This window comes from Mytilus galloprovincialis, chromosome 9, assembly GCF_965363235.1.
Source record: "Mytilus galloprovincialis chromosome 9, xbMytGall1.hap1.1, whole genome shotgun sequence".
Lineage (NCBI taxonomy): Eukaryota > Metazoa > Mollusca > Bivalvia > Mytilida > Mytilidae > Mytilus > Mytilus galloprovincialis.
Genome location: NC_134846.1, coordinates 23,594,793 through 23,666,881, shown reverse-complemented (window position 1 = coordinate 23,666,881; position 72,089 = coordinate 23,594,793). Strand labels below are relative to the sequence as shown.

Genomic DNA, 72,089 nt, shown 5'->3' with positions numbered 1-72,089 from the left:
ATTTTCAGACGAATCGGACAACCCGTTGTTGGGTTACTGCTCCTGAATTGGTAATTTTAAGGAAATTTTGCAGTTTTTGCTAATTATCTTGAATATTATTATAGATAGAGATAAACTGTAAACAGCAATAATGTTCAGCAAAGTAAGATCTACAAATAAGTCAACATGACCAAAATGGTCAGTTAACCCATTAAGGAGTTATTGCCCTTTAAAGTCAATTTTAACAATTTTCGTAAATGTTTGTAAATTTTTAGAATATAGTTTCCACTGTAATTACTGGGCCAAGTTCATTAAAGATAGAGATAATTGTAGCAAGAAGAATGTCCAGTAAAAAAGTAAGATCTACAAACACATCATGATCACCAAAACACAATTTTGTCATGAATTTATCTGTGTCCATAGTTTAATATGCACATAGATCAAGGTGACCGACACAGGCTCTTGAGCAGGCATGGGGTAATCGTAATTAGTAATCGTAATCAGCTGTAATCGATTACATTTTGCAGTGTAATCCTATGTAATCAGTAATCATGCCATTTCTGATTACAAGTAATCATAATGTAATCGATTACATGGCAAAAAACAGGTGTAATCATGATTACTTTTAGATTACTTTAAGATTACATTCATATGATTACTTGCTGATTACAAATCTTGTATATATATATGAAAATAGTTTTTGATAGACAAGATGAAAATAAAAAAATGTAAAGCTTGAATGAAAAATCATGAAACTAGTATTCACAATGATGGGACCTTGTTTAATGTGATCATCTATATAACAAATCTGTATATCCAAGTGTTTTATTTTGTTAACAGTTTACAAAAGGAAATTTACTCTCCAATATTTCTTTGTGAGATTGAGCACTTATGATACAAGAATATGCCTTGAAAGCATTTTTTTCCCTTGATTGAAAACTGCTGATATTAACTCCAATTTCATATCAGTTTACCCAATATTTTTACATAACTACATTGATATTCAAATGCAGAAAACATTTAGTTCCTGGTCTGCATAAATATATAAGCCCACTTAATTCAAAATGGAAGTTAAAACCAGGTTTCATTTATTGACAAAATTGAATAAATTTTATTTTCCATAAATTCGTGTATAATATGTGCTTTTCTTATTTTCATTCTTTATTAACTTTGAGCCTTAAGGCTCACTAGTATAAACAAGTACATGTACAGCGTATACATATGGCATAATATTACAAACAATATGCATAGTAAACAATAGGTCACGTCAGAAGTTTCATCAATACAAAAAATCTTTTAATACAATAAACTGTTTCTTAATATATGAATAATCTTTCCTAAGTTACAAAACTGTTTTGTGTTTTCACCTGACAATAATTCTATTTATTACTAATTAGATCAAGTATTAAACATTTTCAAACAAATAATGACAATCAACCACTTTTAACTTTATTGATATTGTTATTAAGACAATAAAATTTTAATACCCAAGCTCACCTATTGTTTGTTTAAAAAAATGGAAGTAGTGATTAACACCTGTAAAAACATTAATGGATGTGTCAATTATGTCCCAACAGACAATAAAACTATACTTAATTAATTTTCCTTATTTTCATTTTTTTTGTTCATTAGGCAGTTGGTTACAATTTGTAGTAAAAATAAAGTTATATCTTTTACATAGAGAAGGGACACTTGTATATAACTATTTTTTTGTCGTCAAAAAGCTCTACAGAGCTTACGTTTGTATTTAATGAAACCCGACTTGAAATAAAATTTCTTATCTTATCTTATCTTATCTTTTTCAAATTACACATGTTACATTGTACTTGTCTATAAGTTCTTTTAAAAAGATGAATAAATTAAGGCTTTTGATATATCAATATACAATGTAATCATAAGGAATCTAAAGTAATCATGATTACAATACAGAAAAGTAATCTAATGTAATCGATTACATATGAAGTAGGGTGTAATTGTAATGTAATTGATTACATTTTATTAGCAAAGTAATTGTAATTTAATCGATTACATTTTAAAGTAATCAACCCCATCCCTGCTCTTGAGAGCCTCTAGTTTTTAAAGTGTGCACCACGTTATTTCGAATAGAATAATATTACAGTCATTTCTTATAATTTAATTCAAAATTCCATTTTATACCGGAGTAAACCATGAAAAATAGTTGATGACGTCATGCATGGTCACATGACAAAATTATGTCTATGAGCTAATAAACAAAACGACGTCAGCCAATCAGAAGACGCGTTACATCCAAAATTATATTATTGCAACTTGAATAATTTGAGTCGTATATATCTTCCGGTCTAGTCAGGTCTTTTCAGGTCCACTTTCAAGTCTTTAGTGTAATCCATTCAGCAATAATAGTTCAATTACGGGAACGTTTAGTTGGATTTATAATTTATAAACCATTCTTAAAATTGATTCTACAAAATCAAACAATGCAAGTATTAATCAAAATAGATATGACCTGATGACAATCAAACATTGTCAGCAAAATTTACTTTGATGGGTCTTAGTAATGTATGTATACCACTTAAAAAGTGTTATCTTTAATAATGATTTTAGTACGGATGTATTAAAAAAGCTTGGTGAATATCTGGTTTACTTTTACTGTTATTTTTACGCGAGGGCCTCAGGGAATATCAGCTCGTTGTAACCTACTGTTTTCCCTGCTTCAAATAAATAATTTGTTGTTGTTGTTTTGTTGTTGTGCTAGCGTGCGTATTTTCAGATTGCGCAACTGTAATTCTATGTGTATCTTGCTGAATGAGAATTTAATTTTTCCCACTGACATTCAGCAAACAACTTATGTGTCTCAAACAAACGTGTTTTCCTTCAATATCAATATTCAAATTCATGTCTGATGCATTCTTTTGTTTGCTCATTCCTTCCTTTTAGAATAAAAAGAACATTTAATTCTCTAATTTTTACTTGTCTATCATTTTATTCTAGGCCTCCGTACTTTATTTTGGCTTTTTTTACTTTTTTCTATTCGAGCGTCATAGTGGAGTGACAAATCAGAAAAAATCGCTTATTTAAAGAGTTAATGAACCGAAATACCTCACGGCTGAAAATTCACATGAATATAAAGTAAACGTTATACTTTCATTTTAGCCCTGTCGTAGAAATTTCCGACGGTGCATTTGTTTGTAAAATTGCGATAAAGTGTGACTTTCCGATATTTTTCAAACACTGGAACGCTTATTATAAATGCCCGAATAAATATATCAGCAAACTGTTGTTATTAAATGAAACAGTAATGTATCAGCTTTAGTTTAACATCAAACTTTAATACCATATCAACATTTAAATCGAGTGAATTAGGCGATTTTCAAATGTATGTGACATTTTTTCCAATCTTACCGTCTGTCAAAGTATATGACTTTTCTTATATATTTCAACAGTAGTAAATTTTCAGAAAAATTAGTGGAACAATTAATATGTAAGAAGTTTAAACATATAAAAGTTTGACAGAGCATACAAATAAACTTTTACGGACCTTTTTATAATACTCATCATAATCTATGACAGTTTTCCTATTAAATTTCCACCTCAATAAGTCGTGTCGCGTTCCCTTTTCCTATTTTGCCCTGACTTATTATTTTGTGTGTTTTTATAAAGAATTAAACTGTATTTTGTGTAATTTTGTATGTAAGAATATAGATTTATATCAATTTTTGTGTCTAGATTTTTGACTAAGTACACATTTTATGTTTTAGTAACTTTTGTTTTCTTGTTGAGTTTTTAGAAAAGACTAATTTTAAATCAATTGGTACACCGCCGCAAAAATATAGAAAATAAATAAATGTGAAACATGGAACTGTTTATCGCCGCCTTTATGATGAATTTGATGCAAGCAAACTGATTCCATTGAAACAATTAAAGTATCATAGGTCGTGTTTTAAAGCCTATCCAAGTACAGAAAACATGGAAACATGTCGGCTCAAGTAGTATATATATATACGATACTATAGTATCGGCTTTTGCGATAAATTCATACGCGTAGGTATTCATGCTGCCTATTTTTGAAAAGAAAGGTGATCCTGCAAATTCTGACAGCTATAGAGGTATTACAATATTGAGTTGTTATGGACAATTGTTTACATGTATTTTGATGAAAAGATTGTTCAATTATTTGGAAAGTTTAGGATTATTATCAGTGGCCGACCCAGAATTTTTCATAAGTGGAGGCCCACTGACTGCCCAAGAGGGCCCCCACTTATGAAAAAGACGACCCGCTCCCGTCACGCTTTAGTGATTTCCTATATAAGCAACCAATTTTTTTCACAAAAAGGGGGGGCGGGCCCCATGCCCCCCCCCCCCCCCCCCCGCTAAATCCACCTCTGATTATGTGAAGAAAGGCAAGCTTCAGAAAGGGGTATGGCACTGTTGATCATATCTTTTATTTGAAATGTCTCATTGATTTGTATTTATTTAGAAGAAAAAAAAATGTATTGTGCCTTTGTTGATTTTTGTAAGGCTTTTGACTCTGTTAACAGAATATTATTATAGCAAACATTGTTACGCAATGGTATAGATGGTAAATTACTGATTGTATTACAAAACTTGTATAAAAATGCAAAATCTTGTGTAAGAGATGGATCTAATTGTTCAGATTTTTTTGCATCTAATATTTGTGTGAGGCAGGGTGAAAACCTGTCGTCCCTATTATTTTCTATCTTTCTTAATGATTTGACGGATTTTATGTCACATGCTTATAGTGGTCTGAATGATGTTTGTAATATGTCTCATTTACTGTTTGACAATGATGATATTGAAGTGTATTATAAATTGTATCTGTTGTTATATGCGGATGACACAGTCATTTTTGCAGAATCTGCAGTTGAGTTACAATCAGCATTGAATGCAATGTATTTATATTGTGAAGCATGGAATCTCAAAGCTGATACTGCAAAAATCAATGTTGTTATATTTTCTAAAAGTCGACAGACTGATAATGTTCATTTTATATATAATAATGACCGTTTATCTGTTATTGATGCATTTCAATAGTAAGGTATTGTATTTTCTAGAAAAGGTACTTTTCATGTTTATAAATCTAAACTGGTTCAACAAGCCAGAAAAGTAATGTTTTGTTTATTACGTAAGGCAAGAAAATTGTATTTACCTATAGATGTATTGTTACAACTTTTTGATGATATGGCTGGCCTTTATCAATGTACGGTGCAGAAGTTCGGGGGTATGAGAAAAATGATGTTATTGAATCATTGCACTTAGAATTTTGAAAATATATAATGAAAGTTAAAAAAAAATGTACCTAATTGCATTGTATATGGTGAACTAGGTAGAGTACCAATGTCTGTTAATATTAAGGCAAGAATGGTTGGTTTTTGGAAACGAATGGTTTCCGGCAAAAAAGAGAAAATTTCTCGTACATTGTATGCAATGCTATATAAACTTGATTCTGGTAATGTTTACCACTCTAAGTGGTTGAATTGTGTAAAAGATATTATATCTGAATGTGGTTTTATTAATGCCTGGAATAATCAATATATAGATACAAATTGTCAGTTGTCTATAATAATTTGTTGACAATATTTTGGTCTCAAAGCAAAATGTATAGACTCAGTGTAAGACTTAAGATTCTAGGGACAATATCAAAAGACCAATATGCATGATAAAGCAAAAATGTAATTCACATAGTTAAGTCTGTGGCTGCTGTTTTTTTTTTTAAACTCATGATTAAGTTAATATCAAAATTGCTAGATTACAAAATGAATGCAACGCTAACAGAATACAGAAGGGCAATCAATGAAAAAAAGACAAATAAATAAGACACATGATTGATCCCGAAAAATCAAGGGCTACGTCTGAGGGAGAACAGAACTTGCTTCTTGCAAGGCACTCATGGTGAACACAATTTGATATGGAGACAAGTGTTTGGTTTTTAAATTTCCTACATGAGGCATTTGCCTCAATGTAGTTACGGCCCTGTAATAAAAGTGAGATAAGTGTTAAACAATATTTATACTTTGATTATTAAAAGATTTGGGAAGTGATTGCCGATATTTTTTGGAAAAAAATGAATTTATGAAGAATCTGGTGCCATGTCATACTTTCGATTAGACCTGCTGAGTTATTTATTTTCAAAACATTGCAAGTCAGGTAATTTATTTCCAAACTAACACAAAACAAACCATTTATTTTGTTGATTATAAGGCTGAATTATTTATTTTCAAAATCTTTCTGCGGAGTTTTTCTCTATAAGTCTTACCAAAATATTTGGTTGCTCTGATAGGGATGTTTTTGGAAGTAAAAGTACCCCCCCCCTTTTTTTACATACTTTTTGCCTGCTGCTCACTGAAGATACATTAGTTAAAAAGTAAGGGTATCCCTTACATACTTTTTGCCTACTGCTAACTGAAGATACACGAGTTAAAAGTAGGTAGCAGGAGAATGTTCCCGCCAATTCGGTAGACACCAGGACCTTGTCTACTTTTTGGTAAGGATGCGTTACAAATAGCCCGGATGTCGTAACACTAATAAACCAAATGGTAGACGGTAGACGCCTGGAGGGGTAATACTATACCATCCAGCTGTCTACCTTTTCCCCCGCGTTTCTTCATATGGATAGAAGAGATATCGGTGACATCCCATTAGTCCGACCATTATTCCGACAGCCCATTACTCCGAGACAGCCCACTATTCGGACAGCCCATTACTCCGACAGCCCACTATTCCGACAGCCCATTACTCCGACAGCCCATTATTCCGACAGCTCATAATTTCCAAATGCATCTGTCTTATGTGTATGGGTAAATTTTCTCTAAAAAGACCAACTCCGCTCTCTATACTATTTGTGGTTGTCCATTTTGATTCCAAATATTCTTTTCATGTGGGATATTTATCTCAGTATATTATATAACTATACAAATCCTTTGAATATCTAATTGTAATCAAAACTTAGTAAATTATGTGTTTTGGTTAAATATACATGTTGGTATCATTTATTAAAAAATTCAAACAATGAACACCGACAAAGGCAAACTTGACACTTATTTCATTTAAAGATTGTTTTCAAAAAGAAAAATATTTAGATATCATTGATTTTTAAAAAGGCAGTTCATATGTTACTTAAGAATCGGTGCTCACCCATTACATTAGGAATTAAAAATGCCAGATTCTCAAAAAATCGTATTGTACAGCTAATCAAATTGAGGATGAGCGTCATTTTTCAATCGCATGCTCACTATATAATATTTGAGGGATGAACTCTTTTAGCATATTTCTAGCATTTGTCAGAACTTTAAAAAGTTAAATAAACATAATGAATCTTCGACATTTGTTTTGATGTTAACACAAGAAAACTTTACTATTATGGGGAAAAATCTTATTTTTTCTATCTTGTTTTGGCTCCAATTCTGACTGAGGCTTCTGCTGCTATAAAGATAATTATATCATACTTGTATTGTAATGTCTTAATGTTGACCCAATCATAATACCGCCGCTTCTAAAAAAGTGTGTGTGTGTGGGGGGGGGGGGGGGGGGTTACTGTCCGCCAATCCGTCAGTAAGTCCGTCAGTAAGTCCGTCCGTCCCATGAATATTTTGGTTGCATCTTTCTCATGAACTAGTTATTTCTTAAAATATGTTATTAATAACATAAACGTAATAATACCCCGGGGGTTACTTACTATAGTTTTAGTGGTATAGGTGTGCCGCAAAACAGGGTCACTTTTTCATGCCCTGATGGTTAGAACAGAGTTTCTTTTTCAAGTCCTAAAAAGTATTTGTCTAGAACAGGATCTCTTATTCAACTGTTGAAGATACAGTCTAGAACTCTGGGTCTAGAACTGCATCTTATTCTATATGGTCTAGAACAGGGTACAAACATGTATATATATTCTGAGTATGTATAGAACCTGTTTTCTGGTTAGAACAGGGTATTATTTGGCAAGTGCTATCGGCACAGTTATACCCGAAAGGATAGTCAGTAACCCCCCCCCCCCCCCGGGAATAATACAGACAGACACATTTTATTTTACCCTGACACCCTGATAAGTGTCGGACTTATGGGTTGTCGGATTATTGGGCTGTCGGAGCAATGGGTTGTCGGACTATTAGGTTGTCGGACTAATGGGTTGTCGGACCAATGGGCTGTCGGATTAATGGGCTGTCGGAATAATGGCGTGTGAGTTATCGGTCCTTGCGGGGCCTGTAATGGCGGCTGTAAATATAACTCTAATAACTTCTCAACAAAACACTACACCTCAAGCAATTGTCGTAGCCCAGGCATTTAATGCTGCAGTTGTAGATACATCATATACCAAAACAGTTTGCGGGACTAAATTGTTACATCAGTTTTTGGACACTTTCGACTCTGCTAATGAAGAAATAAAATGCAAGGAAAGTCATACACCTTTCAAATTTGGTGCATTCTTATTAGTATGTGAAGTTACCTGCCACCATTTGGGTCTTTAAAGTGTTACATAGAAACAGAAGAAGTTGACTGCGAAATACCTCCATTATTGAGCAAAGATTCTATGAAAATAGCCAAACAGTTCTTGATCTCCATAATGTTGAAGTGACAATGATCGGAAAACCAGTTGATCTTAATTTCACCTCAAATGGTCATTACTGCATAAACATCAAAGACAGAAGAACTGGACAGACCGATTATGTAGTGAGTGAGGAGGACATCCTAAAGGTTGATTCTAGATTCTCTAAAACTGCATAAACAATTTGGTCATGTTGCATATGAAAAGTTGTTATCTCTATTGAACAGTGCATGCTCAGTTTACTCAGATACAAAGGCAAGATGCTTCTTTGAAATGGTATGAAAAGGTTAAGAAAACCCTTAATGAATGGGGATGTACTGAATCTAAAGTTGAGCCATCAGTATTTTACTGGTATAATTCAAATGGACTGGTTGGTGTACTTGCGGTTTATGTTGATGATTTTTGTGGGCAGGAACCAATTTGTTTATATCAAAAATATGAGAGAAATTCAGTGTCGGAAAAGAAGCTTCAGAATCGTTCAAATATTTAGGACTGGGTCTAAGTCATGCAGAGGATAAAATTATACCGAGTGTCAGACAGATTATGTTGAAGTATTAAAGACAGTCTCAATTGATAGAACCAGATGCTCCGCAGGGCGCAGCTTTATCCGACCGCAGAGGTCGAACCCTGAACAGTTGGGGCAAGTATGGACACAACATTCAAGTTTGATACAGCTCTGAATTTGGATTTTGATTACAGCAGATTCCATTGAGTGTGTAGCAAAAGGTTATATCTTTGGTTAGCTTGCTTGTTAGCTGAACCGTGAAGTCATTGCTAAGTTAGGTAAACTACCCTACTTTAAGAATAGACTAGTCCGACAGAAAACCTATTAATCTGTATGTTGGACTATGCTACTTCGAAAGGCGGGTAGTATACCTGACCTAATAATGACTTCACGGTTCAGCTAACAAGCAAGCTAAAAAAAGATATTACCTTTCGCTACACACTCAATGGAGATCAATGGAATCCGCTGTAAATAGTTGACACAGCAAAGGTTTCTGACACAGAACGAATGTGGTCTAATGAACTTAATTTTTTTTTTTTTTTTTTTTTGCTTTTGATCAATACACTAAGCTGTTAAATATAAATCCCCTCAAAATAGAATATTTGAAGAAAAATTCTTTTTTATTTCTGAAATCTGAAATGAGAAAAATTTTACCCCAACCCCACCCCATTTGTTCACCTCCCCAATTCCTTATTCCAAAAATAATCTCAATTCAAATTTCTAATTAAGTTGGCAACAATAACTACTCATTTGAATACATCATAAAGTATTCAAATATAAAATAACTTAGTCATGGTTAAAATTAATATTAATTAATAGTAACTTCTAAAAATAAATTTCCAGCTACACATCTCAAGACAATTATCACTTCCTTTAACACAATTTTCAAGCAGTGTAAGGGAGGTTATCAAGTAATCAAACATATATATAACAGTATTCTTTAAATTTTAATTGGAATTGTATTACCTCCCTTACCCTGTTTTTAAATTGTCTAAATTGTCCTTGAAACCAGAAAAACCCTTGTTCCCCCCCTTTTTGCCCCTAATTGCTTAATGATTTGATCCATTACCACCTATAATCATACCTTTGTAGTATAGAAACTTGTGGTGTATTACTAATTTTAAAGAGATTTATACACAAGTTATTGAGTGAAAACTACAAAAATGCTTATTTGGGCCCCTTTTTTGACCCCTCACTTATTGAAACACCCGTTGGATCATGAACCCCAAACCTCCTTTCCAGCCTTTCCTTTGAAGTAAGAAACCTTGTAGTATAATTTCAAATAGATCACAATTTATTGTCTGTAAACTAGAAAAAATCTTCTTTTAGGCCCCTTATTCCTAAATGTTCTGAATGTTCTAATATTCCAGAAACTTCAAAAATGCTTGTTTTGGTCCCTTTTTGGCCCTTAATTCCTAGACTGTTTGCCCCTTAACCCTTTAAATAATTCCCAACCTTCTACATAATGGTATGAACATTGTGGTACAATTTCAGAGTAATTGAAAGACTTATACACAACTTATTGTTCTGGAACTAGATATATATATATATACTAGTATTGAGCCCCTTTGGACCCCTAATTTCTAAACCGATAGGACCATAAACCCCAAGACAATCCCAACCTACCTTTTGTCGTTATAAACATTGTGTTAAAATTTTATTGATTTCTATTCACTTATACTCAAGTTTTTATCCGGAAACCATCCGTCTTCGGACGACGCTGACAACGACGACAACAACAACGCCGACTACGACGTGATACCAATATACGACCAAAAATATTTTTTTTGCGGTGGTATAAAAAGGCCAGATGATTCTCAGCTTTCATCAGTCAAACAAACTGTTCTTAGATCAAAAGTTGGACAAATGTTGTGGCTTGCAAAACAAACTGATATTGCTTTTGACATCACTTTGAAAGCATCAAAGTAAAAACCAAACTTGTACTATTGAAGACTTAAACAGAGTGAACAAGCTTTTTAAGGAAAGTTAGAAACAATCCAGTTTCTCTTCATTTCAAGGAACTTGGAGAACATGTAGAACTTTTAATATACTGATGCTTCTTTGTGTAATCTTCCTGATGGGTGTAAGTCAAGGAGAGTTTGTGATTATGGTACTGGGAGAAAATGGGAAAATCAATCCAGTTACATTGCATTCCAAGACAATTAGAAGGGTTGTTAGAATTACACTAGCTAGCGAAGCTTTAGCTTTAGCCGATGGTATTGATTGTGCTACACCACTAGCTACTTAGTATAATGAACTAGTTTTCAATAAATTTACTTCAGAAGGAGGTATTACAGTTAGATATGTAATTGACAACAAGGACCTTTTTGAGGCTGTTCATTCAAAGAATAATGTATCTGAAAAGAGACTGAGACTAGAAATAAGTTGCATTAAAGAGATGATCCAAAACGGAGAGCTAACCGTTCATTTGATTGAAACAAATGAGCAGATAGCTAATGTATTGACCAACCTTTTATATTGTTTTGAAACTTGACTTGTTAAGACCGTTTTCATGAAGAAGCTTTACATTGATTATGTGACACTTACAATTTAGTGATTTATATATTCGAGAACCGTAGTTATAAAAAAAACAGGAAGAGAGATTAGTTATAATGTGATAAGCAGTATCTATAAAACTTTTTTCATTTTATAAACCTAAAAATCTACCTAAGAAAGAGAAAGGATCAGATTGTTAACTATTTAGTTTAGTAGTTTAGTTATTATAGTTTAGTATTTATAGGCTTTAGTTCTATTTTTAAGTATCTTTGTATTTACAGAAACTTGGTGGGTTTAGATTAAAGTTGTAAAAAGAACACTTCAGTCATTTATAGCGTTCCATCCAGAAAAAGCACTTCAGACGCAAGAAATTATTAAACGTGTTGTTTTCAATTTTTTATAGCCTATTAACAGTTTGGGCAAACATGTTTACACAGTCACATACTGTCTGTGTCTGTCCCAACTTGGGAGCAAGCAACTCAGTGGATGTTGTTTGCAATATCATTTTGGTTACTTGTTATTTCCATAAATCAAACAGTAAGTTTTCTGGATTTAATTGTTTAACACTTTTCATGTTGAGGCATTTTATAGCTTGCTCTAAAGATAGGGCTTTTGTCATCTCTTAAGGCTGTATGGTAACATATACTAGCTAATTACTTTTACATCAATTTGACTCTGGTTGAAAGTTGACTAATTGATAATCATACCACATCTTCTGATTTTAATATTAAAAGCAATAAAAAAATAAAGTATTCTCTGAGGGCATCTCTATTAATTTAATTGTTTGTTTTCAATAAACAAAGCAATTATTATAATCCAGTTATAGCCTTGCTAGCACAGACAATAAACAAGAAAAACAAACAATAATACTTCTCATAATAAATTTTGATTCTTAAAATATACAATTATTGTGTTTGTACATACATCTGACCACAGGTATGGTTTAAATTATATATCTTTTTAATGTACAATTTGTAACAAGTACAACCCTGTAGCAACATCTGAATTCTGAATCTTCTGCAACATTTACAATGGAACTTAAGTTTAAATAACTTTCATGCTTAATATAATATAACCTGATAAACGAATTATCACACTCATGAAACCAACATGTACTTATAAAAGAGCATAATTTTTTCAATAAAATACTGTAAATTCAGATATTATTGCGTGCCTCTATTATAATTGCGATTTTGTCATTCTAGATTAGAGTGAGATTTAAATTTTTGGTAAATTGAGAAAAATCTTGTTTAAATTCATATTGCAAGTTTACATTAATGTGATTATAACCCTGTTGCATTTTTAGCGATAAAAAAAACATTGCAACAATTTCTAAATTTACACAGTATAGAACATTGCTGCGATATAGCCTTGTTGTGCTAATGTGTAATCTTAATTTTGCGAAAAATGCAACAGGGTCATAATCACTATAATGTTAAACTCACATTTTTTAATTATTCTTTTTTAAAGAATTAAACTGGATTTTTCTCAATATCGCAAAAATTAAAATTGCATTTAGTCTGAAATGGCAAATATGCCATTATAAATGCACAGAATAATTTCAGTATTTACAGTAGTTGGATAATTATAATGACTGCAGATAAACTTCAGTTTACTGTCACTTTCTGTTAGTACAGAACACAGAATACATAAAAGTTGTTCTACCATCAGTGCTGCAAATTAAATTACAAATAGATGGAAGATTGTCTAGTAGTTAAAAAAAACTTTCAACTGTGTTAATTGATAAATATATGTCTTGACCATGTTTCAATATATATTATTGTAGTGCCACCCTCCCAATATAATTAATAAACTCTAATAATTTAATTTTGGATGTTACGCGTCTTCTGATTGCCTGACGTTATTTTTTTTTCAGCCCATAGACATAATTTATTCATGTGACCGTGACGTCATCAACGGTTTTCATGGTTTTCTAGTTTAAAATGGAATTTAGAATCAAATTATAAGAAATGACTGTAATATTTTTTCTGTCTATTCGAAATAACATAAAAAATGTGGTGCACACTTTTAAATAAACCGCTACATGCGTTATTCAGTGTGCACCAAATTTTTTATGTTATTTCTTCATAGACAGAAAAAAATATTACAGTCATTCCTTAAGGGCATACGATACAGTTTTGATCCTGTATTTACAGTTTGATGAAAATTTTCATGTAGGCTATTTTTTGCCTGATTAAATCAAATATATAATAAAAAATATCCCTCCATGTGCTACTTTTTGAGTTAAATGAGGTCGAAATTTTGTATATTAGCTCAAAATTCGGATTTGTGGCCGTATTTTTCCTTTCGAAAGAAAGACATAACTTTTTTGTTTTAAAAGATAAACACAAATTGTTTTTTGTTAAATAATTTGTAATGTCTGTATTTTATAAGTATCATAAAAATTTATGCATTTTTTATTCAAAAATAACTCATATTTATCCAATGGTCATGAATTGAGAAAAAAACGTCTTTTTTTGCTGTATATTTATCAAAATTAAAAAAATTGCACTATTTACAGTTTTATAAAATTTGGTCCACATAATCTCCCTGGGAAATGAAACAAAATGTCGTTTTAAAAAATAGGGGTCCATGCACTCGTTTTCAAATTGAATCAGTTTGAATGATAAAAATCAGTCGAAAAATGCATCTTTTCCCGATATGTCATAGTTTGACGTCGCAAAAAAAATAACATTTTACGTTAGCAACGTCATTACCTCCCCTGTAACTGTATTGTATGCCCTTAAGTAATTTGAAAGTGAACACCCTTTCATAACTCACTATATATAAAATATGCTCCCAACAAAAACACTTCTTTACATTATCAGACTGCGTAAGAATCAAGAATTGCAGTCTCTTGTCCCTGAATTAACTTTTTTTGTGCTTGTGGTAAATTGGTATAAAACAAAAAAAAAATCAAATAAATGGTCCAACCATTTTTAATGTACAAAAATTATGCTTCTTTTCAATTCTAAATCATACAATTGAAAATACAAGTTGTATAGAATGTATTGTAAAAAAAAATAACCCTGTGTTACTTATCCAACCTTAAATTATCAAGCCTTGTAAATGACAAACCATTCATTTCTGATTATTAGGCAAATGTAAGATTAAATTAGCATGTTAAGTCTAGTTATTTGCATTCTGAACATTCTTAGAATACATTTAATATTTGATTTTTCAAAGAATCTAGCACTTATCCATGTTAATATCCTGATTGTGGCAGTGACAAAGTAACATCATAAGTCTTGCTGAGGGAGCAGTTCTTTACAAGGTGACTAGATATTATTGCAATGACAGATGTCTCCTGGAATATAATCACATGGGCAACCCTCCTCCGCTGCTTGTCATTGGTGAACCAATCGGTGAGGTCCTTGTTGGTGAATTTGGCCTTGAATTATCTCTACCATGTAAATTGTCTACAATTGGTTTTATTTCACTCCATACTTTTCCAATCTACAATTTATTGATATACTGACACAATGTATACAAAGAATATTGGTAAATTAATTTAAATAAATTCCAAAATAAGAAAATCTTGATAAAAAAAAATTATGAATTGTAAAAATAAAACATGTTTTTAAAGGTCAGTCTACTTACAAGAATCTGACAACCATCCATTCTACTTTCTGTAATTATTAAATTAGCATATATTTCCTGGCTTAATTTTTTTTTAAAGATTTGTATCATTACAATATTGAAACAGAAGAATTGTAAAAGGTCACTTTAAACAGAAAGTTGAATGGAGCGTTGTCAAATCATTGTGCACATGTGAATGCAGGATCTGTTATTCAACCACATGGTTTAAAGCTAAGCTTTGAACAATTTTAAACAAAAATGTGTCCCTATTACATGGATGTCCGCACTATCATTTTCCATGTTCAGTGGACCGTGAAAATGGGATAAAGCCTCTAATTTGGCATTAAAATTAGAAAGATCATATCATAGGGAACATGTGTACTAAGTTTCAAGTTGATTGGACTTCAACATCATCAAAAACTACCTTGACCAAAAACTTTAACCTGAAGCGGGACAGACGAACAAACAAACGGACAGACATACGGGCAGACAAAAGAATGGGCGGTCAGATGAACAAATGGACGCACAGACCAGTAAACATAATGCCCCTCTCCTATCATAGGTGGGGCATAAAAAAATTTTAAAAATTTGTGACACATGATGAAGATTTTAACATAAAAAGGGATTGTCTTCATTCATTTTGACACGATAATATCATTGAATTTAAAAAATGTTTGTTTCCAATCAAAAATATCTGAACTAACAAAAATTTGAAGTCTACATCTTTCAAATTTTGGTATTTCATAAATATCTCTCAGCTGAATGAATTTTTAATTAACACATAATGTTGGTTTTTTTTTCAGATGTTTTGTGTATGTTGATGGTTTTCCCCACGTTTTCCCTTAGTTTGAGATCTTTAAAGGTTTCCTTTTTTGTCAACCTAGAGTAATGATCGAAACAAACAAATTCCATACTTTTCTAAATTTGAAACTGCTTGAGAAGTTAGGATTCCCTGCTATCTTATCCAATTAAGGTCAATACATACATTTTTTGAGGGGTTAAATAGTGCAGCTACATGTACATTATAATATTACAAGAGTTATCTATCTTACCTCAGAGTGTGATTTAGCTTGTATAACAGCCATTTCACCAAGTACATCATATAATATTTCTAAATTTGCATGAATTAGTTGTGTTTCCATTTGCAAACAATGTAAACTAAAATAATTTCTATTTTCCATATTGGCTATCTGACTTTCTTGCTGAAATAAATATTTTTATATAAATTAATTTCAAACTAAATTTAAATAGTTTTTCTTCAAGAAATATATTTATTCCATTGCAGTAATAAGTATACTTTTAGCTGATCAATATTGACAAATAAAACTTTGACCTTTTTCACATTATAGATACTTCCTCATTAAGTATTTGGTTAACAGGAATTTGGAAATACAAATATATTGTGGGGTTCTGAACCCCATATCTCGCTTACTGTTTTGTCAGATTCCTGTATCCTGCTTACACTATGTACGTAAGTAATTCTCATTTTTTTGTAATTCCCTGTGTCCTGCTAAACTGCATTTCCCCTTTTCACGGCACAATAACTTGACTTTTATGTGTCACGCTACAAAAAATCAGCACTCCCCCGTCATGCTTAGACCCCAATGAGACCCACTGCAATGGATACTACAACATGTGACTTAAATTTCATACAGGGCCATTATGTGGTTAGATATATTTAGATATTCTGTAAACAAGAATCGTATAACTTATGAACTTGAAGAAAGTAAAGATTGTCCACATGCAACCAGATTTTAAATTTCAGGAAGCTCTCATTTGTAGTTGGGAAGAAAAATGCAGCAAAATTTTCATTAATGACGGTTATGTGTTAGAATATATCTAAGTATTTAACTACCTAAAAGTTGATAAGAAAAGATTGTAAAATGAGGTTTTGCTCTTACTTATCTTGTGCATTTGAGGAGATATCAAGTTTTGAGTCATTTTTGGATTAAATCCTATGGCTCCTACACCATCAGAAAGCATTCTACTGCAAGACTAGCAGAGCTATTAATTACTAAATAGAATGATTTTCTTGACAACAAGAATGTGTCCTCAGTACACGAATGCCCCACTCGCACTATCATTTTCCATGTTCAGTGGACCGTGAAATTGGGGTAAAAACTCTAATTTGGCATTAAAATTAGAAAGATCATATCATAGGGGACATGTGTACTAAGTTTGAAGTCGATTGGACTTAAACTTCATCAAAAACTACCTTGACCAAAAACTTTAACCTGAAGCGGGACAGACGGACGGACAGACGGACGGACGAACGAACAGACGGACGGACGGACGGACGCACAGACCAGAAAACATAATGCCCCTCTACTATCGTAGGTGGGGCATAAAAATACATTTCCAAGTTAAAATAAAATTTTCCTTTTTGTACACTTACTTCTAAAATTTTCTGTTCTAATTGCTCTACTGTCCCTGCCTGAAATGTGATCAAAATACAATATTAAATTACTTTTAAAAACATACCATAAATGTCTTATACATTTGTATTAATCAAAAAGTATTTAATGAAATTCTTTTTAACTGATTTTTCTTTTAAAATCTATTTATATGTAAGTTTTTTCATTGTTATAAAATTGGAAATATTGATGGAATGCTTTACATCAACAGGCAAATGTTGGGTTTTTTTGGGCATTTTCAGAACAATTATTTTGGAATAAGGTAGATGTATTATCAACTTTTATTGACAACTAACATAACTGACATAACTGCTTTTTAACTTCATATTTTATTTGAGTTTTTTAAATTTTTGATTTGAGCATCATTGATGTGTCTATGAAACCTCCATCTGAGGTACAAAATTTAAATCCTGGGTTCTATGATAAGGTTTATTAACCTACCTCTGGTGCTGTGTTAACAGTTGCTGACATTCTTTTCTTTTTATAACTTCCCATTTTTGCTATTGCTCTTTGGTGGTCATTCAAAACTCCTTTTTCATGTCTGTCATTAAGATCCTGAAATAAAGATAAGGCTAAAGTATATTTCTGACTTACATAAAAAAAAATTACCAACAAGTATATTCTCTATTATAATACTTCATGTCAAAATGCCAGATTTAAATTACTATATCCACGTGGCAAATACTACTGTGAATTCATTATTATTTGTTCGATACCTATTTTTATGGATTCAGCAGATACAGAGGAACCATGAATTCAAATGTCCAACCAATTATCAGTTTCCTGAAATGTATGCAGTCTATGTCAAAACAATGAAACAAAATATCCACAAATCTGAAATTATTCCGCAAATCATAAAAATTGGTACCCTTGAAAATAATTGAATCCACAGTACTGTGGATTCATTTATTTTCGTTGGTATCAATTTCGTGGATTGCTGAAAACTTGCATATTCGTGGATAATTGATTTCGTGGTTTAGCCAATATCTGTATACAAAGCATATTGAAAATACATTGTTTGTTGAATATTTGAATTTGTGGTTCACCTGTTACCATGAAACCCACGAAAATTGGTATCAAATGAATAATAATGAATCCACAGTATATTTATTACCCTTCACTGAGAAGATTTATCAAATGTGCACGATATTGAATAAGGTGATTGTTATGTACAAGGTGTGATAGTTTATTACTTTGAAATTGAAATTTAATGGACAGTAATAACAGAACATTCAGTATAAGAAAATGTATCACATATATCTGAGACGGTGAGAGATCAGATTGTTTCAATTTTTAAAGACATTGTCAACCTTGGCTGTGCCTCAGTTTACAAACTTTTCACAGGGTAACAACCTGCACTATCACCCTCTCAGCTATGTGTTATTTATATAATAACAAAAGTCTATAAAGAATCTATCAAAATTACTTTTTTTTAAATATAGATCACCTATTCAGGAAATTATTCAGGAATCAACAAACTTATTTTTGCGAGCAGCTTATGTTTGTGACTTTCATGAGTAGAAAAATAACAATAATATAAATCGTCACAAAATTTATAAAATATTATCTTATCTTATAAGAATCAGCAATAAAATTATAATCAGGAAATCAAGAAAATAAATCATTAAGAAGCTAGCAAATAAGTCTAAATATGAATACAAGTATCTATGAATATAAGTTGGTGTGAGCACTCATACCACATATTCCTATATTTATTTACTGTATAGGATAATAACTCACTTTATAAGCTAGTAGTAAATCTTGAAATAAACATAATTTCTCTACAACTTCGCTATCTGTGTCTCCTGCCTGTTGTTGAATGGGGAAAAAAACATATAAATTAAATATAGGTGCAAAGTTATTGTTATCAATTAACTTTTTTAAATCATAGTTATATGCTGTTCAATTTCGGTAATGGTTAGGAGACCTAACATTCAGAAAAACATTTTTCAAATTTCAATTTGATCTTTTTCACTTACAATTCATATGGTTATAATGCTAATGTTTTAACTTCACTATAAGAGCAATTTAATATTTATATGAAACAAATCGATTGATCTGTACAATTCTGCACTTTTAAATATTAACAACTGAAAAAATTTGCAATGACAATCTTATTATTCAAACTACTAATTAAAGTAAACTATTTCTAGAATTGAAAAAAATTTATAACTGGTAATTTTCTAGTTGACTTGATTTTATGATTATGATGCCAATCTCTGTTAAAACTAACCTCTTGTGCAGCTTTGTCCCCTAGGGCTGCATACTCTACAGATAGATGTTTAAAGCCTTTTTTAAGGTGATGCCATGTTTCACTTCTACCAGTGGCCCAGGCAGAGACACTTGTTGCATCATTGCTAAAGGAACTGAAATAGAGGTATACAGGAGTTGAAAAGTATGGTATTCTGTTTTTCAAGCAATTTCAATAACACTAGGAACTGTACATATAAAGTATTCCCTGATTCATTATAAAGCAATGATGAAAAATACAATACTTAGGGAGTATAGATAAATCCAATTAGTTACAAAATCAAGAAAAAGACTGCTTTGGGAGAAAAAAAAATGCCTTTCAGGCCATAAAAAAGAATAGGTTTGTTTGCCCAAACCCTACCTACCCAGAAAAAATCTGCCTACTCAAATTTTTTTATTGTCCTGATTTGAAGAAGTTTTTTTTAATCAGATAGGCATGTAGACTAATAAACACCCGATACTTTAATTTCTATTTTTGAAAAAAAAAAGGAAATGCCTACCTACCTACCCACTGTCTCAACCTTTGGGTAGGGTTTGGACAAACCAAAATATTTTTAATTGTGGCCTCACTCAACATAAAATTTAATGCAAAATATCATATCGTTCTTAGCTAAGAAGCTGAGAATGAAGTGACAAATATCAATGCTCATTACGTATACAATTCATCATAATTAATTTCCTTATCAAATATGACAGCAGCTGAGTGAAAGGATGCAAATTGATCATTGATCATCATTATTTCATGCATAATCCTATTTACCAAATGCAAACAATGCACCATCAAGCAACCATACATTAAAGTCAAATGAATTCATAAACAAGTGCAATTAAAGAAACATGTTCTCATATTTATCCCTTGTTTAAATACATGTATGATTGATAATAGTTACTGCTTTACAAGAAATATCCTTTCTATACAGTCTTTTTTCAGATTTATAGAAAATAAAGTTGCAATTTCATAAATCTCCTCATTTTTATATAAAGAAAATATAAAGAATTTAGAAATCTATGTTATTCACAGGATATAAAACAATAAAAGAAAGCAATTTAAAATTATATTTACTAATTTCTAATTCAAGTTAAATGAGGTATTACCTTAATTCCTGACCAAACTGTAACATATCACAGGCATAACCAGTGGCCCTCATCACCAACTTTTCAGAAATATCCTTCATCTTAGTGACACCATTGTATAACATTCTCATATGCTCTTTACTATTCTGTATCTGTTGTTGGGTGTCCATAGGAACTAACTCCTGAAAATCAAATCATCACAATCTAAAAATTTGAAAATGTGTCACAGATGATGCATATATAATGTAAAAAAGGGATGTAACTCCAGAATGGTAAAGTGACATCACCCAAATTAATCTGACTGATATACATACATGTCTGTATCTTGTCATTTCAATATCAGTACAATACAAAACCATTTACTTCAAATATTGCTCAAACATCTTTTGTTATATATGCAAAATAAGGATACAAAAGACTGTGGCGGAAAAACTTGAGCAGAATTATTCATAATTAATTATCTCTCTGGTAAAATAGAAGTTTAACTTTAAATTTAACAGAAATAATCAGCATACTTTTTTCATACAAAACAGTTATAAGACAAACATATACCTTTGCTTTACTGGCTAAATTACTTGTCATAAATTCATCTGGGATTCCACGGAATACCTCCTTTATTTTGTTGGTCATATCCTACAAAACAAATCTGAACTAAATATTGAACTCAAGCTAATAAACTATAGTCATAGATATGTATCTCAGCTTTTTATATTTAATATTGTTCCAGAATTTTTTTTCTTCAAGTAAACAAAGTGCAATTGTTCAAACAATTGCACTTTGTTAACTTTTAAAGAAAACAATCTTTCTTTAGTATTTTTATATTTTTTATATTTTTTTTTATATCATAATTTTACATTACAGAAAGTAGTTAAACTAAATACTGTTAATAAACTTAATGGTGTGAAAAAGTAATAACACTACTTTACGGAAAGTTCTCTCATAGTAAGCATACCACATCTCTTTATTTTTATTTAATACATTTATTTAGTTAAATATATATCATATATTGTTGACACTTATGAAAAAAAATATTTATGTCAGAGCATGTACTCAGGAAATTGGCATACATAATGATAATTTTTGTATGCTTAAAAAACAGAAAATAATATTTTAATTATACAATATTTTTCATCAATAAGATTTTTTTTTATTAACTTACTGATCCACTGAAAGTCAAGAAGAATTTGACTAGTTTGTCATCATACATTTTTGGATGTCTAGCTACTAGGTTACAGAATCTTCGTAGAGACTTCCGTCTCTGTTCTATAAATTCTCTATTTGCTACAATTGTAAGAAATGGTAAAATATTTGAGTACATTTGGTACATAAAACATTAGATTTTTTTTTATATAAATTACTCTATACATTTATGAAATAAAAAGCAGTAGATGAAGCTTATGATTGAGCTTAAATCATTGACTATTTTTATAAAGTTATAGCTTTTTCTTATTTTTACAATGGCCATACCATATCCTATAAATAGACTACAATTGATTAAATTTATCTTTGTCAATTGAACTCTGGTAGATATATGTTATGTTGGCAATCACACCACATCTCATAATTTTTATGTATAAAGATTTTTGAGCAAAGCTAATAAACATGATAAATTTACACCCATAATTATTTCAACTGCTAGCTTCACAAAGCACGATGACACAAAGTATTTAAATAAGTTTTAAAAGTATGACCCATTTTAAAAAGACATTTAAATTAAAAGATATTTTGAGGAACAAAAGAGGACCATGATTAAATACAGATAATACTTTACTTTAAAATTATCATTGTGTAGTGTATATACCCCAAAATGGAAACAATTATCATCATTTAACTGATAACCTACATTTAGAAAAAGATCATGTAAAGATCATGTCTTGTAATCAGGTCAAAAAGGAGATCAAGAACCAAATTATATGTTTAAGTTTAATTTAGCTTAAATTACGAATTTTATGATGATTTAAGTGTTGATTCTTGATCATTATCATTTTTGTAGGATAACAGTTTTCATGGTTTTTTTCAATTTAATTTAAATGTTCAATGAAGAACAAATTTTTCTAAAATGTATAATAACCTTATAATTCATGATTATGAAAATAAACCAAATGAACCTGAAAACATATTGTTCTCCGTAATATATCCATGCTATTAGTAAGAGCTTCGTCATTTTTCGTATTGAAATTTCCAAAAAAAAAGATTTTAATTTGACAAATCATTGCTTAAATTTTATTTAGAATACTGCAGTTATGCAACATGTGCATAGAGACCAAAACAATGGAAAAAAAAAATTATTTCTCAGTTTAATAAATGATATTGCATGCTCCTTCAATTTTGCAAAAAATTTTGAATGATGTATGCCTTTTATATCATGACTTAATAAATCTTTTAAATTTCAAGACTTAAGCTACATTTATAGCTTAGGAATTTCACGTATCTTGTTAATTATTAAATAAGTAGATTATTTATAAGACGTATACTGTAGCATTCGAACTCCATCAAATCATGACTCCCTTATTGATTTACCCATACACATGATGTATAATATATATAGACTTCTAAGAATAAATACAATATATCAGGCTCATATGTTAACTGATAAGAATAACTGTAAAACAAAGAAAACGTGTGGAAAGGGTCTTACTCTTAGTCTGGAAAACTAAATTATCAAGTATCATTTTGCTTGAAAAAAATTAATAGGCATGTGCAAATTTAAAGGGGCACTAGCTACAAGATATATAAAAAATCTAATATATTATTTTTTTTGCTCAGACATTGATGAAATGCAATAGCGAAATAATATGGTTCAATTTTGTCAAAATAAGCTAAAAAACATTGATTAAGAATTATTCACCTGCAAGCGAATAATTCGAACTCATACAATCCGTATTCACGTGAAATTCAATTTAACCCCTTAGCTTGAGATGGATAACACATGAATTGTATGTGCAAAGTTTTTCAACGGAAAAGAATGTCAACAGTGAAACTGAAACAAAGGTAAATCATTTGATTGACTGATTCAATCCACAAAAAAATCATTCTTATACAGGTAAAAAAGATGATAAACATTTATTTTTCATCTATAATATGAAATTAAATTGACATAATATGAAATTAAATTGACGTAGAAAAATCCAACCAACTGCATGTTTATAATTTAAGATATAAACTTAAAAGCAAGTTCAAATCATTGAACCGAGACTGTCCTATAAAAAACGAAAAATTACAAAGATCTCCCAGTCCCTTCATATGCACCTTTTGGTCCGTATTTGTTTTAGCAATAGATTGACATTCATCCACTGAAAACAATAAAATCTCGTGAAAAAGTATGAAAACCATGAACAATATATCTATATATTATAATACATGTAAAGATTATATCTCTGGTCAACTCATTGAGATTAATTTTCGTGCTTGAGCTGGTGGTACGATGAAAATGAAAAAACAATTGAATTGAGATAACTAACCAATGATAATCTGTTTACAGCAATTTCACCTGTGACAACTTTGTTAATTTCATTTACAATGGCATGTGCTTTCTTAATTTCTAGCGATTTTTCATATCACTCTACTGAGCTGAGAAAGAAAATTATCAGTCAGTAATTAAGACCAGAGGAAAATTTTGTAAAATAGTGATAAATATATGTATTAAAATTGAGAATGGAAATGGAGAATGTGCCAAAGAGAAAACAACACGACCAAAGAGCAGACAACAGCCAAAAGCCACCAATGGGTCTTCAATGCAGCAAGAAACTCCTGCACCCAGAGGTGTGCATAAGCTGATTATACAATAATTCAGATAGATTTTGACCTACCTCCCATCATTTTCTTTGGAGGTAGTCTCGGTACTAATCTATATGGAAATCTCAACATTAACATTTCTTGGAATGCAAAGAAGTCATTGTAACGACGTAGAACAGTTGTTTTGTAGTTCTGAAATATATCAAACCGTTTATATTGTGGTTATCTATGTATGAAATTCATAAAAATCAATAAACAGAAACAGATTTTTTCAGGTAATTATTTACATAAGGCACTTACTTCTGTCAGGCTTTTTTTTTTACTGAAATTTCTATACATTTACAAATGATATTGTCCGAGTTTCAGTCAGAAAATGTTATATTTCAGTTCAATCAAACTGCTGAGTAAGGATCACATGATCAGCATGATCAGCATGATCAACATGATCAGACGTCTTTGATTTCTTTTTTCCCAAATAGCAATGCTCAGATCTTGAATTCATTTCTACATTTGCTGAAGTCAGAAAATAATACAAAAAGTTTGATTTTTTCTTTTCAACACTTTCTAATAACCACTTGTGTGAAACTTTGACTGTTTTTTTCTTAATTGTTTTGTTGGTCCCTCTGTTATCATGGTTATATTTTTGCTAGATGCAAAAATGATGCATTCCCTTTAATTCTTTTTAATCAAATATTAATATTTTTTTATATTTACAATTGTCTTTTTACTCTAATATACTAGTATAATTATCTAATATGAATGATTTACCCGGCTAGTAACTTCGTATTCTACATGTTTAATTATCTAATATGTATGATTTACCCGGCTAGTAACTTCGTATTCTACATGTTTTAATATGATTCCCTTCTTTTCAGGCATTAATTCGACTTTGATTGCATCTAAATCACACAATTCTCGATAGTTGTAACCTAAAATGTTTGGATTTTTCTCTCTTCGTAGTTTTACACTAGTTGTTCTCAAATCTCCTAAATCACCCAAGGATGGCTTTGGTAACTCTGAAAAGAAAATTAATACATGATAATTTTTGAATTACAAAAATATTTTTGTTACAAATTTTTCAAACAGATTTTTTCCTTTTTTGAGTCATCTTAATTGCTAATAGCACATAGCAGCTTGTCACCAGATGGGTCAATGAATGCTCTGAAAATTAGAGTTTATTGATATTCTACCTACATGTACATGTAACATACTGCATAATGTAGGAGTAACTGGGAGAAAGAATAACAATCAATATAATATGTCAATCACTTAAACAATTTAGTGTTACTGTAAAGAACAAACACCATATCTCAGCCAAGAGATCTTAATCGTGTTAATCGTGTTAATGATGTTCGCTTGTCATGTTTTGGACTTTTGTCAGATTTTCGGAATCCTCTGGTTTTATCTATTTGAATGCCTAAACAATTTTTGCCCGTTGACCCCCATTTTTCTTTTTATAAATCTTTTACATGATTGTATAACTATAAGCCATATGTAAAAGTCTTACAAAATCTTTGTTATTTTTTAATAGTTTTTGAGAACATAAACTTGTCAGTGACAAAGCTATGAAAAATCAAGAGAAAACATTTTCCGGCCAAAATTTCAATGGCTTATATCTGAAAAACAAGCACATTGACCTATATTTTTTTTTGGCTTGTTTGGTTCCTTTATTGATCCCCTATCAATATATACTAGTGTAATGAAAAGCTTATTATTTTGAAACTGAGTAAGGAACCTACTTAATAAAAGCTGTTGGGTCAGATTTAAAAATTTTATCAACTAGAATTGTTTCATTCAAACATACCACTTTTTGAACATCCAACTTCATGGACACGTTCATGGAATTCAAAATATAATTCTAATATGACAACTATAAGGACAATTCAGTGAAGGAGAAGTAGGCTCACTCAGAAAAGAGAGGGGCAAACTTATTTTTAAAATGATAAGCATAAAAATAGTCTATAGTAAATTAGTTTAGACTTAAGTCAAAGTCCTCTTCTATTTTCATTTTGCTAGAGTATGGAGGGAGAGGCATATTTTGTTTTAAATTTTGTATATAGGTCAACAGCTGTTTTTAAAAGTTATATACATATACATGTATGTCATATCATGACATGTTACGGTCACACCACCAGAGACAATTACAGACGACTTCCATCCTAATAACGAAGTACCACTTGTGTCAACTTAAAACATTTACAGACTACACAGATACAAGTAGCTCAAGTCATTTCAAGTAGGTGTTCGTACATACCACTTGTAACAAAAATGAGAAATTTATATACAGTGAAACTTGAATAAACCAAATCCTGCATAAACCGAAAACCTGTATAAACCAAACATGTTCTGTAATCATTGTTAATTAGCACTGTCATATCAAATTGTATGCGTTGTAATCCTGATAAACCCAATCATGGCCAATACTAAACAAAATTTTAAGTCCCAAAGCGTTTCGGTTTAAACAGGTTTCACTGTACATAGATGTAATAAAAGAATAAACGAATAAAAATTATTTTCTTTTCCAGGCTAGAAGTCTCATTTATAGAGAGAGGGAAAGGAAAGACACAAAAGACATGAAAGATGTCAAAAATTGACAATTAACAAAAATCGAATGGTATGCATTTTTTAAATTTTGTGGAGAAGCAAGGGCACATATATAAGAAGACGACAGAAATAAATTGAATCGTGCCAACGCAGAATTAAATATTAAAGCCGATGATGAGTTAGTAAATATTTTTTGTTGAAATGGCTCTTTTTAGGGCCAAAAAGATATTTCAAAAAATGATTCTAAATTGTTGTGATTTCTTGAAACTATGGTATAATTGTTGTCAATGTCAGTATTCATACCTACCACTTGTAACAAAACTGAGAAATTCATAAACTTCAAATACAGGTTATATCATATAATTATGTTTCATTTGGAATCTTCCAAATTAATTTATCTTTTTAGTGAAAAATTAATCTAGGGCAGATCCAGCCATTTTCAAATGGAGGGGTCCCAAACCAAGATGAAGGGGTGTTCCAACCATATGTCTCCATTCAAATGCATAGATCCTCCAAAAAAGGGGGTCCAACACCGGGAACCCTTCCCCTGGATCAGCCACAGTATTCATTATAAATAATCATTCACCTTTATTCATTTCATTTAATATTTTCATAATAAATGCTATGGATGATAAAACGTTTATATGAAATCAGAAGTAAATCATGAATGAAGATGTAACATATTATGACATATATTTCATAGGTCAAGGCTATCTAAGGGCACTTAAAGGATTTACCACCATATCAGCATTTTATTTGACTAATTATATAACATGTATAAGGTGACTGAATCAAATTCTGTTTTTAGAATCACAAGAAATATGTCAAGTTGACTCTTTTAGAAAATAACAAAATTATTACCATTTATATCACCTGATGTTAAGTCACGCATGTACATTGTGTAACCAATTTTAAGAATCATTAAAATTTTGTCTGATAATTGACTTTTAAATCTTTAAAAACCAATTACCTAGATAATTTTTTGATTTATTTTTTCTACTCCATAAAAGCTGATTGATATTTTAACTGAAACTAATTCTTTTTTCAAACCACATAATGCCAACTATGTATGTTATAAAAAAGAAATGAAAGTTATGAATATTTAATGTATTTTTAAGAGATTTTTAAAATGAGAGATCGATGACATATAGTTGATAAATTGATTTTTTCTTTTTCTTCATGTCAACTTGTCCATTTTGTTATCTTACATAAAACATTCATACAATCGAATATTATAGACCACTTTCATACATGTAGGCATTTCTCTGTACATTTCAGTATATCAAAATGCTTATGTTATTTAGTCAGAGTAAAAGTTCAATGTTCAATTACATGTATGCCATTTGCACGAAAAAAAGCTCTACAGAGCTCATGTTTGTAGTATGTAACCTGACTTAAAATAAAAATAAAATTTATATAATATACCAATTGAACACAAGTCAACAAGCATAACTTGTTACAAATAAAGGAAATCAGCATATATGTTTTTAAAATGTTTGACTATTTAATCATTATTTAAATTATAGAAGACAATTACTTTTTTTTTAAAATAAAATAGTATTAGTACTAGTCAGTTTCACTTGATCTCAGATCTTCCTTAACTGGTCACATTTAATTATTAGTTGAGAAGAAAAATAAAGAAACTGAAGAAGGCCAATGGCAGAAACGTCTTGAAAATTGGTTCAATACAAATGTATACTACAATTACAATTAACTATGTCAAATTGTCTTGCTTTCAATTTCCTTTTATAGCATCATGAAAAAGGCGACCATACTTGAACAAATAACATCATGAACATAGAGAGATAACATCTTTTTGTAGCACATTGGAAAAGTAGGATTTAAGTTTGTCTTCCTATATCATGTATATATCTTGTAAAAATCATAAGAGGTTCTTCATAAAATGTCTGCAATACTCTTAGCTTGATGTCTATATTTAAAAGTCTTAAATTTATACATGTAATATGCGCAAAGTAAAAATGTAAATAAAAGGTCAACTGGGTGTGTTTCCTTGATATAAACCAGATAAATAGTCTGATTTTACCCGACTACTTAGAAGATCACTGAAGGCTAAAGGTATCTAATAGGAAGTTCCACATGTTTTTTTTTAACAAATTTAACTCATGACTCATGTAGTGTCTTATATTACCAGATACTGCACAATGCAAACCATGCAAACTGTATATTTTAAATCATTGATTTTCAAATCAAGGTTTTTGGTGTGAACAGTTTATAAGATTGTCATTTGTGAGTCAACTTCTTAAATAAATGATATCTAAGAAAGCAGATAAATCAGTATCTGTATCAGTATTATAAACTCTTTTGAATAAAAATCTGGGGAGGGGGAGGGGGTGTTGGTCAGTCATTTACCTTTCAGGATAACTTACGATCAACTTTTATCATAATATATTTTGTGAAACATAATAATCACTGTGAAAGAGCTCTTTTTCTACAATAATGGAAACAAAATATTACATGTACATGTATTTACCCCAAGATCACATGAACGTGATGAAGTAAAACCATGAAGAATAGGGCATTTTTCCATTGATCAATACCTTTGGTTTTAGTGAAGTTCATCCTTGCATTTAGCACATAGCAATTTTTTAAGCAATGCTTAACCAAAACGTGTTTGAAACATACATCATCACGACATGTACATAGATATAGGAAGATATGGTATGAGTGCCAATGAGACAACTCTCCATCCAAATAACAATTTATAAAAGTAACATGTAACATTATTTAAACAACATAATTTACATGAACAAGCTTACCTTGACCTGCATAGCTTTCCAGTAGTTTATCATGTATCGTTTTCCCATTCTGAGCAAGAGCTGTAAGCGCCAAAGCTTTGTACAATCCATTTCTATTTACAAATCCTGATTTATTGTCAACTGCATCCCATATCTGAAGAATGGATACAAAAACAAACCTTAGATGTGATTTTACACAACTAGTTATTTGAGGCATATCACCAGTTAAAACACATGTGTTTATTTGCTTAATTTTTCACAAAACAAAATGAAGAAGGTTTTGCTGCGGAATTTAAATTGACATGTTACAAACTGGAATGACTGGTGTTGACAGAGGCGGATTAAGAGGGGGGCCCAGGGGGCCCGGGCCCCCCCTTTTTGGGAAAAAATTTCGTTGCTTTAAATATATAGGGAATCACTGAAGCATGACTGGAGCGGGCCCCCTCTTAGATCAGTCAGTGGGCCCCACTTATGAAAATTTCTGGATCCACCACTGGTTGATTCATGACACAACAACAGTACATGGGTATGTGTCCTTATAAAACACCATGCTTTGCTAACACTGAGTTATTTCCATGTTCATTGAACTGTTAGGCATCTTTCAAAACCCAATTTACTTTAGCATACATTTACAATGTATCATGTTTATTAATCAAATATTTTACGCCATAATGAACATATGATCTACATATTGTTATGCATGTATGTACATGTACAAAGTAACATGTGTACCATTAATTGTTAACAGGGTATAAAAACAGAAATTTCGAACTTGACATGAAGAAACCAGAGGGGCAATTAACAGTCTTGTTGGAATAGACCACTTTCAAGCTCATTGCAATTCTGTCAAAAACTTTAATTTAAGTGAACATCATTTGTTTCTTAGCTAGCTAGGCATCTTCACTTCAAATGTTGAGCAAATTTCAGGGACTGAATTTTCGGCTCTCCCTTGACAGCAATTTGCGAGTATGGTCTTGAGGAAACGATGATAGTCCATCGGAAGGGGACGATAAATGGCTGACCCGTGTTAAGTGAGAGACATATCTCTTGCAGGTTAAAGACACCCTTGTAGATTTCGAAAAAGAGCAGGCTAATGCTGCTACAAGGCAGCACTCGCACCCGCAAAGTGGAAAGGGGTTAATATAAGTTGCAAAACTTGTTTCCCAATCCACTATAAATAAATATGTTTAAACTAAATGTTGAGCAATTGATTAAAAAAATATGATTATATATTGCGTAAATTTTTCAACAAATTAAATTCTTGTAATCGACAACCAGCAGTGCTGTAATTAGGGAATTGTAATAATATACAAAATGTACCTACACAACAAACATTATATCTTGTTCATCCTGCATATTGAAAATTGCTTAGACACTTGATAAACTTGATACAAGGCATACAGGCATACAGGCAACCCCCTTTACCTGGTACATGAATTCAGAAAGGTATGCATAATTGATGAACTTTTCTGGTGACTAAGTATAGGACATAATTCGAAAGTGGTCTATTGGATCAAACAAAACATTTTTTTAAATGAAATCAAAGTTTTTGTCTGAATATAAACATGATAAACATAATAAACAATGTTACATGATAAAGCTTGTTTACCATTTTTACACAACACATCTGTTATTAGCACGAAGTGCAAGGTGATGGAACAATTCTAATTGGTCATGAACAGTTGTAGATAACTTTCAAAAGGCTGTGATATATTTTGTACATATGCAATTGTACATGTACATGTATAAATATCTAAAAGTAAAAACCTAAAATAAATAACATTTTAATAAACATGATAAATGCCTAGATGTAATGCCATAACAACATTACCATGTAAACTCTATGTTTTTATTAATAATTTGCCTTATTTACCTGATGTAAACAATCAGGTGACTATCTACATGTCCAGTACCTAATTAGTTGAGGGGAGTTTCCGGTGTAAAATTAATTAAAGTTGTTCATTTACAGAACATGTGCTTTCTGCAAGGCAATTGTAGTATCAATCAAAATATTTAAAATATTACAGTATTAATATAAATATATAATGGTATAATTTCAATATTTACTTGAGTAATTGTCGCTCTTGGTAAACTTGATTTCAGTAAAAGGTTGACCAGCAGATCTTCGTCAACCTGTTCTTGGTTAGGACATAAAATCTCGTACACCTCTCGATAAAATGGCGGTACGGACCCTAAGAACGAAAGAGAAAATTGTTAATTTCATTTAAAATCAATTACTTTCTCCAAAAGATGAGCATAAACATAGATCTGTTATGCAACAAGTTAAAAACTTACCGAACGTTAGATCTGCCGACATTTTGTCCATCTAAAAATAGTAATCATGTGACCATCCTCCCACTATTGAAAATAAAGATAGGTGCGAATCGTAAATTGGCTTTCTCATGAATGTTTTCTTGTTTCTGTTATATCACAGTGACTGGGTTTATAGTGTAATATAATTTTGTTTATCAATGTTTTTCAAATCTTAACATAATTAACAATCGTCAATCTACGACTTTACTAAATACCATTTTGGTTTAATTTTCATAGAACACGAGTTTACGTAGGACTTATCATGTATTTATAAAGCTGAAATAAGCCGTCAAGGCGGTCCTACTAAAAAGCGCCCGGGAGAATAAAATGAAAATATTTTAAAACAAATATAAACAAGAGTATATAGAAGAATCATGAACGATATTGTCCTCGATCAAAACGTATATTTCGTTATTTAAAAAAAAAATCAGTTACCGAGGTCTAATATTCGCAACTGCACGGTGAACATTCTTCAAAGTTTTGTATTTTATTAAACACACTTGAATTGACATTGGAAGATAGTGGAAGGGTTTCAACATGCTTGTTACTAAGAAAAGTTAAACCCACTGCTAAAGCAAATATGATATTCCGGCCTTGTGGAATATGCCGTAAAAATTGTAAAAAATATTTTTTTTTAAATCAAAACTGTTTAAACCGCGTCTGTTTATGGGTGATTCAATTATATTTGTTTTATACCATTTACCTGCTTTTAACATGCATAGTATATATATATAATTGCTTTATTTGCCGATACTGATATACATGTGCGTGTCACTTTTATCGTTCTTAAATAATGTGTAACTCTTTTAATTTATAAATTAATATGTATCTGTGAAATTTAAGTTGTTATGACACTTTTCATTTTGTTATCGTTTTTGAAAAAAAAACATATCTGTTGATGTCTAATATTTTATAAATCTTCAGCATAAGCTGTGATCCATTATTATCTATCTTTCGAAATAGTATTCATATTGTTTAAATTGAAACAGTCATATTCTTTTTTTGTGCTTTATTAAAAATGTCTATTATCTGAATTTGCAAAATACTTGTCTAAAATTTAAAAAAAAAAATCAATGTTCATAACTTAATTCATCGACGAAAAGTTGTCTCATGCCAATATGATTTCTATTTATTTTCCCTAGGCGCATTTTCTTTGCCCCAGGCGCTTTTTTCTCTCTCCCCCGAATTATTGAACAAAGTGGTCGGATTTATTTTGCGGGAAATTATGACAAAAAGTCGGCACTTAAATTCGGAAATGAGAATTAAGTATTCAAATATCAGCAAAGGTATTCTCAATTTTAAGCAGACCATCTTTGAATTTTTAGTTCTGATATCGATTATTGAATATTCTGTCAAAAAATCGAATTTTGAAATAATAAAAAAAAACACTATGTAAATATTAGATCAATTGGGCAATCATTTAACTTGGTACAGTGTATCCAATTTCATTATATTTTGAACATACATGTATCTTTTCTTTTGTTGACAAGTATATATATGGCTCACATTAACAGGGCTCAATTTTCAAATCCATCAATTATCTGCCTAAAATGAAGCATGGACGCATTGGTCAGTCTACTCGGCTTTTAATCACTGAAATGGCTTTGAAGAAAATCGGACCTTAAAAACATATATTTCATAAATAGTGGTACGATCGTTGGCAAATATATGTATATTTTGTAAGAGAATCAGATTAGTTTGTTTTGCAAATATGAGAAAAATTAAGACTCCCGCCGCGAAACTGCAGTCTCAAACAGTTAAGTGTTTCTAATCCTGATCTGTGTGTAGAGAGCATGGCATTCACTCTCAAAGGAGTATGTTTCCGACCGAAGGCGTATATATTTATATATTCTGAGTGCAGAGTGCAGAATATATATATATATGAGAGCCCAGGTGGTCGTGTGGTCTAGCGGGACGGCTGCAGTGCAGGCGATTTGGTGTCACGATATCACAGTAGTATGGGTTCGAATCCCGGCGAGGGAAGAACCAAAAATTTGCGAAAGCAAATTTACAGATCTAACATTGTTGGGTTGATGTTTAGACGCGTTGTATATATATTCTGCACTCAGTCGGCAAACGAATAATTATAATTAATATTCAAGATAAATTAATCAAAAAATGCAAAAATACCTTAAAATTACCTATTCAGGTGCGGCAAACCAAAAACGGGTTCTCTGATGCGTCTGAAAATTGTATAGTAGATAGATCTTGACCTGATGAACATTGTTATCCAATATCAGATTTTCTTTAAATGCTTTAGTTTCAGATATATAAGCCAAAAACTGCATTTTCCCCATGTTCTATTTTTAGCCATAGCGGCCATCTTGGTTGATGGTCGGGGTCATAGGATACATTTTTAAACTAAATACCCTTAGGATTATTTAGGCCAAATTTGGTTTTCATTGGCTCAGTAGTTTCAAAGAACACGGATGCCAAGTGATAAGAAAAGCTCATTTGGCCCTTTTGTGCAAGGTGTGCAAAAAATTAATGCACTCCTGTATTCCAATGATCAATCTCACATGTGAAATTTTGGCAGCTTTTAAGAGTAGGCATGCATACTTAAGAGTTCTCAGTGTGTATAATGTTACAAATGTTGTGCATGTCTCACAAATATAATTATGTTTTGTTTAGAGGTGCTGAACTGTACAACTATATGAAATGTAAAATTGTCCTATTGTTTGTCAGCGAATTTAGACATTTTGTTTCTCAATTGAAGTAAAAACATAATATTATTTGGTGATTTCATATTTTCAAAAGTGTATTCAAGTGAACATCACAACTGTTAGATATCAAGACATGTATACATGAAAATAAGTGACTTTTGAACTTTTAACAACGTAAGTTAATGACTTTTGAACTTTTAACAATATAAGTTAATGACTTTTGAACAGTATTATGCATGATGTAGTGTTTGCTACGGAAGCGTATAAGGGACATAGAAAAAATAAAATTGGCAGTGAACTTTTTTTTCAAAGTCGAAATTTTGACATTTCAAATCTTAAAATTTCGACTTTAACTCGAAATTTTGACGTTTCTAATCTTGAAGTTTTGACTTTCAAAAATCTTGAAATTTCGACTTTTTAAAAAGTCGAAATTTTGACTTTTTTAGAATGCGAAATTTTGACTTTATAAAAAGTCGAAATTTCGACTTTAAACTAAAAATTTCGACTTTTTTAAAACTCGAAATTTCGACTTTGTCTAAACTCGAAATTTCGATTTTTTTTAACTCAAAATTTCGACTTTATTTTAATAAACTAAACCATTTTAAAGAGGTTATTGTAGATAGAATATCTTTTTTTTGCCGAAGAATAAATAAAATATGTTTCACGTTCAAAGTCTGGGCCCAGTTTTACAAAGCTGTCTTAGGACTAAGACATGTCTTAGGATGGTCTTACGACATATCTTAGTCCTAAGTGGGTTTCACAAAGCGGTCCTAAATTAGGACATCTCTTAAAGTTGGTCATAAAGTTAGGACAACGCGAGAGGTGTCTTATGATGGTCTTAGGATAGTTATACGTTTATTTATATAAATTACACTCCTTTTTTATATTAATTTTGAAAAAAAAATATCTTATTATTATCTAATTATCTATTCTCCTGTTCCTGCTTAAAACATATATACATTGACGGATTATCAGGATTTGTCAACAATGAAAATTCGATGTATTGATATAAAAATTGCACGATTTTATCTCTTAACCTTTTATAACCAATAAAGTCGAAAATTGAATTCAACTCACTTGTACCAAAACAATGTCATAATTTTATATTCTTTTTTCTTAATTTTGCATTGAAAATTTCATATTTATATTGATGTATAATAAATGATTGTTTAAAGATAATTTTATATAAATTACTTTTATTTTTTTATATTTATTTTGCAAATTATGTAATTATATTAAAATCAATACGTTTAGAATAACTTATGGTAAGACATACTACATTTACATGATTTTTTTCCGTAGATCATATTTATATTTGAAAATTTAAAGAACTTGCGACAGGTTTAGGATGTCTTAGCTAAGATGATCCTAAGACAGCTTCCAAACGAGGTCTGAAATATGTCCTAGGATAGTCATAAGAGGATCATAAGACATGTCCTAAGATATGTCTTATGACATGTCTTAAGATAGCTTCGTGAAACCTGCCCCTGGACTTCAGATATGTGTATCAAGACAACCCCATTATTCCGAAACACCTATATTACGACAAACTTTTATTCAATAGTCTAATACATAAAGACAAGGGTTAATAATAAGAATGCCAACTTTTAGAGTTTAATCAATGTTCAAGAAAAAAGAACCAACATTTCAAAATTCCAAAACTATAAAACTAAGCAGCTCATTGGTCGTCCTGAATATGCATGGCATTTTTGGCTACTTGATTTATTAAACAAGGCAAAATCAGTGACATGCTATTGGGAAACCAAACAGGCCTTTGAAACTGTGATGCTAAATGTCATCAGATCTGACGATCCTATGACAGTGTCGTGGAAACTAAAACATGGAATATGGGAAAACATTTTTTTTTCTGTCAACATGCATGTTTTTTCCGAATGAAACTCTTCAATATTAAATGCTAATACATATCTTAATTCAAGAACAAAACCAATTTCTGAATATAAATTGCCAAAATGTGTGGATGACGCTTTAATAATTTGAGACCATGTCTACTCTTTCTAAAATTATAATAACTGTGTTTGAATACTAACATAAAAGTTTTGAAAGTACTTAGAAAAAGTCAAAATTTCGAGATTACAAAAGTCAAAATGTTAACTTTAAAATAAAAATTTCGAGATTTTAAAGATGAGATTTTGAGTTCAAAGTCGAAATTTCGAGTTTAAAAAAAGTCGAAATTTCGAGTTTGAAAAAGGTCGAAATTTTGAGTTTAAAAAAAATCGATTTTTTTAGGTTAAAATAAGTTGAAATTTCGAGTTTAAAATAAGTCGAAATTTTGAGTTTTAAAAAGTCGAAATTTTGAGTTTAAAGTGGAAATTTCGACTTTTCAATAAGTCGAAATTTCGAGTTTTCAAAAGGTCAAAATTTCGACTTTTCCAAAAGTCGAAATTTCAAGATTTTAGAAAGTCAAAATTTAGGGATTTGAAAAGTCAAAATTTCAAGTTATAGTCAACATTTCGAGATTTGAAATGTCAAGATTTCGACTTTGAAAAAAAAGTTTACTGCCAATTTTATTTTTTCTATGTCCCTAATACGCTTCCGTAGTTTGCCATGCTTGACCGTGTCTTAAAGCGGAAAAAAAACATTGTATCGTCGATTTTGCATGGTATCTGTCAACTTCCGAAGCAATGTTGTCGACTCACCGGACATTTCCGAAGTCCTGCGTTTAATTGATTGCCGTGTTTATGAGCTTCGTTCCTTGCTTGGAAGTTGGGTATATGTATATTTAAAATGTTACGGTTTCGCCGACATATAGCGCTTTGTCATAGTCGAGAAATTAATTTTATTTTAACGGAGAATGTTTATTTACAGATTAAATATATAAAAGATATATATTGGTGTTGTATTGTACAATTTTAGACGTATACAGTATCTTCTATATATTTTATGCACAGTACAGTATAGTTTTGTTTATAACAACCAACAAGTATCGTTACCATTGTTCTGTTTGTCAAAACAAATACTACAAATGAATGTGTGTCATCTGTTGGTACAAATAATTTCTGTATTTCCTGTTTTTCAAATGGACCGACTTTTTTTTAAATACAAGTGGACTTTTGAGTGTCAACAACAAATAAAGACCACGTTGCTTTCAAACTTCTAGCATACCCGATGGATGTTCAGGCAATACTCGTGAGCAAAACCCTTAACTTGTGATCATGTTGATGTTCTGTGTGGGTGTGTGGTCGTCGGGGCGAATCTTTATATTCATCATCATTTTTTAAGGCTTATTGTATACATTAGAATTCGTGTTCTGTATTTTGTGTTGCCGAAAAGTTATTCATTCCTCCCCTTCCCATAGAAAATCAAATGGTCGACCTCTCAGTATTAAATAGAATCTGTAAATTGTTACTATTTCAACTGCTTTTGTCCAGAAACTAGCTTTATCGTCGGGTTAAACACTGTCGGGGAGTGTACAATTCTATATATAGCATTTGAGTATCAAATTGGCATCTTGACCTTTGAGCCGTTTGATAACCCGTTCCAAAATATATAACTGACTGACATTCAACGTCATGTAAAACTTGCATGCAACGGACCCTTATTTCACTAATGTTAAGTCTTTTTTATGTCTTGCCAACTGAAAATGTGACGTGTTATAATAATTCTGTGACTTACTATTTGTCTTATGTTTCATTTTTTCGCTTTACTTGCAGAGACTATCCTTCGATCTTTACTTTATATTCTCGCGAATAAAAATGCAATAAAATTCTAGGAGTCAGAAAACCCGCATCCTATCAGTTTTTGCCTTGTTGATGATATATTGCTGAATAAAATTTATTAATGCCAGTAATAATTATGACAATTGCCATAATTGTGTTTAACCCTTCAGTGCCACCGTCATCTTGCCTTCGTTTAGCTTGGCCGTATATATTTAATTTTAATTTCCTGTCATTATAGGAGTTGCAATGCAATAGCGGTTATATCTAAATACTTTTATAGGATAAAACGTTTACAGTAGATGTTCAATTCATTCAACTTATGATGCTATATATTTGGCAAGTTAATTGTATGAAAGGCGAATTCCGTCATTTGCTTTCATATGGAATGAAGCAACCCATACCGTATGAAAACATCTACAAATTTAAAATGATTAGCTCCGCCATACTATTTGCCAAAACAGCTTTTTCAATTTCGCATTGTTGGTGTGCTGATCATGAGTGCAATCAATTATTCATAAGAAACGCATTGTTCTTCGATTGAAAATATATTGCTAGTGAACAATAATAGTTGAACTACATATGTACAAATGACATATAAAAAAATGTTAATAATAAAACATGTACAATAATCATTGCAGACTCCCACAAGTTTGATAAATATTTCCCAAAACTATCATGACATGATATATAACAAACCTTTCTAACACTGTCCGTTTATGAATTTCGAAAATATAAAGAAACTAAGTAAAATGGATTATTCCGAAAATTGCGTCTACTATTTACAACGGGTTTTTTTTGCAGTTTTTACCATATTGAACAAAGTTCAACTTTATTTATATATATATATATATATATATATATTCCTGAATACTCAAATTGAGTGAATTAAATGTATTTTGTGGTTTTACATTTTTAACATCTTTTGAAAAATGTAATGAATCGGTAACAAGTGAAAATCAAATATATGGTGTACAAAAAATATTGACACCTTATGTTTGTGGCATAACATCTTGCCACAAGTTTATTGTTTTCTGTTTAGTATTAAATTTATATTAAGATCCATTTTGTTACATCTTGTGATCAATTTTATTTGGCAATCGCCAATGGCAGTCAGCAGGGTTAAAGAACATCAGTTGTTCGACCTGTTAGTCAAATGCGTTTTGTTTAAATATACTTTTTCACTTTTTTGGTCTTTTGGAAAATGTTGTTTGTGCTGTATTTAGACCCTTCTGCAACGAAATTTGTTTTACATGCACACGTATAAAAATTGCGGTTTTTATCCGACGCAATCATAGGTTTGAACTTAGTTTTCAATTTAGACTTGTTTATATATATATTATGAACAGTGTTTGATGCTGTTTTTTTTTTAAATTAAATTACATTGTTTTGTAGGCTACTTAGTGAAAACTTTATGAGGGGGAAAACTTACTACCTACAACCATATTATATGTTTTTCCTTCGACGACATAAAAATCGAAACCGTTCAAGACACAAACAAAACTTTCTCAAACGAATACATATAGAACATATATGTATATTAATATATGCATATAGTAACTTTACTCAAAATCATAAAGAGGAAGAGCAAATTATTTATAAAAGGAGATTTTTTTAATTGGCGGTGCTGAAACGAAATATTGGATCTTTACTCAAAAGAAAATTTTTGCATTTTTGAAGTGATGTGTGAAAAAAAATTTCATATAATGAAAAAAAACTCTAAGGTGAATAATGTTTAAAGTCCACAGGGTTTGAACCGCAAACCCACTATCAAAAACTGATTTAAGACCTTTTAATAGACCTTAATAGAAAAAGTGTTAAAAAAAAACCAAGAATAAAAAAAAAAAAAAAGAAGACTTATTTTATGCTACAAACTCTTTTCAGGACCCGTTTATATTTTGGTTCAATGTTAAGCACCTAATGAGGGCAAACTGAAAATTTCATTCAACATTTTGTATTAATTTACATTTTGAATAAAAAAAAATAACTAAGAACAATATATAAACATATATGTTAATTTAAAATTGATATCCTATATTTCATAATTGGGTCTTACAGCCTCGTTTAAAATCATCACATATTATACCAAAAACTATTTTGATACTATCGTGACGAGTGTATACAATTCAATTTTCAATATTTTTATTTCAGTCTCATCTCTCAATAATATATAATACAACATTACATTAAATGTAAAAATATATAAATATAAAAAGAGAGCCATTCTGTACAGAATTACAAGAGACTATAACATTAAAAATTATATAAAGAATGCATCTATTATACATGTACAAACATATTATTTTTGCTAGAGTCGAGTCAGGCGTGAACGATCATTCGGCTCTAACGGAACTCTTCGTTCAGTTAAGTTCAAAAAAGCTAGTCAAGAAACCCTGACTTAAGGCCCAATCATAGTTTTCTAAAAAAAAAAATTATTGTCATTTTGAGGCAGAAATTAATCTGTACCATTCCCGTTATTTTAAAGCGCACATATTTTCCTCATATTTGTTATTTCCAATTGTAATGAACAACAACTCGCAAAAAAATGATTTGTTTTTCCTTTCTTTTTTGGTGAATTCAAATTTCAATAAATAAATTGAAATATTGTTTTTATATATTTTTAAAAAAGGGACCCCATTGACAAAAATCTATTCTATTTGAGCTTTCATGATATATCCCAGGCTTTTTTTCTAAGCACCGTTTTTAAAATATATTATGATACTATATTTAAAGTATATGTTGTTTTTATAATAGATGATTATAAGGGAACAACCATTTCACTTTAAGGAGAAAAGAGGAATGGTTTTGTTCAACTTGGAATCAAATATCGTACCACGTGAACATCAAGATAATTATTACTGGTAGCCGAAATTGCATTTGGTTTTTAAGGAACTCAACAATTATTTAAAGGTAAACTTCGCAGTCTGAATTTTTATTCCTTCTCTCGGATCAAAAAAAAAATTTCAGTTGGAAATCAGAATGGTTTTTTTAGTCAAACGCCCGTCGAACGCCATAACATCCCTTTAGAGTTAAATGGTAGTGCTATATAAGGTACAATATTATTTAAAGGGAAAGGAAAAGCGCCAAAAGATTGCAGAGACAGTTGTTCACCAACACTGATATTTTCCGGATGCAAATTGGATCATTTGAGCGGAGTTAGGCAGCAACCATTTGATTTTCGGGGGGAGGGGGAGGGGGTGGGGCTATGGATTTTTTTGGAAAAAAAAGTTTTTTCCAGTTTTGGGAGAAAAAAATAATTTGTTTTTTGCTGAAGGCGAAAAAAAAAGTTTGTCAAGAAAAAAAATCCAAAGCCCCCCCCCCCCCCCCCCAAAAAAAAAAAAAACAAACAAAAAAACAAATGGTTGCTGCCTTAACATTTGAAGACCGCAGCAAATGAAAATAATAGTTTTGAGAGGTTCGACTTATCATTTTTTTAGAACCGAAGTCAGACACATTATGATCTTGTGTTAAGTCGAAATAAAAAATGCAATGTGGGATGGAATGTGTATATATTCATGACAAAAGAATAAGATCATACAAAAAAAAAAAGAATAAAGCAGACAGTATTAACATTGTCAATTTAAGTTTTAGATTTGAATTTAAAACTATTGTATATGTAATATAATCTAAAACGTCTTCCAAAAAAATTAAAGATGATTAATTGCTCATTGTCACTGGGTTTTTTTCTCCCTGCAATGAATTAGACCCTCTGAGCGGAGTCGTACATTTGAAGAGCGTTTGGTATATGGACATATGGTCAAGAACTGTTATAGAAAATAAAAGAATCGATTGAAAGCATTACAGCAGTATTAACACTGTAACGTGAAACAAGAGAGACATTAGGAATAAACATTTTGTTGACCGATCCGGCCTACATAAAATCTGTCTTGTACAGGCGGGTGACAATAACCAATTACAACAAATACCTAGTAAAGAAGAGTTTTACTGCTGAACAGAATGTCAAATATATTTTGTTTTGTTTCAAAGAAAAATTAAAACCATTTTTCCTAAATCAAAGTTGTTTTGTATTAATATTTGTAAAAATATTGCGTATTTCTTTCACAAAGTGCAAATGAAATACTGTAACCAAGGAAATAAATTTAAAAAAAAAACAACACCCATAACCCGATGTATAGACTTCTGTGAAAAAATAATAACATTTCATCAACGTGTTTTTGTGTTTTTGAAAAAAACGTATGTATAATTGTTTTATACATGTATTTGTCAAAATCTTATAGTTTCATTTCACACGAATTACTTACATGTTCAACAAAACGAATTTTAATTTCAGTTCTTGCGTATCCATACATATTGAGTAAATAGGAAGACTAGGTTTTTTTCAGCGATCTATTTTTTTCATTACTATTTTTTATTTATTTACTTGGTCAATTGCAAGCTCGCTCATGGATTCATTCATTCACAGTAGGAAAAAATCACCTACTATTTTTTTTTATTGACGCACTAAATTACCAAAGTTAAAAAAGTAAAATAGAAAGTTGCATCTTACCTTGCATAGGAAAAAAAAAGTCCACACTAATTATTCTAAAAAAAATAAAAACTTTGAACCACAAGCTAGTAAAATTTTGTGTTGTTGCACTATAAGTTTTAATGGTACATTGTGAAATTGTATTTCTTATCAGTTATTGTTTTCTTTCAAACTTTAATATTTTCAAAATTAGAACAATATATATAAATAGGGGGAATCTTCTCAAATCATAGAACTTTTAATTTATTTTCTCAACTATTATCAACTGTTATCAAAATGTACCCTTTGAGTTATTCAACTTAGCTAAATATGGATAGAATTTTTCTAATTTTGAATATTTTGGAGTGTATTGTCCACCAAAATAGGATTTTTATCAGAAAGTTAGATAACTACTGATTAAATAGCTAAATGTGGCCACAACTTCAATTTTAAGGATTATTTTGACCATCAGATGAACATCCGGTATATAGTTTTATACTTATTTCCACGCCTCTTTTACCATTTATGGTTGTATAATCCATAAGCGCATGTGTATCTCAAAATTGACATTTCAATTTTCCATAAAATAGTGAAAATCTGAGCACTTTCTCAAAAATCAAAAATCATCATGACAAACTTACAGAAAATTCTTCCAACAGAAAAATATTTAGGAAAGTTCGTTTTGGAGAACTTTGTGGAGCTAAATGCTGTTTTGTGTGTGCTGGCTCTTGTGGTGTTTGTTGTCAACAGGTAAGATTCCTTCTCTTAATTTTTAGTGCCTTCGTGTATTCTGGGACTGAATATTTTAGTCCAAGTGTATTGCATGCTGATGAAAAATTGATTTGTAAATAATATAACATGTTTCTGAATTCCTATGTACAGAAATTATTTTAATAGTACAATTAATTAAAAAGTGGGAAACGACAGCAAATTCTGGGCATTAATAAAAAATCGCATTTCTTCAGTTTAGTAATGTTCTAACTTAACATTGCATTGAGAGCCGTTACGTGTTTAGCGTTCTGAAAAGTCGCTAATAAATAAAACACAGACTCTGAAAGATCTGCCATTGGTCTCGATTTAATTGTAGTAATTCTGAGCGGTTTTATCGAGACCATTGATTTCTGAAACGTGCAATTACTTAAAAACGGGAGTAAAACTTGATAATCATCAATTCTCTATACTAAAAGCTTTTTTTTTCCATTTCCAGGCATCTGAAAAGACATTATGGTGTATTTGACCGATTGGGAATTCCTGGACCAAAACCCAGCTTGCTCTGTGGAAATCTAGCTGAAATTTTGAGAAAGGTAAGTCTTATTTAATATAACCACGTAACACCTCACTATGACTTTTAGATGAAGAACAGCAATACAAGCGCTGGTCCTTTAATTGTTTTTTGTTGTGCATGTTCTGATTTTGTGTAAATGATTTATACCCCATGTCCGTTTTATCTATTATGTAAAACTTAACTGAGTTCCTTTTAAAGAAATGACATTAGGACTATTGGAATGATTTTTTAGAATTAAAATGAGTTAGAAATGATATATTTGAAGATTTTTAAAATAAGCTTGACAATTGTTATTTAATACTTTTTAGGGACAGTTCCAAGCCATTATGGAATGGAGAAGTCAGTATGGGCGAGTATTTGGGTAAGCTTCAGGGATTATATAAAATTATTTGAAAATAACTGAAGTTCTTTTCATGTCTAAACATATTTTATGTTTATGGTAATATTTGGTAACATGCATTTTCACAATCATAACTTAATTGAAATATGTTTGCTGTAATGTCTTTCAATTATTAAAAACTTAGAGTAATCAATTGCGACTTTCAAGGCATAGATATTTTCCTTTATATATTTTTAATAAGCACACGTATAGTTTTTGTATATTTATTTTGTAGGTATTTTGAAGGATACACTCCTGTTCTTTCTGTATCTGATCCCGAAATAGTTAAACAAGTTCTAGTGAAAGATTTTCAGAATTTTTCCCATCGGAAGGTAATTTAACAATTCATTTAGTGATAACATAAACATCAATATGATTCCTATGTAAGGAAACGAAATTAATTTGAATGAAGTTAACTATACCTTAATGGTTAAACAAAGTATTTTATTCGTTTCATTCTTAGTATACCAAGGAGCAGACACGGTTATAAGTAAGATAACTTAAACATGGGGGGGGGAGATTTTTCACAAAAGAACAATACAAGGACACAGAGGGAATTATATATTTATGTTTTCTTTTGCAGCAATTCCCTCTTGCACCACGGAAAAGTCTTGGCCTCTTTCTGGAAAACGGAAGCCAATGGAAGCGAAGCCGGTCATTACTGACACCTGTTTTCAGCTCAGGGAAATTGAAACAAATGTACAGCACAATGTCAGATAGAGTGGACCACCTGATGGACAATCTGGAAAATAAGAAGGAAGTTTCAATAGATATGTACGAGTAAGTTGCTAGTTGTAGTTGCTAGTCAATTTTCTGTGATTTTACATTTTTTAAAGTTTTTTTTTTCAAATTTTAAGATTGATACTTTTAACAGCTCTTCAAATCACAATATCGACAAATAATATCATCTTTGCCTTTTTCAATACTGATATTTCAACATTTAATTTTCATTTCACGTTATTTTTCAGTTTATTCCAATGTTTAACCCTTGATGTTATTGGGCGATGCGCTTTTGGACTACAAACCAATGCACAGATAGACTCTAATGACCCGTTCCTGATCAACATTAGAACATTATTCAGTTACATCAGTAAAACATTCATTTTGCCTTTAGTTAGTAAGTACTATTTTATTTGATAAATTATACCAGATGACCAACTCTAGTATAGACTTCTGATTACTAGAATATGATGATGGATGTTTTAATGACATTGACTGGCTATACAGCCCTCGCACGGTCGTACTAGAATACATATTACAATATCAATTTTATTTGTGAATGATGTTTTCAAGTTATTTTGAATAAGCACATCAATTGTATTGAAATCGTTTTTTGCTTTTAAGTATTTTTAAAAAATCACTGACTTTATTTAATCCAAGTTTAAAGTTTTTAATATAAGTGAAAAACTTTTCAAATTTGCAACATAAGGAACGTATTCTGTGTTTACGCAGAGTTACTCGTATGCATTGTATCGTTTTACTGATACTGATATATATTGAAGGAATTACAAAAAACTTTCATTTTGACATTTCAGTGGCGGTACCATTTGTTCAGCACTTTATATTTGCCTTGAAGAGAATCGTGTTACTGTTGGGATCGAATCCAGTAGAATGGCTAAGAAAGCAATTGACAGAAGTTATCAACATTAGGAAGAATATGGGGGTAAGAGAACGATTTCAATCATTAAATTGATATGCTCGATTGATTCTTAGAATATAATTAATGACAACTCAGAAAAGCAAAGTGAACAATATGTGTATGGTTATGCAATTCGATGAAATGCTATACGGAACAAAACATTAACTTGACAAGTTTACGCCACTTTATTATAGGTCAATTATGCGGTCAATACTTTGACCAATACGGAAAAATGGAAACAATTTTTTAAAAATCTATGTACAAAAAACAATGAAAATGATTAAAGGATTCTCTTTTAAAATTCATTTGGTTAAGATGAAACAAACAAAATCAAAATTGTTTCTCCAACCTATTCGAGCGTCACCATTTGTTGTTCGACAACTTTTCGGCATATCTTAGATGAGCTCAAAATTAAAACTAAGAAAGGACCATGTTATACTTGTATAATTTACCAAGATATTTTGTTTACAGTCAGGTAATAATGCAACTGATTTGGTGCACCAAATGCTGTTTGTAGACAAAAAAGGAAAGAAACCAATGTCGGAGAGAGAAATTGTTGCACAAAGTCTGACGTTCCTATTGGCTGGATACGAAACTACCAGTGCAGTCCTAGCTTTCCTTACTCATTTGTTGGCACGACATCCAGATGTACAGACACGTCTATCAGACGAAATACTCAACAAAATTGGAAAGGTGAGATATTTTTTTGTTTGAAGAATCAAATTGTTTCTTTAATTTTATCAATATGAATTTGGGAATAAAAAAATCAAAATCAATCAAAATCATTATATTGAAAAGTAGTAAGTAATTTACTGAAAACTACTTGATATGACAAATTTGACAGAGACAAATATGGCAAAGAACGACTGAATATTCACTACCACTGGAATGTAATCAAGCACCAAAAAATAAATCGTCATAGAAAAAAATAGTTTTAAACTTGAATGTGTTCAATCATTATTATTACTTAATTGTTATTATTGCATTTTTTTTCTCTTTTTAATTATTTTCAATCTTTATTCTATTTCAGGAGGAGATAACCTATGATTCCCTGTCCTACATGCCATATTTCAACATGGTGTTTGATGAAGTTTGTCGCCTTTATCCAACTGCATCTCTGTAAGTATAAGTTAAATTCCTTCCAAGTTTTGAAAAAAGAGTTCTAATTTTGTATAATATTTGATTCTTCGCTAAAAAAAATATAAAAAGATTGAACAGCAAAAAAAGAAGAAATAAGAAATAAGTACTAACGATTTAGGTTTTAAACAAACAAATAATTCTTAATCTTCAAAAAGTTATTCAAACTAAACAATATGCGAAAAGATATTTATGTATTTTTTTTAACATTTTTCAGAATTGTGACTAGAAAAGCTGCCAGAGATTGTGTTTATGGAAACGTGAAAATTCCTGCTGGAATGAACGTCCAAGTGGATGTGTGGGGACTTCATCACGATACTGAATTATGGGAGGATGCAAAGAAATTTGACCCAGAAAGGTGAGACTTGCATATAAAGCTACATGAAGATGGAAAAATATTGAATTGATCGCAATTGATATTTTATTTAATTTTTCATTCATATACTAGTAATCTGCAATTGAACAGACACGGTTTCTATAATTGAAATTGCATGCTTGTTTAGAATATTTGTGATAAATGGAAATGAGGGGTTCGCCCTATATCCTCTTTCGTTGTGATCATCATGTCGAGGCTGTGATTCAATATATTAAATTAAATCTTTAGAATTGTAAAGAATTACATCTCGTTTACATCGCCCATAGAGACTTCTGATATGGGACATATGTACAAGACAAGACAAGACAAGACAAATACTTTATTAGAGTACATGTACATGTAATATGTCTGCTCTATGGTCGGATTGTTTTCTCATTGACATATTCTCCATTTCCATTCTCAATTTTATTAACTAATTATAGTGTTATAACCATTATTTACATCATTTGTTTTGTAATTGATTTATCAAATTGTTCGATAACAATACGTTTTCCATATTTTTTTAGATTCTCTTCGACAAATAAAGACAAAATAAAACCATTTTCCTTCATTCCATTCGGAGCTGGACCGAGAAGTTGCATTGGGGCGAGGTTCGCCATGCTGGAAACCAAAATTGCAATTGTCAGAGTCTTACAAAAATATAGATTTGAACAATCTCCTGAAACAAAGGTAAATTGATTTAATTTTCTTTTTTGAAACAGTGAAACAAATCTGCCACTTGATGTATTACTGTGGTTTCATTTCTTTTTGTTGGTACCATTTTTTTGTTGATTGTGGAACATTTGCTTTTTAGAAGATATCAAATTTCGTTGTTTTAGCAAATTTTGCATACAATCCTTTAGAAAATATGTATTTCGTTGAAGATACAAATTCGTGATTCCCTTTACCCACGAAATACACGAAATAGGTATCCAACGAATATTAATGAATCCACAGTAATACAATACCCTCGTTTTGACATCTGTTTAGTCTGTTCGATATTTATTTTGAATTTATTTTACTACGAGTAGTTTCTTTTTATCGATATACCTTCACTAAAAAGACTCACTTTAACATTTTATAGACAGGGCTGTATGAATACAAAGAAACGTTAGGAGGTATTTGACCAAATGAACAAATTTAAAAGTAGACACTTCGTCTTAGGTCATCTGAAAAACATAATGTCTTATATCATGTATCGTAGCACTGACTACTGAGATGTGATGATGTCACCAGCAGTTGCACCGACAAAAAGCTATAAAAGAAAAACACTACTCTGTAAATCTTGTGCATTTCTGGGATTTTCTTTTCTCTGTAATTTGATTTAAAATTTCAATAATTTCAATATGCAAACATCTACGTACGTTTACCTATTGTTGTTCATTTCTGTGTCATTTTGGTCTCTTGTGGAGAGTTGTCTCATTTGGCAATCATACCACATCTTCTTTTTTTTATATCTATTTAATGTCTTGTCAAATCAACTACAATATTTTTATTCCAATATTCCTTAAATTTGAATAATGACAATAATTTGCTATGTCAGTTCATTTTAAAGAAGTACAGGTAGATTAATGGTATTTCTTTCTTATTCTAGGAAGAACTGGAGCTTGAATGTCGTGGTGCAATCGTTCCTAAAGATGGCGTGTTTGTCAAAATAGTACCTAAAGAACAAGTTTTCTGATTGGTCATTACCGACAACTTTCTACTCTTAGAATGTGAACGCCGATTCGATACCCTTGCTGTATCCAATACGTGCTATTAAGAAATCTGGATGTGAATCAGATACAATAAAGCACCAGACTAGCAAAATAGATGATAATGACCAAATAGACAAACGTTGAGATCATTGTTCCAACGAAGTCACGAAGTGAGATAAAAGGAGACTTCACTGAAAATCTAAATTAGTCACGATGACTATTCAGTTAGTCAAATATCAGCCGAAAGGTAGTCAAAAGCATATATGACTACCCATCAAGTCATTATGACTACCTGCATGGTCAATTGACTATGTTAGTGGTCACAGCACCACGTGGTATCGAGTATCGGTTTTCACGCGCACTCTTTCGCGTTCCCTTTGTTCCATAGATTGTGTAGATGTAAACAAAGCAGAAGGCACGGAAACTGTTATTTTGTCAAATAAACCAATTGTTTAAAGTAAGTATGATATATATTTGTTTTAATTCTTACTTACAAAAATTGAATTTAAGAAAAAGAATTGTATAAATGAAAGTTTTATCGGCACACGTTGACGACACGACAATAAAAAAGGGGGGATATGTATACGGGATATCAATTTTGATACACATACAATGCATTGTCGATTGAATAGAGTATTTAGCGATATCTTTTTTTCACCTGAGCAAAAACTGTTAAAAATAAACACTGCAATTGATATTCACAACAATGAATTAAAAACTCAGGGTGGCTGTCAAGATCTCGGTGCTTACATTACAATGCTGTGATATAGGATGGGTGGCTGTCAAGATCCTGGTGCTTATATTACAATGTTGTGTTATAAGATGGGTGGCTGTCAAGATCCCGGTGCTTATATCACAATGTTGTGGTATTAGATGGGTGGCTGGCAAGATCCCGGTGCTTACATTACAATGTTGTGGTATAAGATGGGTGGCTGGCAAGATGCCGGTGCTTACAGTACAATGTTGTGGTGTAAGATGGGTGGCTGTCAAGATTCTTGTGCTTACATTAAAATATTGTGGTATAAGATAGGTGGCTGTCAAGATCCTAGTGCTTACATTACAATGTTACAATGTTGTGATATAGGATGGGTGGCTGTCAAGATCCCGGTGATTACATTACAACTTAATGGTATAAGATGAGTGATTAAATCACTAGATCAAAGATTTTAAAATTAGTGTTTTCTTTAAACTTTTAACATGACTGATATACTTGTTTATTGTTATATTTTAGCTTCTAAAATGATATAATTATATTTTTCAGCAAATGAAGACATTGCTATTTGTATGAACACAGCTGAGAGATTTTTTACCATAGAGAATACTACACTGACAATGCAGAGTTGATACTGACAAAATATCTGAAATAAACACTTCAAATTAACAATGAGTTTATAATAAATTTATTTTCTTTATTTGATTTTTAGACTTTAATATATGTCACTGAGTAATGGTTACACATGGAAACTTAAGATATAGGAAGGTTTTGAACATTGAGCACTTTGTGGTCCTATACTATTGTCATTGTTAGTATTGCTGCTGTGGTATTTTTAATGATATTATATTCCAGATGTATTTGTCAATCCTATGGAAGAGAAACAACAAAAAGTAGAATAACAGAAGAAATGAACCAAAACAGAACGAAACGGAATGAAACGCACACACATTAAATGGTAACAAAAAACACAACACAAATAAAAACAACAGTCTAACAGTCGTGACTATTCACAGTAATCATGTTGACTAACCAACATGGTCACTTCCGACTATTTCAATCAGTCATATGGACTGCATTCAATTGTCAAACTGACAAATGTGCATAGTCAATTGAACAATCCAATTCGTCATAACGAGTATGACATATAGTCATTTTGACTTCCCAACATAGTCATAATGACCACCCTACTCAGTCAAATGTGACTAACCATCTAGTCAAACGACTAAGAGCATAGTCAAAATGATTAAAGTGCATTGTCATCTAGAGGACAGTCAAAATGACTAATTAAATTAGTCAAATTGACTAATTTAGATTTTCAGTGTTGAAAGAAACGTCATTAAAACAGACTGTGATATAATTTAACAGTGCAATATCTATATAGAATCTCATGTATATGACCGATCGAAAGACTGAATATAAATTAGAATTTGTATATTTGCATAAAATGTAACATTAACATTAGTAATTTATTATATAATGTGCTATCATTTGTTATACTGTTTTTACTATTTCGTAGTTACAAAATTCTATGAACATTTAGGGACGACATCAAAAGTTCAATGAAGGATACAAAACTTAATTCAAATAGTTTTTTCACTGACCCCCCTACCCCCCTATTAACTTAATTTGGGAAAAATTGATTGACCCATATGGATATATGTAAAAATCAATGTCGGATAACCAAATCTTGCAGCAGTTCAATCCCCCCACCCCCAAACTATTTGAATTAAGTTTTTTATCTTACATTGATCTTTTGATGTCGTCCCTTATTGTGTGGTTATTTATTATAAATAATTATGTTGAGAAATAAAAACTTTTGAAATAGCTTTTCTGTTATTTTATGTCAGTATTATGATGTTGCCTTAATCAAATAAGACCGGTGACTGCTGATATTATGGTTTTTTTTGCTATTTCGTTGTTGTGTTTTGTTCTCTTAATTTACCGGTATAATGAGTCAACCCCCTTTCAACTGATTTTAACTGTTTGATTTTGCATTCTACTGTTTCAGCACTGTCTGAGTTTATTTAGAAGAGGGTTTATTACCTTTCTGCTCCGAATCAGGGGTCTGTAGTCTAAGAGTTTGTCATTGGTTTACTGTTTTTCGTTAATACTTTCAAGCATCAATCAGGCCGTTGGTTTTCTCTTTTGGATTTTTTCGCATTTTGTAATCCCGTACTTATTTTTTTAGCCGACTACACGGATTGGGTTTTTGTCTTAGATTAAAGCCGTACGATGATCTGTACAATTGCAATCTTCCAAAAATCTGTATATTCACGTGACATTTATGCTTAAAATAGTTAATAGTGAATTCAATTTTTGGAAAAGAAACCAGTTTTATTATATCTAATTCATTTGTTTCTGATAGATAGAAGCTTAATATCATTTTGAATGTGTGAAAATGTCAACTGCTCAGTTATGATTATTTCTGTCCTTAACCACAACTTTTCCCGCTTAAGGGGGTTCGCGGGTCTAAATCATTTATATAGGATTTCTCTATATTTTTCTATAAATGAACTTTATCTTATAGTTAATAGAAAAATAAAATAAAAAAATGGGGTCACCGTTCATTTGCGCTCACAATCTGCCTTCGAAAGAAGCATACATCTTTTTAAAAGTGTTTTTATTCTGTTGAACTAATAGGAGAAATAAATGTAATATCGAAATAAAAAAAGAAATTTATTACAGAAATCGCTCAAATTTTACAATAATTTAGTTTAAGTACAGCATATATCGAAATTATATTAAAAAATGTAAGTCACCGATGAGTTAAAAGAGATATTTCAATTTTAAAGCCAAAAAATGGGATTTTTCCATCAAAGGGAGATAATTTGGAACTTTTTCAATGATGTTTACATTTTAAAAGTCATCTGAAGCCAACACGAATTAATTGTTTTGAATGTTTTTTGTACCATATGATAAAGTAACAACTACAAAAGGTAATAAATAAAATTTGTAATGAAAAACAAATGTTTAATTTTTTTCTGAAATTTTTATAACCTCGAGCCTCCTTAATTTAACAAAAAATGGTGGTGAATTGTCGGCAGCTGAGTAAAAGTGGAAATAACGCTTACTATAAAATTTGATGCGTCCTACACGCTTTTCGTGTAACTTCAAGCATGATTAGTAACGCTCAAACTTCAAAAATCAAGATGTAATTAAGTACATAAGCAATGACTATTGATCTGATAAAATCCCCCGCGACTAGCAGTCAAACAGCAGCATATCGACCTAATGCCAGCACATTATTAGTTATAACACTTTATAAACAGAGTGTTGCCTTGGAAGCCGCGAGAAGATTAGTATTAAACACATATTTCAGTTATCTGCATGATTATATGCGGGAGGGGCGCATTTGTGTTTAGTACATATTTCTGATTTTTAGGGGGTTAATATTCTCTTGATTTCAAATTTCACCGCAGTTTATTCATTATCTTTAACTTGTTATTTACAAATCACTCCTCTTTTGTATGCAGTCTAAATGCATATAGGATTATTGTCCTTTCAACTGCGTCAAACACTGATCGGTCTTTTATTCATTCTAGATAATGAACTTTTTTATTTTCTTTACTCACATTTAAACTTAACTCGAATAATGAACTACTAATACATTATACATATCTGAAATTTTAGTTGTGAATAATGAACTATTTTGTAATTAATTAATCACATTCAAATTTAGAGAGTAAATAATAAAAGTACATTATTCCGGGCTTTCTGCTTGAAAATTGATGCCTTCATATATATTTAAGACTATTTTAAAACTTTTTGTGTCGGTTGAAAATCGGTTGCCATTTTTACATATAGACAGCGCCAAAAAGTTATGTATTCAAGAAAAGAAATTAAACGTCTTTTGAGGATTGATACACACGCTGCTAAATCATGATATCACTGTACATTGAACCGAGATTAGTGATCAGCCGATGATATATAGTTATCCTTTTTAAGATTTGTAGTTTATCTTGCACTAAGTGGTTTGTTATTTAAATATAAATTATGTGAAATCACATTTTTTTGTTATCCGAACATCACAGTCATCTTCAAATGAATTCCTATATCTCACGTAGGAAAGATTGCATTGTTTTTTACATGTATTTTCTTTTTCTTGATGCACTGTTCAACCCTTTACTTAAAACAAAAGCGAAAACATGTAAGGAACTATTAAACTACCGATTAAAATAAGACGTTGGATAGTTTCGATGTGAACAGAAATTGTCTGTTGAAAGGGTATAAACATTTTGAAAAATGAATGCATTGCATTTGTTTGCATTTCACACTGAATCTCTTCCGTATATCAATGTCCGCTAAAACCAAAAAAATGGTATATGTACAACATACACAAAAAAACAACAACAAACAAACAAACAAACAAAAACAAACTCCAAGGGAAATTCTAAACTAAAAAGTCCTTTATAAAATGGCAAAATCAAAAAGATTAAACACATCAAACTCACCGTGTATCATCATACAGTGGGTCCCAGACCACAATTAATTCTTAGTGCATTTGAATTTTCTTTTAGAACATAAATGTAAAGTTAAAAAATCCCACCTGCGCTTTCTCAATGAAATTTTTAGAGTATGTTGTGCTACTTTTGGGAAAAAATTATATCAAAATTATAGAAAACTTCATCGGGCTTCTTGAAATCTTTTGACAGCTTCCGAAGTTCTAATTTTTACCGGTAACCTTTTTTTTCAGCTCGACCAAATCACTACTTTCCTTTAAAATTCTGGAAATTTTTACAGTGTAATTTAACCCCGCTACTTGCAATTTGAGGCATAAAAACCAGGCAGAAGCTAGCGAACAATAGCTAGCGAACAATAAGCCAGCGAACAATAAGGCGATATATCGAGAAACCAAAAAGTAGAATAAGACAACAACGGCCGTTAAATAAAAAAATATTTAAAAAGGCAGAAAATCAGTTAAAATATAGCAATTTAAACTCAATTTTGAAATGGTTTTTATCCAATCCATTGATTTAACAAGTCGCATAACTTTTTAGGCTAATATTCAGTACCACAATAACTATGCATCTATCAACGGATTATTTGTAGGTGTAGGGCCACCTATGCACCCTCTTCAATTTAGAACGTATGTAAAAGTAGTCCTACCCTGTAAAATATAGCACCTTTTATGTCATTGTTTAATCTAGAGCTCAAAATTTGAAAAAAAATGTCAAAATATTAGGAGGGTCGGCCTATTCCAGGGCTTCTAGAGAAAAATAATGAGGGGTGTCACGGGGAATGACTATATAGGTCTTGTAGAGGAGAAACAGGCGCTTCTTTTGCGCTAGGTATCGAAGGGCGCTATGTTCAAAAATCTGAAACTAGAGCTCAAAATTTGAAAAAAATGTCAAAAAATTAGGGGGGTCGGCCTATTCTAGGAGTTCTAGAGAAAAATAATGAGGGGTGTCACGGGGTATGACTATATAGGTCTTGTAGAAGAGAAACAGGCGCTTCTTTTGCGCTAGGTATCGAAGGGCGCTATGTTCAAAAATCTGAAACTAGAGCTCAAAATTTGAAAAAAATGTCAAAATATTTTGGGGGTCGGCCTATTCTAAGACTTCTAGTGAAAAATAATGAGGGGTGTCACGGGGTATGACTATATAGGTCTTGTAGAGGAGAAACAGGCGCTTCTTTTGCGCTAGGTATCGAAGGGCGCTATGTTCAAAAATCTGAAACTAGAGCTCAAAATTCGAAAAAAATGTCAAAAAATTAGGGGGGTCGGCCTATTCCAGGAGTTCTAGAGAAAAATAATGAGGGGTGTCACGGAGAATGACTATATAGGTCTTGTAGAAGAGACACAGGCGCTTCTTTTGCGCTAGGTATCGAAGGGCGCTATGTTCAAAAATCTGAAACTAGAGCTCAAAATTTGAAAAAAATGTCAAAAAATTAGAGGGGTCGGCCTATTCTAGGACTTCTAGAGAAAAATAATGAGGGGTGTCACGGGGAATGACTATATAGGTCTTGTAAAGGAGAAACAGGCGCTTCTGTTGCGCTAGGTATCGAAGGGCGCTATGTTCAAAAATCTGAAACTAGAGCTCAAGATTCGAAAAAAATGTGAAAAAATTAGGGGGGTCGGCCTATTCCAGGGCTTCTAGAGAAAAATAATGAGGGGTGTCACGGAGAATGACTATATAGGTCTTGTAGAGAAGAAACAGGCGCTTCTTTTGCGCTAGGTATCGAAGGGCGCTATGTTCAAAAATCTGAAACTAGAGCTCAAAATTTGAAAAAAATGTCAAAATATTTGGGGGGTCGGCCTATTGTAAGACTTCTAGAGAAAAATAATGAGGGGTGTCACGGGGTATGACTATATAGGTCTTGTAGAAGAGAAACAGGCGCTTCTTTTGCGCTAGGTATCGAAGGGCGCTATGTTCAAAAATCTGAAACTAGAGCTCAAAATTCGAAAAAAATGTCAAAATATTAGGGGGGTCGGCCTATTCCAGGAGTTCTAGAGAAAAATAATGAGGGGTGTCACGGAGAATGACTATATAAGTCTTGTAGAAGAGACACAGGCGCTTCTTTTGCGCTAGGTATCGAAGGGCGCTATGTTCAAAAATCTGAAACTAGAGCTCAAAATTTGAAAAAAATGTCAAAAAATTAGGGGGGTCGGCCTATTCTAGGACTTCTAGAGAAAAATAATGAGGGGTGTCACGGGAAATGACTATATAGGTCTTGTAGAGGAGAAACAGGCGCTTCTTTTGCGCTAGGTATCGAAGGGCGCTATGTTCAAAAATCTGAAACTAGAGCTCAAGATTCGAAAAAAATGTCAAAAAATTAGGGGGGTCGGCCTATTCCAGGGCTTCTAGAGAAAAATAATGAGGGGTGTCACGGAGAATGACTATATAGGTCTTGTAGAAGAGACACAGGCGCTTCTTTTGCGCTAGGTATCGAAGGGCGCTATGTTCAAAAATCTGAAACTAGAGCTCAAAATTCGAAAAAAATGTCCAAAAAATGGGGGTGGGGTCGGCCTATTCCAGGAGTTCTAGAGAAAAATAATGAGGGGTGTCACGGAGAATGACTATATAGGTTGAAGAGGAGAAACAGGCGCTTCTTTTGCGCTAGGTATCGAAGGGCGCTGTGTTCAAAAATCTGAAACTAGAGCTCAAGATTCGAAAAAAATGTCAAAAAGTTAGGGGGGTCGGCCTATTCCAGGGCTTCTAGAGAAAAATAATGAGGGGTGTCACGGAGAATGACTATATGGGTCTTGTAGAAGAGAAACAGGCGCTTCTTTTGCGCTAGGTATCGAAGGGCGCTATGTTCAAAAATCTGAAACTAGAGCTCAAAATTTGAAAAAAATGTCAAAATATTAGGGGGGTCGGCCTATTCTAGGGCTTCTAGAGAAAAATAATGAGGGGTGTCACGGGGAATGACTATATAGGTCTTGTAGAGGAGAAACAGGCGCTTCTTTTGCGCTAGGTATCGAAGGGCGCTATGTTCAAAAATCTGAAACTAGAGCTCAAAATTTGAAAAAAATGTCAAAAAATTAGGGGGGTCGGCCTATTCTAGGACTTCTAGAGAAAAATAATGAGGGGTGTCACGGGGTATGACCATATAGGTCTTGTAGAAAAGAAACAGGCGCTTCTTTTGCACTAGGTATCGAAGGGCGCTATGTTCAAAAATCTGAAACTAGAGCTCAAAATTCGAAAAAAATGTCCAAAAAATGGGGGTAGGGTCGGCCTATTCCAGGAGTTCTAGAGAAAAATAATGAGGGGTGTCACGAGGTATGACTATATAGGTCTTGTAGAGGAGAAACAGGCACTTCTTTTGCGCTAGGTATCGAAGGGCGCTATGTTCAAAAATCTGAAACTAGAGCTCAAAATTTGAAAAAAATGTCAAAAAATTAGGGGGGTCGCCCTATTCCAGGGCTTCTAGAGAAAAATAATGAGGGGTGTCACGGGGAATGACTATATAGGTCTTGTAGAGAAGAAACAGGCGCTTCTTTTGCGCTAGGTATCGAAGGGCGCTATGTTCAATAATCTGAAACTAGAGCTCAAAATTTGAAAAAAATGTCCAAAAATTAGGGGGGTCGGCCTATTCTAGGACTTCTAGAGAAAAATAATGAGGGGTGTCACGGGGAATGACTATATAGGTCTTGTAAAGGAGAAACAGGCGCTTCTTTTGCGCTAGGTATCGAAGGGCGCTATGTTCAAAATCTGAAACTACAGCTCAAAATTTGAAAAAAATGTCAAAAAATTTGGGGGGTCGGCCTATTCTAAGACTTCTAGAGAAAAATAATGAGGGATGTCACGGGGTATGACTATATAGGTCTTGTAGAGGAGAAACAGGCGCTTCTTTTGCGCTAGGTATCGACGGGCGCTATGTTCAAAAATCTGAAACTAGAGCTCAAAATTTGAAATAATTGTCAAAAAATTTGGGGGGTCGGCCTATTCTAAGACTTCTAGAGAAAAATAATGAGGGTTGTCACGGGGTATGACTATATAGGTCTTGTAGAAAAGAAACAGGCGTTTCTTTTGCACTAGGTATCGAAGGGCGCTATGTTCAAAAATCTGAAACTAGAGCTCAAAATTTGAAAAAAATGTCAACAAATTAGGGGGGTCGGCATATTCTAGGGCTTCTAGAGAAAAATAATGAGGGTTGTCACGGGGAATGACTATATAGGTCTTGTAAAGGAGAAACAGGCGCTTCTTTTGCGCTAGGTATCGAAGGGCGCTATGTTCAAAAATCTGAAACTAGAGCTCAAAATTTGAAAAAAATGTCAAAAAATTAGGGGGGTCGGGTTGGCCTATTCCAGGGCTTCTAGAGAAAAATAATGAGGGGTGTCACTGGGTATGACTATATAGGTCTTGTAGAGGAGAAACAGGCGCTTCTTTTGCACTAGGTATCGAAGGGCGCTATGTTCAAAAATCTGAAACTAGAGCTCAAAATTTGAAAAAAATGTCAACAAATTAGGGGGGTCGGCCTATTCTAGGGCTTCTAGAGAAAAATAATGAGGGGTGTCACGGGGAATGACTATATAGGTCTTGTAGAGGAGAAACAGGCGCTACTTTTGCACTAGGTATCGAAGGGCGCTATGTTCAAAAATCTGAAACTAGAGCTCAAAATTCGAAAGAAATGTCCAAAAAATGGGGGTAGGGTCGGCCTATTCCAGGAGTTCTAGAGAAAAATAATGAGGGGTGTCACGGGGTATGACTATATAGGTCTTGTAGAAGAGAAACAGGCGCTTCTTTTGCGCTAGGTATCGAAGGGTGCTATGTTCAAAAATCTGAAACTAGAGCTCAAAATTCGAAAAAAATGTCCAAAAAATGGGGGTAGGGTCGGCCTATTCCAGGAGTTCTAGAGAAAAATAATGAGGGATGTCACGGGGTATGACTATATAGGTCTTGTAGAAGAGAAACAGGCGCTTCTTTTGCGCTAGGTATCGAAAGGCGCTATGTTCAAAAATCTGAAACTAGAGCTCAAAATTTGAAAAAAATGTCAAAAAAATTAGGGGGGTCGGCCTATTCTAGGACTTCTAGAGAAAAATAATGAGGGGTGTCACGGGGAACGACTATATAGGTCTTGTAGAGGATAAACAGGCCCTTCTTTTGCGCTAGGTATCGACGGGCGCTATTTTCAAAAATCTGAAACTAGAGCTCAAAATTTGGAAAAAATGTCAAAGAATTAGGGGGGTCGGCCTATTCTAGGACTTCTAGAGAAAAATAATGAGTGGTGTCACGGGGTGTGACTATATAGGTCTTGTAGAAGAGAAACAGGCGCTTCTTTTGCACTAGGTATCGAAGGGCGCTTTGTTCAAAAATCTGAAACTAGGGCTCAAAATTTGAAAAAAAAAGTCAAAAAATTAGGGGGGTCGGCCTATTCTAGGACTTCTAGAAAAAAATAATGAGGGGTGTCACGGGGTATGACTATATAGGTCTTGTAGAGGAGAAACAGGCGCTTCTTTTGCGCTAGGTATCGAAGGGCGCTATGTTCAAAAATCTGAAACTAGAGCTCAAAATTTGAAAAAAATGTCAAAAAATTAGGGGGGTCGGCCTATTCTAGGATTTCTAGAGAAAAATAATGAGGGGTGTCACTGGGTATGACTATATAGGTCTTGTAGAGGAGAAACAGGCGCTTCTTTTGCACTAGGTATCGAAGGGCGCTATGTTCAAAAATCTGAAACTAGAGCTCAAAATTTGAAGAAAATGTCAAAAAAATAGGGGGGTCGGCCTATTCTAGGACTTCTAGAGAAAAATAATGAGGGGTGTCACGGGGTATGACTATAAAGGTCTTGTAGAGGAGAAACAAGCGCTTCTTTTGCACTAGGTATCGAAGGGCGCTATGTTCAAAAATCTGAAACTAGAGCTCAAAATTCGAAAAAAATGTCCAAAAAATGGGGGTAAGGTCGGCCTATTCCAGGAGTTCTAGAGAAAGATAATGAGGGGTGTCACGGGGTATGACTATATAGGTCTTGTAGAAGAGAAACAGGCTCTTCTTTTGCGCTAGGTATCGAAGGGCACTTTGTTCAAAAATCTGAAACTAGAGCTCAAAATTTAAAAAAAAGGCAAACAATTAGGGGGGTCATCCAGTAGCGGCATAACACAAAAAAACTCATCATAAATACCAGACGCGCGTTTCATCTACAAAGACTCATTAGTGACGCTCGAATCAAAATAATGATTGAAAGGCCAAAATAAAGGACGAAGTTGAAGAACATTGAGAACATAACATTCCTAGTAGTTTTGTAAAATACAGGTAAGGCAGTCTATTCCTGGTGTAGAAAAACCTTAGTTTTTTCAAAAATTCAAAACGGTGTTAATTTATAAGATTATATCAATGATAAGCCAAGTCAACACAAGTGCTGACTACTGGGCTGGTGATACCCTCGGGGAAATAAATCTCTACCAGCAATGGCGTCGACTCAGTGGTTGCATTTTAAGTTTTAACTCATCATAGATACCAGTATTTAAATTTTATATTTACGCCAGACGCGCATTTCGTCTACAATATATCAGTGAATGTCCTGTGAAGGGAAAACAGGCGCATCGTTTGCGTAAGACTTCAAAAGGTGCTATAGAAAAAGGAAGATGTGGTGTGAGTGCCAATGAGACAACTCTCCATCCAAATAACAATTTAAAAAGTCAACCATTATAGGTTAAAGTATACGGCCTTCAACACGGAGCCTTGGCTCACACCGAACAACAAGCTATAAAGAGCCCCAACATTACTAGTGTAAAACCATTCAAACGGGAAAACCAACGGTCTAATCTATATAAGCAAAACGAGAAACGAGAAACACGTATATATTACATAAACAAACGACAACTACTGTACATCAGATTCCTGACTTAGGACAGGTGCAAACATTTGCAGCGGGATTAAACGTTTTAATGGATCCAAACCTTCTCCCTTTTTCTGAAACAATAGCATAACATCACAACATAGAAAAACACACGATAAAATATCAATTGGTAGACTTAACTCAATCAAAAAACGTATGATTACACAATGAACGAATATATTTGATCTGCAACATCTGAATACAAATGCATAGTTAATTAAATATTAGAGACAAAAATTCATGAACAAAAAGCTAACAAACAAATTTAAACAAAGCCATGGCAGGACATCACTGAGAAATATTTAACCCTTCGAAAATATTGATCAATATTCACTTTAGAAAAAAACCGGTTTTAAAAAAAATAATTATAATATTGAAGTTTATAGAAATGTAGTAAGAATAATGCTATGTTCAATTTTGTCGAAAGGAACTAAAAACTTTTAATGAAAAACTCAACTGTCAGACAAGAACGCGAAAACCAAAAAAAAACATATCATAGTCAGCAAAGACTAATTTGCAATTTCTTGTCATATAAAGTCATAATTTCCCCATCCGAATAACATGATAAAAGAGTTTGTAAAATGTGTTATGTAAATACTGATAAAAAAATGCTGATTACTGGCTGATTTTCTTTTTCAAGGGTATGTCGAAAAGAAAACGACGAAGATAAAAAGAACTTTAGTGCGAATGGCAGCTGGTATATAACCAAATTGGAATTGAAATTAAAAAACACGCTTTATTTTTTTATGATATAATTTGTTAAAATAGAACTAGTTAAACACTATTTAAATATCACCTGAGTTTGATCAATAATTATCGACTCGATAAGTTCTTATCTGCACATGCAGCTACTGTACCCGTACACAGCAAAACATGTGTTTCATCCTCATTGTTTTCAACACTTTAAATAACCAAGTTTATAAAGTTATGTGATTGACACCTTGAAATAGGTCCTCCACAACTCATAACAGCAGCAAGATGGCAGATTATCAGCATGAGAGAGGCAGGAATGTCGCTGTGACAATTGCACGTTTTGTCGTTCATCACTTTTCCACTATAAGTCGTTTAGAGAATAAAAATTAGGCAATACACGATATAAAAGACTATCCGAGACCAAAAAGACCCCCTATGCCACCTGCTAGGGAAAATCAAGCATGACGAAGCTTAGTCAGAAAGAAACCCATTGCATACAATACAATCCTGAAAAGAGAGAGGTGGGCATACAGGAGCGTTTTAACAATAATTGTTCGAGATTGAATCATCTCTACTGGTTATTGTGCGATAAGACCATTTCAGGGACGTTTGCTTACGAACAGACACACAATTATCCGTATCAAATGTAGTGCAGAGCTCGCCAAAATTGGAAATTAGCATCTTGGAGGAAGATCCATTGTTCAAATGGAATTCGGTTCATCTTCCTTGGCCAGATCGTAGCCCGGATTTGAACCATATCGAGCATATTTGGGACACTATTGGGCGGAAAGTGCACAAAAGGACACACCAGTTCAAACACATCATGAAATAAACAATGCCCTTCATCAGAAATGGTTGCTGCTACCTTTACATTACTTTATTAGCCGATTCATGGCAGGAATCAAAAGACGTTGAGATGCGGTAATTCGTTTGATTGGAGGCTGCGCACAAAGTACTAATTCTTTGGCGTATAACGACCAACCATGATGCGAACAGTCATCTGAAGATTAATTTTGAAATACCTGACATTGTAAAGTTCGACTACAGTAAAAGTTGAAAAATGCATTTTTTGTACAAAAAACACTACATTTTGTTATTAAAATTGTGGTTGCCAATGTTATCATAAACTATGTTTCAATAATATCCTACACATATTTTATTATATTTCATCCAAAAAAAGAGGCTGATTTTTCAAGTTTTAAAAAATCAAGGTGCTGCAATACTTTTTTCCATGTGTATATATAATACAGCCGTGCGTAAGATGGGTCCATTAGGGTTGTTAACTAAGCGTCTTTTTGAAATAAGTCACTCGCCTATTGCAAATAAGCAGTCGATGCTCAACATAAGAATACAACGACTCGCAACTATGTGAGTTAAAGAACATAGGTTGTTAACTATGCACTATATAACCGACTTCATCTAGTCAGCCGTTTAACAAACCTCATCTTCACAAAAGTACAAATCGGTCTAGGTGTCTCTATAGAAAAGTTTGTTAAACGGATAAAATATTTCGACGTAAATTCGAGAAACGATGCTTGATCGTTGTTCGTTTGAGTGAAACTTGGATTACAGTTCTGTTTCAACAAAATAAAGAATTCACGTTTATTCTTCGCATCATTTATGTTTTACTTGCCAATATGACTAAGTGCCGCCCAAGACCAAGAAGTTGTGATGATCCAGGTTGCTTTTCATTCCATATTCAAGTCAAGCATTTTCATAAAACTATGGACGGAAAAGATTACCGAATTCAACAACAAAGAGATCAAAGTACTATGTATAAAACACTGCGTTGATGTCTACTCTATCGGTCCCGTAAGATTTGAGGAAACTCGAGTTTTTCTCGATCACTGAGATCATACCATGATGGGGAAGATGAACTAATACTTTAAAGCCAAATATATTCGCACTTGCGTGATTGGTACTTTAGATGATCTCTTAACCAACAAAAACACCACCAAACAGAGACCGACTTAGGACATGTGGCCGCAACTTATAAGAAATATGAAAGATAATAAGGTGAAGTGTAACTTGTATGCAGACATACTAATTATACAGCAGGGTCAGTTCCGCGTGATTACTAATTCCAGAATTTTAACAATGAGGAAAAACAGGGTTCCCGAACTTCTGAATACCGCGTATCGCATCTATAATCGTATAATTGGGGTGATGTAAATGATCTCTTGGAGGACTTGAAAGGTATTCTCAGTCATTTATTTCTTGGTTCAAACAATAAGACATGGAGTCACAACCTCTATTTTCAAACACAAAGGTTCGTGGTTCCATCTCCGTTTCTGGGAGACAATTTCAGGGACCAAATTTTCGGCTCTTCATTCACACCATTTGCGAGTATTATCTTCAGGAACAACGATAGTCTGTCGGAAGGATACGCGACTGATCACGTGTTAAAAGAGAGTCATACCACTTGCACGTAAAAGACAACTTGTTAGCTTCAAAAAAAGAGCAGGCTAATGGCGCTACAAGGCATCACTCGCACAATAAAAGTAGAAAGGGGTATGATTACTAGTAATTTAACTCATAATAACTTGTGTCCGAAATAACTATGATTAAACTAACATCTCTAGAAGGTCTATATTCTTGATGATTCTCCAAGACTGTAAAGGTTATGAGAATGTAAAGGTTACTCCTTGTAACCAATGATTCAGCGGTTTTCTCTGATAAATCAGAGTAACTACTATGAATATATGCTGCATTCTATTAAACAAGAGATGTCGACGTGCATCAATTTAATTTGCGTGCATGCCGGTGCTATTGAGAGGAGTGACTTGCGGGTACACATTGTCTGTAGGTGAAATTATGATATGTATTCTTAAAAAAACGATAGTATTGACGGGTAAGTTATAACTAGATGATTGTGAGGATTGAATAAAAAAAATATAATTTGACGGATTTCTTAATCTTAACGAACATTTACGGATTTGTTTGCTAAATCTCTTCCACCACCTTTTTATAAGAGGAATCTTCTGCAATTTTATCATGATGACCTATATAAATGTCATTTTTTGTGAGTATGAATCTAAAATTTCTCAATTTTTATATCGAAACTATCCAGTTATGTATCCAAAATTCTTCTAAAGTCTTGTAAGTGCTCGTTCATTTCCGGAACAAATGGCTTTTAGCTTTGTATTACTTTTCCTTTCTTAAAATAGAAATAAAGAGATATAGGAAGATGTGGTGTGAGTGCCAATGAGACAACTCTCCATACAAATAACAATTTAAAAAGTAAACCATTATAGGTTAAAGTACGGCCTTCAACACGGAGCCTTAGCTCACACCGAACAACAAGCTATAAAGGGCCCCAAAATTACTAGTGTAAAACCATTCAAACGGGAAAACCAACGGTCTAATCTATATTAACAAAACGAGAAACGAGAAAAAGGACTTCTTAACTATGTGAGAGATGTATTAATCATAGAAAGATGTCAAAGTGACGTGACATTACATTGAGTGTGGCACATAGTAAACGCCATGTGTGTGGTATTTACGAGAGGTATGAGTATGATGCAACGTATTACCCTCAATTTTTAAGGTTTCAATATCTACTCTAGTTTGTCTCAACACATCTCACTCCGTGAATCTATTCAATTTCTCTTTCTTGTTCTTCTTGTTTTGCTTACCAAACATTCATCACCTGGATCTCAGCTGCCGTTTTATTTTCGTGAAGTTAACAAATCAATGGTTCTGCATGTGGTCATACTTGTCCAGCTTGTTCATTATTTTATTTTCACGTTCTTTTATTGCTGCATCATATTTTATTTGCATCCATTTTATATCCGTTTCATACGTGCTTTTGAATGAACCAACATTTCATTACAGAATCCGAAATGGCCCTCAGAGGTTTAAGGATGGTGATATTGTGGTAATTCATGTTCCAGTATCTGAAGAAACTATTCTTGATCGTCCTTTTTATCAATGACCCTTTCTGTTGTTACTTTCCCTGAAAAGTATTATTCAAGTTGGATGACCGTTTCCGATGGATTTGGGCTCTTTTTGGTGAGTCGTCCAAGTTCGTCCCAAAGATGTCCCATTGGCGATAATCTGAAGACAATACTGGCCACGGCAACACTCGAATGCGATTATTCTACAAAATTCATTAAAATGTGTTTACAACGGGCGTTTTCTGTTTAAAATGTAGTTTAACGATGCCTTCGGAGAAACGGGAGAACTAGTGGAGCCAGAATTTCGTTCCTATACCCTTTTGCATTTAGGTTTCCTTCACTAATTGTCAGATCGGGGCGTTCCTGGTAGGTTATCCATTCCATACCATTAATTCGCCACCCTAAAGCCAATTTGTTTCCTGTACGCAAGCATCAAAAAGCATGCCTTGTACCTGCGGCAGACCATGTCTCTGCCATCGATAAATGTCAAGTTGAATTCCGATTCAGCGGTAAAAAGGATTCGTCTCCATGTTAGTCTATGTCATCGAATCCGTACCCTCTCCATTCAACTCGCGACATCCTTCGATTCTGCGTAAGGATAGATCACTTCAACGAACGACGAGCTCTTAGGCTGCCCAGATGAAGTCGGTTACAAACTGTTTGCGCATATAGCCTATTTTTGTTTCTTCCATGAGTTTCTCCAAATCGATTACGGAGATAAATAATGCGGATTTGCCAACCTTCACATAACTTCGTTTCATGTGAGTTGAAACCTCGGGGACGTTAAAATGTTGCACCAGTATCTCTAAGACGAGTCTTTAGCGCCTTTCAAAGTCATTCTAGAGACATTAAATAGTGCTCGATACATTTAATGATCAAAAGGACAACTCAGTTCCATCTCTATAAAGGTAAATGGTTGAAAAAATGCGTATTTGTTTGAAATCGGAAAATTACGTAAAGTTATCTTCGAATTTAAAAGAAAATACTAAATGATCATGAATAGATTATTCAGGTCATTAGTTTTAATCGTGAAAATATTACAAACTAATATATTAAATATATTTTACTTAAAAAGCAAAGTAATGTTTCTTTTTTTATATATACACATGGAAAAAAGTATTGCAAAATATTGATTTTTTAAAACTTGAATAATCAGCCTTTATTTTGGATGGACTATGATAAAATATCTGTAAAATAATATTGAAACATAGTTTATGAAAACATTGGCATTTTAACGAACAAAAAATGTTTGAAAAAAAAAATATTTATCTAACCACAATTCTAAAAACAAAATGAGGTGTTTTTTGTACAAAAAACTGCATTTTACAACTTTTACTGTAGTCGAACTTTACAATGTCAGACATTTCAAAATTAATCTTAAGATGATTGTTCACATCATGGTTAATCGTTATACGCCAAAGAAATAGCACTTTGTGCGCAGTCTCCATTTAAACGGTCAACCGCTACTTAACGTCTTATGATTTCTGCCATAAATCGACTAATTTGTTGCTTAGGTAGCAGCAACCATTTCTGATGAAGGGCATTGTTTATTTCATCACGTGTTTGGACTGGGGTGTCCTTTTGTGCAAATTACGCCCAATAGTGTCCCATAATCCTTGATATGGTTCAAATCCGGGCTATGATTGGACCAAGGAAAATAAACAGAATTCCATTTGAACAATGGATCTTCCTCCACGATGCTTATTTCCAATTTTGGCGAGCTCTGCACTACATTGGATACGGATAACTGTGTGTCTGTTCGTAAGCAAACGTCCCTGAAATGGTCTTATCGCACAATAACCAGAAGGAATGATTCAATCTCGAACAATTATTGTTAAAAGGCTCCTGTATGCCCACCCCTCTCTTTTCAGGATTGTATTGTATGCACTGGGTTTCTTTCTGACTAAGCTTCATCATGCTTGATTTTCCCTAGCAGGTGGCATAGGGGGTCTTTTTGGTCTCGGATAGTCTTTTATATCGTGTATTGCCTGATTTTTATTCTCTAAACGACTAATAGTGGAAAAGTGATGACCGACAATACGTACAGTTGTCACAGCGACATTCCTGCCTCTCTCATGCTGATAATCTACCATCTTGCTGCGGTTAAGAGTTGTGGAGGACCTATTTCAAGGTGTCAATCACATAACTTTATAAACTTGGTTATTTAAAGTGTTGAAAACAATGAGGATGAAACACATGTTTTGCTGTGTACGGGTACAGTAGCTGCATGTGCAGATAAGAACTTATCGAGTCGATAATTATTGATCAAACTCAGGTGATATTTAAATAGTGTTTAACTAGTTCTATTTTAACAAATTATATCATAAAAAAATAAAGAGTGTTTTTTTAATTTCAATTCCAATTTGGTTATATACCAGTTGGCAATCGCACTAAAGTTTTTTTTATCTTCGTCGTTTTCTTTTCGACATACCCTTGACAAAGAAAATCAGCCAGTAATCAGCATTTTTTTATCAGTATTTACATAACACATTTTACAAAATACTTTTTTCCATGTGTATACATGTACATCTATTTTTATCAGACAACACCCGCACGTGGACGAGGGTACTTATACCGTCTTTAAGGTTGTGGCGCTTGTATTGTCATTGATAAAGTTAACTGGTCTGTATGTAGTTTTACTATCATACTTTTTTAACAATGCAGTATTCTTTGCTGATTTTGGTTATCTGGTACAAAACCTCCGATATGAAAAAAACTTTTGAAAGAATAAAAAGTAGACTGTCTATTAAGTATAAAAGTGTATATAGAACTTTAGGTTATATACCAGCTGGTATTCGCACTAAAGTTCTTTCATCTTCGTCGTTTTCTTTTCGAAATACCCTTGAAAAAGAAAATCAGCCAGTAATCAGCATTCTTTTTATCAGTATTTACATAACACATTTTACAAACTCTTTTATCATGTTATTCGGATGGGGAAATTATGACTTTATACATAACAAGATTTTGAAAATTAGTTTTTACTGACTCTGATATGTTGGTTTTTTTTTTTTTTGGTTTTCGCGTTCTTGTCTGACAGTTGAGTTTTTATTTTTTTTTAGTTCCTTTCGACAAAATTGAACATAGCACCTTTTGAAGTCTTACGCAAACGATACGCCTGTTTTCCCTTCACAGGACATTCATTGATATATTGTAGACGAAACGCGCGTCTGGCGTAAATATAAAATTAAAATACTGGTATCTTTGATGAGTTAAAACTTAAAATGCAACCTCTGAGTCGATGCCACTGCTGGTAAAGATTTATTTCCCCGAGGGTATCACCATCCCAGTAGTTGGCACTTGTGTGTTGACTTGGCTTATCATTAATATAATCTTATAAATTAACACCGCTTTGAATTTTTGAAAAAAACTAAGGTTTTTCTACACCAGGAATAAACTGTCTTACCTGTATTTGGCAAAACTGCTAGGAATGTTTGGTTCTCAATGATCTTCAACTTCGTCCTTTATTTTGGCCTTTCAACCATTATTTTGATTCGAGCGTCACTAATGAGTCTTTTGTAGACGAAACGCGCGTCTGGTATTGATGATGAGTTTTTTTTTGTTATGCCGCTGCTGGGTGACCCCCCTAATTTTTTGACATTTTGTTCAAATTTTGAGGTCTTGTTTCAGATTTATAAACATAGTGCCCTTCGATACCTAGCGGAAAAGAAGCGCATGTTTCTCCTCTACAAGACCTTTATAGTCATACCCCGTGGCACTCCTCATTATTTTTCTCTAGAAGTCCTAGAATAGGCAGACCCCCCTAATTTTTTGACATTTTTTTCAAATTTTGAGCTCTAGTTTCAGATTTTTGAACATAGCGCCCTTCGATACCTAGTGCAAAAGTAGCGCCTGTTTCTCTTCTACAAGACCTATATAGTCATAGCCCGTGACACCCCTCATTATTTTTCTCTAGAAGTCCTAGAATAGGCCGACCCCCCTATTTTTTTGACATTTTTTTCAAATTTTGAGCTCTAGTTTCAGATTTTTAAACATAGCGCCCTTCGATACCTAGCGCAAAGGTAGCGCCTGTTTCTCCTCTACAAGACCTATATAGTCATACCCCGTGACATCCTTCATTATTTCTCTCTAGAAGCCCTGGAATAGGCCGACCCTACCCCCATTTTTTTGACATTTTTTTCGAATTTTGAGCTCTAGTTTCAGATTTTTGAACATAGCGCCCTTCGATACCTAGCGCAAAGGTAGCGCCTCTTTCTCCTCTACAAGACCTATATAGTCATACCCCGTGACATCCCTTATTATTTCTCTCTAGAAGCCCTGGAATAGGCCGACCCTACCCCCATTTTTTGGACATTTTTTTCGAATTTTGAGCTCTAGTTTCAGATTTTTGAACATAGCGCCCTTCGATACCTAGTGCAAAAAAAGCGCCTGTTTCTCCTCTACAAGACCTATATAGTCATACTCCGTGACACCCCTCATTATTTTTCTCTAGAAGTCCTAGAATAGGCCGACCCCCCTAATTTTTTGACATTTTTTTCAAATTTTGAGCTCTAGTTTCAGATTTTTGAACATAGCGCCCTTCGATACCTAACGCAAAAGAAGCGCCTGTTTCTCCTCTACAAGACCTATATAGTCATTTCCCTTGACACCCATCATTATTTTTCTCTAGAAGTCCTAAAATAGGCCAACCCCCCTATTTTTTTGACATTGTTTTCAAATTTTGAGCTCTAGTTTCAGATTTTTGAACATAGCGCCCTTCGATACCTAGTGCAAAAGAAGCGCCTGTTTCTTTTCTACAAGACCTATATAGTCATACCCCGTGACACCCTCATTATTTTTCTCTAGAAGTCCTAGAATAGGCCGACCCCCCTAATTTTTTGACATTTTTTTCAAATTTTGAGCTCTAGTTTCAGATTTTTGAACATAGCGCCCTTCGATACCTAGCGCAAAAGAAGCGCCTGTTTCTCCTCTACAAGACCTATATAGTCATTCCCCGTGACACCCCTCATTATTTTTCTCTAGAAGTCCTAGAATAGGCCGACCCCCCTAATTTTTTGACATTTTTTTCGAATTTTGAGCTCTAGTTTCAGATTTTTGAACATAGCGCCCTTCGATACCTAGTGCAAAAGTAGCGCCTGTTTCTCTTCTACAAGACCTATATAGTCATACCCCGTGACACCCCTCATTATTTTTCTCTAGAAGTCCTAGAATAGGCCGACCCCCCTATTTTTTTGACATTTTTTTCAAATTTTGAGCTCTAGTTTCAGATTTTTGAACATAGCGCCCTTCGATACCTAGTGCAAAAGAAGCGCCTGTTTCTCTTCTACAAGACCTATATAGTCATACCCCGTGACACCCCTCATTATTTTTCTCTAGAAGTCCTAGAATAGGCCGACCCCCTATTTTTTTGACATTTTTTTCAAATTTTGAGCTCTAGTTTCAGATTTTTGAACATAGCGCCCTTCGATACCTAGCGCAAAAGAAGCGCCTGTTTCTCCTCTACAAGACCTATATAGTCATTCCTCTTGACACCCCTCATTATTTTTCTCTAGAAGTCCTAGATTAGGCCGACCCCCCTAATTTTTTGACATTTGTTTCAAATTATGAGCTCTAGTTTTAGATTTTTGAACATAGCGCCCTTCGATACCTAGCGCAAAAGAAGCGCCTGTTCCTCTTCTACAAGACCTATATAGTCATACCCCGTGACACCCCTCATTATTTTTCTCTAGAACTCCTTGAATAGGCCGACCCTATTCCATTTTTTGGACATTTATTTCGAATTTTGAGCTCTAATTTCAGATTTTTGAACATAGCGCCCTTCGATACCTAGTGCAAAAGAAGTGCCTGTTTCTCTTCTACAAGACCTATATAGTCATACCCCGTGACACCCCTCATTATTTTTCTCTAGAAGTCCTAGAATAGGCCGACCCCCCTAATTTTTTGACATTTTTTTCAAATTTTGAGCTCTAGTTTCAGATTTTTGAACATAGCGCCCTTCGATACCTAGCGCAAAAGAAGCGCCTGTTTCTCTTCTACAAGACCTATATAGTCATTTCCCGTGACACCCCTCATTATTT

The 72,089-nt window shown here is 32.6% G+C and overlaps 2 protein-coding genes across 3 annotated transcripts; one reads left to right on the top strand and one right to left on the bottom strand.

Annotated features, from left to right (window-relative positions):
* Positions 1-14,466: 14,466 nt before the first annotated feature.
* LOC143044662 (sorting nexin-8-like) lies at positions 14,467-43,047 on the bottom strand. 2 transcript variants are annotated; one of them, XM_076216726.1, is made up of 14 exons: positions 43,026-43,047; positions 31,936-32,060; positions 29,890-30,022; positions 25,391-25,584; positions 24,643-24,760; positions 21,993-22,114; positions 21,386-21,466; positions 20,855-21,015; positions 19,743-19,875; positions 19,250-19,318; positions 17,951-18,064; positions 17,491-17,529; positions 16,148-16,297; positions 14,467-14,972 (listed from the first exon to the last, which is right to left on the bottom strand). In XM_076216726.1, exons 1-14 carry the CDS (start codon positions 43,030-43,032, stop codon positions 14,835-14,837), a joined length of 1,584 nt encoding a protein of 527 aa, XP_076072841.1. In that variant the 5' UTR covers positions 43,033-43,047; the 3' UTR covers positions 14,467-14,834. The 2 variants fall into 2 exon arrangements, with proteins under 2 accessions (XP_076072841.1, XP_076072840.1); XM_076216725.1 differs by lacking the exon at positions 43,026-43,047 and adding an exon at positions 32,164-32,230.
* Positions 43,048-43,606: 559 nt separating this feature from the next.
* Positions 43,607-49,658, top strand: LOC143044661 (cytochrome P450 3A24-like). Its single transcript, XM_076216724.1, has 12 exons — positions 43,607-43,733; positions 44,191-44,287; positions 44,577-44,629; positions 44,883-44,979; positions 45,231-45,427; positions 45,616-45,764; positions 46,183-46,310; positions 46,758-46,979; positions 47,317-47,405; positions 47,641-47,781; positions 48,306-48,468; positions 49,373-49,658. Exons 1-12 carry the CDS (start codon positions 43,612-43,614, stop codon positions 49,457-49,459), a joined length of 1,545 nt encoding a protein of 514 aa, XP_076072839.1. The 5' UTR covers positions 43,607-43,611; the 3' UTR covers positions 49,460-49,658.
* Positions 49,659-72,089: the final 22,431 nt, after the last annotated feature.

Bases quoted from the DNA above. Each gene is read 5' to 3' on its own strand.
- LOC143044662 (XM_076216725.1), bottom strand. From the start codon at position 32,194: ATGGACAAAATGTCGGCAGATCTAACGTTCG. The intron at 22,115-24,642 runs GTAGGTCAAAAT...TTACAATTGTAG, and splicing joins TCCAAAGAAAATGATGGGAG to CAAATAGAGAATTTATAGAA. The intron at 19,319-19,742 runs GTTAGTTTTAAC...ATTCAACAACAG, and splicing joins GGGACAAAGCTGCACAAGAG to GCAGGAGACACAGATAGCGA.
- LOC143044661 (XM_076216724.1), top strand. From the start codon at position 43,612: ATGACAAACTTACAGAAAATTCTTCCAACAGAAAAATATTTAGGAAAG. The intron at 44,288-44,576 runs GTAAGTCTTATT...AATACTTTTTAG, and splicing joins TAGCTGAAATTTTGAGAAAG to GGACAGTTCCAAGCCATTAT. The intron at 46,311-46,757 runs GTAAGAGAACGA...TTTTGTTTACAG, and splicing joins ACATTAGGAAGAATATGGGG to TCAGGTAATAATGCAACTGA.